The 71,089-nt window shown below is 33.3% G+C and overlaps 3 protein-coding genes across 7 annotated transcripts; 2 read left to right on the forward strand and 1 right to left on the reverse strand.

Moving 5' to 3' along the window:
- The first annotated feature begins 2,754 nt into the window (after positions 1–2,754).
- Positions 2,755–10,758, forward strand: LOC133674936 (lysine-specific demethylase JMJ13-like). 3 transcript variants are annotated; one of them, XM_062096238.1, is made up of 11 exons: positions 2,755–3,257; positions 4,527–4,911; positions 5,904–6,060; positions 6,141–6,360; positions 7,201–7,254; positions 7,334–7,413; positions 7,546–7,823; positions 7,949–8,344; positions 8,461–8,867; positions 8,983–9,264; positions 9,919–10,758. In XM_062096238.1, the coding sequence occupies exons 1-11, from the start codon at positions 3,255–3,257 to the stop codon at positions 10,276–10,278; spliced, it is 2,622 nt and encodes an 873-aa protein (XP_061952222.1). In that variant the 5' UTR covers positions 2,755–3,254; the 3' UTR covers positions 10,279–10,758. The 3 variants fall into 3 exon arrangements, with proteins under 3 accessions (XP_061952222.1, XP_061952230.1, XP_061952238.1); XM_062096254.1 differs by lacking the exons at positions 2,755–3,257; positions 4,527–4,911 and adding an exon at positions 4,938–5,669; XM_062096246.1 differs by lacking the exons at positions 6,141–6,360; positions 7,334–7,413 and having other exon boundaries at positions 2,756–3,257.
- A 13,565-nt stretch (positions 10,759–24,323) lies between these two features.
- Positions 24,324–29,796, forward strand: LOC133696812 (probable transcription factor KAN2). Of its 3 annotated transcripts, none has more exons than XM_062119100.1 (6): positions 24,325–25,479; positions 25,689–25,765; positions 26,644–26,689; positions 26,893–27,052; positions 28,319–28,376; positions 29,195–29,796. In XM_062119100.1, the coding sequence occupies exons 1-6, from the start codon at positions 24,810–24,812 to the stop codon at positions 29,315–29,317; spliced, it is 1,134 nt and encodes a 377-aa protein (XP_061975084.1). In that variant the 5' UTR covers positions 24,325–24,809; the 3' UTR covers positions 29,318–29,796. The 3 variants fall into 3 exon arrangements, with proteins under 3 accessions (XP_061975091.1, XP_061975084.1, XP_061975078.1); XM_062119094.1 differs by having other exon boundaries at positions 24,327–25,479; positions 28,316–28,376; XM_062119107.1 differs by lacking the exon at positions 28,319–28,376 and having other exon boundaries at positions 24,324–25,479.
- Positions 29,797–48,109: 18,313 nt separating this feature from the next.
- Positions 48,110–51,069, reverse strand: LOC133698370 (large ribosomal subunit protein uL14mz-like). The gene is given in 3 exon segments (XM_062121271.1): positions 48,110–48,688; positions 49,088–49,179; positions 50,917–51,069. Coding segments are annotated over 2 exon segments (438 nt in total). The 5' UTR covers positions 49,115–49,179; positions 50,917–51,069; the 3' UTR covers positions 48,110–48,277.
- Between the last annotated feature and the right edge of the window lie 20,020 nt (positions 51,070–71,089).

Raw genomic sequence — 71,089 nt, forward strand, 5'->3', positions numbered from 1 at the left:
TTTTCCATTTAAATAAAACATTTTTAGTTGAAATATTGTGTCATTCTGTGCGAAGGCTCACTCAATCACATGCTTTAAACAAAATAAAATGCGTGTGTTTTTTTTCTAAAAATATAACCTCTCAAAAAGTTTTGAAAAACTAAAATATCTTTAAAAAGTTTTGAAAGCAATAGTACATATTAATAGGTCGCGTTGTAAAATAAACTCAATCAATAGATTTATATTGTTATTTACAACACATCACACCACAACACAACCCAACCCAACTATAATTATTATTTTTAAATATATAAGTTTTCTCTTAAACAACTATTGTCAATTTTTTCTCAACAGTAATCTATTTATATTTCAATAGGATTTCTTAACTTATCATGTTAATTAATAATTATGATAGTATTATTGAATTTTAAATTGACCACACTTAGTTATTTTAATTGATAATTATTATAATTATGAATTAATTTAATAAATTAAGAAATCCTATTAAAATTTAAATAGATTATTATTAAGAATAAAATGGCGTTAATCATTTGAAAAATCTTACATATTAAAGAATACATAAATTAAGCTGTAATGTTATCAACAACGTAATCTATTAAAGGGATACAAGAATTATTTATTTTTGCATTTTAAAAAAATTTAAATTTTATTTATTTATTTTAAATTAATATTTTTTAGTATTTTCAAATTATTTTGATATGTTAATATCACTAATTATTTTTAAAAAATAATAAAAAATTATTTTAATATATATTTTTTTAAAAACACTTTAAAAAATAAATATTACTATAATTCTAAACATCCAATAATTCGTGGTTTGCCAAAAATCACTCAAATAAATCGGCATAAAAGCGTCAACTTCGAGAAAGCATAGTAGAGGAGCCAGGGAGCCGGAGACTAGTGTATCAAATGCTAAAGTCGAGCCGCCAAGAATACATCAACCTCTTCGTTTTCGCTGACGGTTGAAAACCAATCATTAGACCAAACCTCCGCAGCACAAAAAAAAAAAAAACCCAACCCACCAATCCCCGCTGGAGAGAGAAAATACCAGCAAAACAACTTCCTTTTCCACTACTATTGTTATCGGATACCGGCGCTGTAGGTTTTCTCATTTTTTTCCCCATTTAAATTTAAATTTAACTTTAATTTAATTTTTGTGATAACAGAGCCCGGTTGTTTTCTTAGTTAAAATTACTTAGAAGTGTTTTAATAGAGTGTTTATATAAAAAAATATTAAATTAATATTTTTTTTAGTGCTTTATAATTATTTTAATATAATAATTTTTTTTAAAAAAATTGTTTTAATATATTTTTTAATTTACAGAGTATTCTAAACATAATCTTCGACTTATCGTGACGGATACAGCTTAAAAGCGGGGGACGGTCATATACGGGTCCGTGAAACCTGCTGAGCTAATTCCGTCCTGGCCACACGGTGACACATAGAAGCTTAAAACTGCACTCCTGTTTTCCGACACATGTACAATATTTACAAGGATCTCGCCACGCGTCGAGTTCATGTCGTTTTTCAGGTACGACTAGTTGGGCTTCGGGGTTAGTTTCACTAAATTGACGGAATCCGGTGTGAAAGATGACGGTGTCCGTGGTGTTCTTGTCAAAAGAAGAACGAAGACAAGGACATAAGTGTCACGTGAAAGGTAGAATAGCTAACTTAGAGCTGGTAGGTGACTATTCTGTGCAAAGTCGACCGCTGGAAGGAAAAAGTACAAGCGGCTTTTATTTCGTATACTGTATTGTTCTTTTATGTCACCGTTCATCATACGTTATTCGTTGGGATGAACGGTTCGATCTTGTCATTGGAAACATAGAGTCACTGTACCTTTCTACACATGATAATTATATGTCTCTCTGACCCCTTTCTTTTCTCTGACCAGAATAGCAACCATAAACTCTCCGATAACAACGTCAGGCGAATTGTCTCAAATAGCCTCACAGAACATCACAATACCGGGCGCTATCCATTTTCAAGTTCGTGGGATAGAAAAAGGGTAAAAGGTCTTCCTCCCTTTGAAATCTTGAAATATTTATTAAAGTGCAATCCGTCTTTTAACAAATTATTTGATGCAACTTCAAATTTATTCAAGAATTGATTTTATCATATAGTTTACTCGATACTTGATCATATCTTAACCTATACTTTACTTTAATAAATTTAAATATCTTTTATCCATTATAAATCCCTTCACAATATAAAATAAATTATATTGTAAGTTTATATATGAATCAAATATTTCTCTTTTTAGCATAATGATGCTTTATGAATTGTGTATAAATGAAATCATTTTTATTAAGATATATATTGAGTAGATTTTGGAAATGAATGTTATAAATTTAATTGTTAAATCTTGAATTCGATTTTTCCTAAGCAAGATTAATATTATTATCTGAACAACAGGTAAAAAATTGACATAAAGGTAACATTTTAATTGCATGATATACAAACTCTATTTCTAACATTTTAACATGGATAATCGGGAAATAAATAGAAGAGATAAGCTTGTGGTTAGGAGTTTATGAGGGCTAAAATGGTAAAATAATCTGAAACGGTAAGCTCTCAAAAGAGCGAAACGGGAGATAACAATTGAAGTGAAGGGAAGTGAAAAAACGCCCGCGTTTTGGCCGGCAAGGGGTTTGGTTGAACCACCTAACAACCGCCACTACTTTCCTCAACATTTCTCTCTCTTTCTTTACTCCTTCCCATTTTTTTTTTCTTAATTAAAAAAATTGCATTAGAAGCATCACCAGTAAAATTTATTTCTCCACTATAAACTATAAATTATCCTCTTTAAGTCCTTTTCTCGGTTTTCGAAGCCATTCCTCCCTTTTCTCACTCTATCAACTGTTCCTTTTCTTTTCATTCACTCGCTCTACTTCTCTCTCCTCACCTTCCACCGGAAAACAACCGTTTCTCGACGGAAACCGCTTATCTCTCCGGCCTATAGCCCCGTATCTTGCCGGAAAACCACGAATTCGGATTGACTGATTTGTTTAGTTTCGTGTCTCTGACTCGGTTATTGACAACTTTTTTTTCCGGATCTCTTGAGATTGGCTCTGTTTGTTCATGTTTGGCGCGTTTTGAGAGAATGTGGCGTGCTTGATTGGGGTTAATGGCTTCGTTGGAGAAGATCGTGATCTAGGGTTTGGAATTGGTGTATTTTGTTGATTTTAGTTTCGTTTCTGTTGGCTACAATTTGATTAAAACGGAGGCGAATAGAGACCGACTACGGAATGAAATGGTATATGATTTCTCTTTGCATTAACATTATTAACCTAAGTATTTCTTCACCCTTTTCTGCTTATTTGTTGATGCTCATAACATTTTGTTCAGTAGTTGTGGAATTGTCTTATTCCAGTTTCTATTGGACAGATCTTACACGTTGTTCTACCATGCACTGATGTTTGTTATTTCTGGAATATTTTTTCTGAAATTTTTAAGATTCTCAGTTTTCATTGATTTGTTAAATTGTGCTTCCTGGTTATTTGATTCTTCGAGGCTTCATTTTTGTTGCATTTTCTGTTACGCATCAAAGATTATTTGATAATTTTCAGGAGAGCTATTTTTTTTTGTGCGCGAGGGTGTTATAATGTTTTCTTCTTCTTTTTTTCTAAATGAGTTTTATAATTTATAATTTATAAAATTTCTTCCTTATTTTTTGAATTTCAATTTAATTTTAGGCGGCTAACACATGCGAAGATGACGATGTGATGCTTCCACTTTTTTTTTTATATAATCAATCTAATTTTTTAGGTGCTGTAAAAATTGTGAATGAAGTGTGTACGCGTGTATTTGTTGAACGTTCAACTTTGACCATGCTTTGATTTTCTGCTGACAAGGATAAAAAGAGTTTTGAGTTGAAAAAATGACTGTAAAGAGTTGATATGGTCCTAGATCTAGTTGGGTCAAATTGTACTTTTATTAGCTTGAAATATTCCTCTGATTTTATTTTTTTTTTACTCTCAATTCAACATGGGTCCTGTGAATACACTTTTTTTTTTGTCTTTGATTGGGGCGATAAATGATTAATCGATACGGCCATAATGGTTGACTCTGTAACACATTCTTTGGGGTGGAAATAACGAGTATTGAATTTCTTTGAGATATACAATTGACATGAATGCAGGGTGATTTCCTATTGGTGACATTTTCGCAATTTTCAGTTTAGGTGGATTATTTGTTCGGGTGTTTTTTTTATCCATACATTGGTGGTTTGTTTCTAAACTTTGACATGATTTCTTGAATCTTGCATGAAGGGATGATTGGCTGTAGCCCGTTATAAATTATATTGAACAAACCTTTTTTTTATAGCAGAATGCAAATTTCAGTTGAGATAAACAATGCAGATGTTTAGTTTCATGTTTGGGAAAATGCATGATGAAGTTGCGCTTCATGCTGGTTGCATTCATGCATTAGAGGTTTATTTATTGTCGCATCTTCTATCAAAATACATATATCACCTTTTTTTTATATTTGTGTTGGTCACAGATTACTTCTTTTGTTTTGACAGGTGGAAGGAAGGGTATGCTTGTCCAGAGAAGCTAGAAATGGGCTAGAATACTTAAAGCATAGAAGGCTTCAGCGAATGAAATCAGAAAGTGTCACAGAAACTGTAAGTGTTCCCAGTATGATGAGTAGAAGCAGAGGAGATAATTTAAGGGCTTCAGCATCATGTGGTGTTAGGGTACATGGTAATGCAGAATCATTATCTCGGTCTGCTGGTGCTTCAAGTGGGAAGGATGTGTTTTCAAAGCCAAAGATGGATAAGTTTGACACGAGTAATTTAGAATGGACTGAGAAAATTCCTGAATGCCCTGTCTATTGTCCGACAAAGGAGGAGTTTGAGGACCCCTTAGTGTATTTGCAGAAAATAGCTCCAGAAGCTTCAAGATATGGTAATGGCTCTTCTTGAGTTCAGCTTTTCTTCTAATTTTGATTATAAGAACATGAAAAATTGAACTTCTGGAGACCATAAAATCCTGCTGGTTTCTGATCCAAATTGGTGAAAGCTGTCCTATAAAAGTTCTTCCTAAACATTGTTATGTGAAAAAGTAATGTGGTCATGAAAAAGGGTCATTTAAGACAATTTCTTAAAACCTTGTTTGCAATGATGCTGATGTGGTCTTGCTGGTCTATCTACTACTGTAAATTGCATGGAAGAAGACCTGCTTAGTAGAGGTTTATGTGAAAATCTTAAAATTGGCTTTTGGTTGGCATATCTTCTCTGTACAAAGCCTGGATATGTCTATAATATAAAAGCAAGCCGGCCATGCTGTCTGTTAGATTTTTTGGTTTCTTTTTTTGGTGAAACAATCTTCTTGTCTATACCTAAATAACTGTGTGGATCGGAATAGTTCTATTTTCTAAAAAATGAAGAACACCTGAATTCTTAAAATTGGTTTTTGGTTGGCGCATCCTTTCTGTGCAAAGCCTGGATATGTCTATAATAAAAGCAAGCAGGCCATGCTGTCTATTAATATTTTTGGTTTCTTTTGTTGGTGGAACAATCTTCTTGGCGTTGCATAAATAACTGTGTGGACCGGAGTGGTTCTATTTTCTAAGAATTGAAGAACACCTGAATTCTCAATGTTGAGCTACCAGAATGAGAAGCTGGGCACATCTGATTTATGCATTCCCTGCTTCATATAATAGTGTAATGGACACATTCTTTCTTCTATTTTTTGTCAATGTCATCTGAATGTCAAGTGGAAGCACTCTTTGTTCTCATCATAATACAATCCTCTGTGAAATTACACTCGTGGAAATTATAAAACTTAGGGAGTACTGCTGCTTTGTTGTCACCAATGACAGGTTTCTGCAGCCTTGTTTTTCTCAATCAAATTAATATGATTTATATCTTCTTCCATTTTTTTTTTCTAATGTACAGGTATATGCAAGATTATTTCTCCTGTGACTGCAACAGTTCCTGCGGGGATTGTATTAATGAGAGAGAAAGCAGGATTCAAGTTTACAACTAGAGTACAACCTCTTCGTCTTGCTGAGTGGAATACTGATGATCGAGTCACCTTTTTTATGAGTGGAAGGTTAGTTTTATTACTTCAAAGAGATATAGTTTTTGACTTGAATGTTCTCTCTGGTTTTAAATATGAGTGGCACTTTTCAGAAATTATACATTTCGTGATTTCGAGAAAATGGCGAACAAGGTTTTTGCCCGTAGATATTGTAGTGCCAGTTGTCTTCCTGCAACATACTTGGAAAAAGAATTTTGGCATGAAATTGCTTGTGGAAAGACAGAAACAGTTGAATATGCATGCAATGTCGATGGTAGTGCCTTTTCATCATCTCCCAGTGACCCGCTTGGAAATAGCAAGTGGAATTTGAAGGTGTCGATTTTGCTTTTGCTTTTATCATCTCCTGTACTTTATTCTGATAGAGGTTCATCTGCTTAATTTAGCCCAAGGGAAATTTGGAAGTAGTGGAGTTGGTCAGGAGTGCAAAACAAAAACAAAAAGATTTGGGAGAATGCGCAAAGCATTCAGGGTGGGGTTTGGTAGTAAAATATAAAATACCATGATCTAATGGATAAAATCAATCCAACTGGAGGTCACAAATCACAATATGAGAATTTGTTTTACATGAGTGTGCAGCATGAGAAACCCTCACTATTACTCTCAGCAGATGTCATTGTGGCAGAGAATGGAGTCCTTATCTTTGGAAGGGTGTCAGAATTCTGGCATTTTGGTTCCTTTGGAGCTTCCTGGGTTGAAAAGTGGGAACCATACACTTGATCTCTGCTGATAGCCTGATACATGTTTGTTGCCACACAGGATAAGACTATTTTATTGTAGACTGGAGAAATTGTGCCCGCTAGGGACACAATAGTTTATAGTAGACTTGATATATTTTGTTCCTTTGTGAATAAAGAGGAAACTATTTTAAAAACAGTGTTCTCCTTTTTACAGTATGTCCCCTGTATTTGTGAAAAAAAGGGAAAATATTTTAAAATAGCTAGAAAGATCATCCCCTCTAGCTTCCCGCTTAAACCCCCTTCCTCCCTATTTTAAATTATTATTCTACTGCTGTGGACCTAAAGTTGCTTGTTGGGAAAAAATAGTTCACTGGTTACCATAACTGACTCTGAATAATGTCATTTCTTTATGTTTCTTGAGTTGCATGTACAGCCACTACCAATTATTGTATTTCATCTTTGTTTGTGATTTCAGAATCTTTCCCGGCTGCCGAAGTCCATTTTGCGCCTTCTGGGAACAGTTATTCCGGTAACTTCTCAATATTTTCTTTTCCATATTTGTTAGTGTACTTGATGTGCCTTGTTGACATAGCTTGCACTTATTTCAGGGGGTAACCGATCCTATGCTTTACATTGGGATGCTGTTTAGTGTGTTTGCTTGGCATGTAGAAGATCATTATTTGTATAGGTATTATTCATGCACAAAGCTTGTTGAGTTTCAATGTATTCTCTTGTATCCTTTTCTCTGCTTTATTTCTAGTGTTGATAAATTGTTTTGTTAATATTGATTCACCTTTCAATTTATTTACTGTTGTGGCAGCATCAACTACCATCATTGTGGAGCGTCAAAAACCTGGTATGGAATTCCGGGTCACACTGCTTTAAAATTTGAAAAAGTGGTCAGAGAACATGTGTATAGCCATGATATTCTATCCACTGATGGGGAGGATGGAGCTTTTGATGTCCTTTTGGGGAAAACAACTCTGTTTCCTCCGAATATATTGTTAGAACATGACATCCCAGTTTACAAGGCTGTGCAAAAGCCCGGGGAGTTTGTAATCACTTTCCCTAGAGCTTATCATGCAGGATTCAGCCATGGTAAGATAATTTTTTCTTTCAGCTGAGTTGATAATAGTAAGATTTTTAAATGTTTTTTAAACATAACATCCAAACTCGATTTACAGTAGAATGATTCTTGTATTTTTCCTTCTGTATATTTGTAGGTTTCAACTGTGGTGAGGCTGTGAACTTTGCAATTGGTGATTGGTTTCCTTTGGGGGCTGTAGCGAGCCAGCGCTATGCACTACTCAACAAAGTTCCTCTACTTCCTCATGAAGAGCTTTTGTGCAAAGAAGCAATGCTTCTTTATACAAGTCTGGAACTTGAAGATTCAGATTATTCCTCTGCAGACTTGGTTTCCCATAATTGGATTAAGGTGTCCTTCGTGAAACTGATGCGATTCCACCATTTCGCTCGCTGCTCTGTAATGAAATCAAGAGCACGCACTGGCATTTTGCCAAATATGAATGGGACAATCTTATGCACCTTATGTAAACGAGATTGCTATGTGGCATTCCTTAACTGCAGCTGTGACTTGCATCCTGTGTGCCTTCGACATGGTATAATTTGCTTCATATCTTCCATAGACAACATATAAGCCATCTCTTCTTTATATGATTAGTCATTTTCAATTGTCTTTTAATCACTTTACAATTGTGCTGGTTGCACTGTCCAGATTTCTGTTCACTTGACTTCTCATGTGGGAGAAATTACACACTGTTTTTGAGGGATGATATTTCCAACATGGAAGCTGCAGCCAAGAAGTTTGAGAAGGAAAATGGCATATTAGAGGAGATTAGACGGCAAGCAAACATTGGTGATGATTTGTACTCTTATCCATTATCCATTAAGTTTCATAGTGTTCCTGAGGATGGGTACGCTCCTTATTGTGGTAAAAGCTTTGATTTTAATTCTGAAACTCCTGTGATAAGTCGGGAATGTTTGCAAGAGTTTAGAGAATCCAAAAACAAATATGGCATTGAAAATTTTAGACCTGAATACTCAGAAGCTTCCGTTTCTTGTGCTGCATCTACTCTGTGTTCTCTGGGAGAGCCAGTTGAAAGCTTTTCTACATCTGACAATGTATGATTCACCTCTCTTATTCCTAAATGTGGCAAGTCCTACTTAAGATGCTAGTAGTGAAAAATGAGGTGTTTTTAACATTATGATTAATGGATTTTGTTTCTATTTTCTGCAGGGAAAGGTGCAGGCTGATTCCAATGCAGGGAAACTTGATTCTAAAAGGTTATTTGAGGAAGGATTGCACCGCAAACATGGGTCCTCGGTGTCCTCTCTATCACGTGATGAATTCCTGAGAACCCAGCAAAGTAATCTTTGTGGGTTAGAGGCTAAACCCAGTGTTGATGAACAAAGTGATGATTCTGACTCGGAGATATTTAGGGTTAAGCGCCGGTCTTCTCTGAAAGTGGAAAAAAGAGTTGTGAATGATGCTTCATCTTCGAAGAATTATGAACACCAGGTATGGTGGTATATTACTTTGCACTGTGTATATGGTAAATTCCTTTCAAGTCACGTAACTAATCCTGTTGGTTTAGCCATCTTGTAAACAGGTTTAGATTAGGAACTTAACATGTATTTAAGATAAAATTAACTCATACATCGGAGAGTTATTGGATTATATAAAGATAGATTGAGCCATTAACCCATGATTTATACTTATAGTTCATCTCTTATATCCTTGTGTTTTAAGGATTCTCAAGTGGTTTCTTTTGAATTTTATGAATTTTTTCTTGCTCTCTCTTTTGCATTCTGTTTTTTTTTTCATTTCCAATATACTTTACCTGTAAAAAGCAAACAACGTCTGAATTAAAGTAGTATCTTTCCCTGATATAATTTTCTGGTGTCTGATTGAATCTGGGTTATCAGATAAAAGGATTTTGGAGGTTCGCTTATGGTTTGAAACATAAGATCACGGAACTGTTTATCATGAAAGTGACATTAGATTGTTTGAATTCTATGGCAATGCATAGTGTTGTATCCCAACTTGCACTCATTAGCCTAGCATGGAACTATAAATTAAATGTTAAAGGATGAACTAGTCGTGCTGAGAATTAGTTTTCCTGAACTATTATGCTCCAATTGTTTGATTCTTGTATTGTGGTCATTTAAACAGGGGCTTAAAAGACTGAAGAAACTCCAACCTGAAGGAAGATATGGGCAAACAACTTCATCTGAATGCTGCAGAACTGACGAATCAAATCGCAGTTCTACTTCAGGTTCAGATTATAAAGAAGCACCAGAGAGTGCTTCAAAGGACAGGTTTGCCAGGGGAAGTATTATTCCAATCTCGATCAAGTTCAAGAAGTTGATCAATGAGGAAGCAATGAGTAGACAGCGAGAACAACACAGAAGGGACCGGTTCCAGGATGAATTGGGAAAGACTATGAGGAAACCCCCCCCTATAGAGATTGGACCAAAGCGTCTTAAAGTCAGAAGCCCATCATTTCTAGGTTCAGAGAGCAGGTTAGATTGACTTTATGATCACATGATTGATGGGAAAACTGGTTGGCCGGCCTCTGGAGTATTATCTAGAGCCTGACTTCGCTAACATTTTTTTTTTCTCTAAACGGGGTTCTAACAACACGGAATATCCAAAAGATTGATTATGGGAGCAGCAGCGGCAAAGATTAACCAACTCTAGTACATACTTTCATTCTTTGTGCAGGCCTCGAATTGGGGTGCTTTGCACGGATGTTGATTCTTCGGGTTCTCATGCCTGGGTGTTTTTCCGTCTTTTGGCAGGAGAACGAACCTGCTAGCTGAAAGTAGAATGTGATTAGTAACTGTAAATTTGTTTTTAACAGTCAAATTAATTCTTGCAAGGAAAGTGGGTATTCCACTGCTCCTTAATTTAAAGTCAAGTCTGCTGCTTCTTCAGGTTCTTTATTCTTTTTGTAGCAATGGACAACTTGAATAAATGTAGGGAAGTATTCTCTCGCTCTCTCTCTCTCTCCCTCTAGATCCGAGTCATGCATTGTACATTGTTTGATGTTTTGAATTTGTTATATTTTTTCAGCTCATAGCCATACCATTCATTACAGGGTTCTCATTATCTTGATGAATACTACTGTCTATGCCACTTGTATTCATGTTTGTATGTTTAAGAACAGACTGAGGGCACGATGACATGACAACTGGCAGCGCTGCATGTGTCAACCAGACCCATTTGGATGTGAATTTATTCAGAAGCAGGTGGGCCACAAAGGTCATATGCTGTTCCTTGTCTTTTCAAAAAAAAAAAAAAAAAGAAACGGAAAAATGTTGTTTCTTCACGAAAGCCGGTAATGCCTGGGGAATCTTAGGCGCCTGCAAGCTCCTTTCAGAGAGGCAGCAAATGAACTAGTTGTGCAGAAAACCCTCCTTTCCGGCCTGGACTGCCTGCTTGTAGAATTAACGAGTAACAACAGGCTTATTGAATTGAATGAAGGGGTATGCTATGATGTGACCATTGGCCGTGATCTGACGACTCCAGTTCATGTTGTGTCTATTTCAAATGATGAAAATAGAGAACTTGATAGCTATTATTCCCGGAAATTTCCTGAAATTTCTTATCTCCTGTCCATCTGTTTCGACGAGGGCTCACAATTATGTAATTGCCGTCATTAAAACCATGACGACTTCAAAGAAGTTGACGAGTTATAGTGATTGGGACTTGGGATGGGAAATAAAGGGATCGGAAAAGAGAGGCCACTGGGTGGAAAGTAACTAATTCCTCTTGTCATTTGAATAATTGGAGAGGAGATGGAAAGTTTTCCAGACGGGCAAATTAAAAGATGAAGAAGCACGTTCAGTTCAGTTTTTCCCGATTTTTCTATCTCAATCCTTGTATTTTGGACCGGTAAGAAACGCGATAGCCAATGTGCACAGAGCCACCATTGAACCGCGATCATAAACACAAACATTTAATCATTTTTGGGCTCTGCATAATTATACGCTTCCATTCCTAGAATTTGTTTTTGCTTCTAATCATCTTACATTAACACAATTTTGAAACATTATTTTAATATTTATCTATTAAAGATTTCTTTTGAGATCATCAGATCAATAAAACATCCGATGAGGTGATTCCTAACCAAATGGGGGTGTGTTCATGGGAAAACATTGGAAACTATGTTTTTCAAAGGGCGGGATGCAATGTGGCACTTCGTAAGGCGGAATTGCCAACTTTATAGGGTGATAATCCAAGAGGATGGACTCGGAAGTGTAAATAATTCTTCAAAATGCTCTTTAATCCAGTACATTAATGGAAGGCTGAATTTTGGTATGAAAGTTTCTTATCAGGCAATGATGATCTGGCTAATTGGTAAGAATTCACAAGGTCTATTTCCATAAGGTTTGGTATTAGATAAGACTAGATTTGTTGCCCATGTTTTATCGCCAGCCAGGTAATTTTTTTTGTGTAATAAAAGAATATTAGGTAAAAAAAATCTAAGATTTGAGTAAGTGGTTAAATTAGTAATTTAAATAATATAAAAAATGCAAAAAAAATAACTAATAAAAAAACTAACAATGTTAAAAGGTAAAAAAAACCAGACTTGAGCTTCCTCGAATTATTCCTCGAATTATCAAATAATTCAATATTGAAGGATGAAATTATAAAAAAAATAATTTAAAAAAAAACACAAAAACACTTGTTAAATTGGGTGAACTTGTAAGCTTTGCAGCCATGAATATAATATTAACATAGCCATGTAGAAAGAAAAGTAAAAAAAAAAATTTTGAATGATAAAATTAAAATAAAATAAAATAAAAAAATCTACCTACATTAACCTTTGAAACTTTTGATTCTAATTATGAATCCAATTTTAACCCTATAAAAGGAAAATTGTAAAAGATACAAAAGCATAACTACAAAAAAAGATTAAAAAAAAATTAAGCAAACTTAGATGAATTTTCTAAACCTGATTTAATTTCTAAAACTCGCAATTTATGAAATCATATACCCAGGTTTAATAAAAAAAAACTTCAAAATAAAAAAATATAGAAAAAAAGAATGAGGATAAAATAAATTTGATAAAAAAAATCTAAGGAGAATGAAATTGTAAAAAAAATAAAATTATCCATAACAAAACAAATAACAATAAAAAGGAACCAAATTCAAAAGATTAAAAAATTATAGGGGGTGAAATTTAAAAAAAAATTGTAATTTGCTAGATTATTTATACATTAAAAAAATAAAAGGGGAATTAAAGAATATTTATAATTTTATAAATTATTAAAAAAATAGTAACTAAACGTGTAGGATAGATAAATTGTAGGGGCTAGTTTGAATTCTTGAAAGGATTGACACTGAATTAGAGGCGGTGAAAGAAAAAAAAAATATAATCAATGTCAAACCCAAGATGTGTTAGAGGCACACATTCTATTATGTCGTGGGTGTTGAAACCTTTCAAATATTGCTATGAAAGATGTCGATTGATGACTAGATAATTTTACATGTAATTATATTATTTCAAAAAAAAAATTCAAAAGCCAAAACACCTCTTAATAATAGAAATTATATATTTTTTTAATTTTAGGGTTAAATTAATAATATTATTGTGAAAAAAAATAAAATGACCAATTTAAACCTATATAATTTAAAAAAAAAACAATTGTGTTAGGATAAAAAATCACTTTGTCCTCATGCCTAATTAAAATATTTAACAAGACAATTTTATCATATTCATGGTAGACAGTAATAACTATAATTATAAGAGAAGAAAGGTTTTCTTAAAAATTAAAAGAAGCGAGGAAGTTTTTTTTTTAATGTAATTAAATAAAATCATATACTCTTTTACAAATCAGAAATAATGAATCCAGTTTGCATAATACTTACTTGACAAATTAAAGCAATTTGAATGCTAGTTAATATGAATTGCAGATATATATATAAAAAAAGAATTAAGAGGGGTTTTTGAGAGTGTGGTTGCGGTTATTTTTTAAAGTGTTTTTTACTCGGAAATATATTAAAATAAAATATTTTTTATTTTTAAAAAAATTATTTTTGATATCAACATATCAAGATAATTTTAAAAAACTAAAAAAAAAGAATTCAGAGGGGTTTTTAAGAGTGTGACCGCAGTTATTTTTTAAAATGTTTGCATTAAAATAATATATTTTTTTATTTTTTAAAAAATTATTTTTGATATTAACACATCAAAATAATATAAAAATATCAAAAAAATATTAATTTAAAATATAAAAATAAAAATTTTTTATAAACATTTTTAAATCACAAAAACAAATATCCTCCTACTGACATCAAATTAAGACGATGGCATTGTTAATTTCTTGTACAGGCAGGCATTAACTAATGACCAGAGTCTGGGGCTCTATATTAGGTGGGCCAAGAGCTACTTTGAGGTCAATGGCCCATCAAGATTTTATAAAATTTGGATCCAACTCGCTGTAGTTTGGGTTTAGGATAGAAAGGAGGTCCATCCCTAGGCCTTTTTCAGCGCTGGAAATTGTATTTGTGGTAACGTCCTCCTTTCTTCCCATCTTTAAGAATTTATATTTTCTTTCCTCGGTTGTTGATTGTCATTTATCAACAAAAACCTATTCCATTGCTCCAATGGTCGAAAGGTTTTTGCTCCTGTAAATGGTAGCATGCGATGAATTTTGGGCTCGCACAAAGCTGGCGAAATTGGCTACACTCCCCTGATATGATAATACCTTCATGTGTTATCATATGGGTTCACTATAGAGATGCGAGTTCAATGATGATGATGATGGTTTTTTTTCATGAACCATGCCAAAAAAAATAGATTGAGCTTGTAAAATAGATTGAGTTCAATATTGTTACTAAAAAATATATTGTCTCCTCCATAGTTTAAATACTTCAAGCTCTTATAAATATTTATTTTAATTATCATATAATATGAAATAAAAATTAGCCTTTAAAACTGCCATAATATAAAGAGTAAAAGATTGTTTGCAATTATGAGGGGGCATAGTTCTTGTTTGGTGGGAACCTACATGCTTCTTTACCTTGATTTCCACCATATTTCAGTTTGATTGGGCTGTGAGGGGTGCCATTCTCTTTCCCACAATCATTTTTACCTTTCTTGAAGAGAATAGAACTGTGAGGGGAACAGAGGAAATTTTAGTTGATGGGTTCCCGTCAAAATCTAGAAATTTTCTTTCCGTCATCAATCTCTCTAGATTTGCAGGGAGCTTATCAAAGCTTCCCTTTGCTCCAAGTCGCTGCAAAATATTCAAAATGTTTCCACTCATAGCTCATGTGTGAATAGGAACATATACCTTTTGCTGGGACTCGAACAGTGAAAAGGGGGCATTTGCTACTTTTCAAGTCTTAGTATGTGAGATTTGTTTGTTCATTCAAGGAAAAAGCTACCAGGAATCATTTCTCTTTCAAGGTATTCAAAAGGTCTAAATATTTGGGAATATAGTATTCAAGTCTTCCACTAATTACACTTTAAATTTTTTAAAAACCTGATCAAGAAAGTAGCCAGCTAGTGTCGATTAAGTTTGAAATGACCATAGCCAGTTGTATCAACTACTTTAGCACAACCTGTTGATTTGTCACATGCAATATAATTAATCATGGAAGATAAATCCATGACTTAGCTAGGTTTAGGCTGCAGCCCTAGCTAGCTAGGGATTTAATATCCTAAATTAATTATATTTCACTAATATTGTGCATATATATATATACACATTTACAACGATTTTATGCATGCTAGAATCTTTGTCGTTGTTTCAAGTTCTACTTCAAATATTCGATGTATAAATAGAAAAGAAATGCTTGGTTAGAATATATAGCTATAGCAAGAAATTCGAAAGTCTCAACACGTCCCTTCCAGCATCATGTTGTCTTTATTCAAGAAAATACTTTCTACATAAAGCAAATATATCTTATGAAATGATTGACGTTGCAAAACATATATCCCTAGATTTTTTAATTATTAAGTAACAATTCATCCAATTTATAATGGCGACCTAGATGAAATATTAGCCTCCAATCTATATATATAAAAAAACCTAAATTGCAATACAAGCCACGTTAATTAGGGTGGGGCTTCAACTGGTCTTGAGAAATATTCAAAGCCTAGGTAAATCATGATCACATCGTTGCTGGGACTTATGGCTTCGAGGATTGAGATTTTCAAGATTGTGACATCTTGAGATGTCTTATGAAGTCAAGACGGTGATCATAATGTAATTATGCTTTAATATCTTGGGGGAAATTGTACAAACACTTCCATATTGATGCAATCACATTTGAACAATGAGGAGCTCGAGACAATTACTCTTTTACCAAAGGAGTACTGTACTGTTAACTATATATATATATATATATATATATATTTCGGTAATATCAACGTTATCTCAAAAACGAGTTAATTCACAACGGTTCATTTGGGTTCGTATTGGGTCGCATTCTAATTCAAATGATAATTTTTAGAAAATCTGTATCTCAAAATCTATACATCTCAAAAACAAATTCTAGCACTCTTTTACCAAAGAACAGTGCTAGAATGGATAATTTTTAGAAAATCATTGTGCATTCTAATTCAAAAGAAAGCATACAAGATCTTGAGAGTTGGCAGGTTTTTTCATATGGTTTAACTCTTGGAAATAGCTACACATTTATAAATAGTATAAGATCATGTATCTTGCTCTGTAATTAATACAGTAAGGAGTACTGAGGAAACAAAATGGAACCGCCATGCATTTAGTATAAGATAACCATGCAGCTTAAAGTATAATATTGATCAAGTTATTAATGCAAGATTCCTCCCTTGACCTCTACATACATCTATAGCCTAGAAGTTTAGTGCTGACAAAATTAGATGCTTCTACACTGCACATGTACATAAAAAGAATCCCTCAAAACATGCAAATGCTCAAAACTCTAATATCTTGTTACCGAGGAAAGGTTGACATTGATCCCATTCTTAGTTATAATATAATCCCCACCTTCATTATGTAATAAACTCGGTTGCTTCTGCAGAAAACAAGATGTCAGTACTATTCTATTTCTGCTCCATCGCAACTACAAGTTGCATAATATAATTCTTAACTAGAGATATGCACATAAACAAACTCGAAATAACAAATTAATGTAATATAATTTTCGTACATCGCTTCCAATGTTGTCGGGAACCCTAGGAAAAACCAGATTAACAATATTTGTCATTGTCTTTGCCATAACTTTTAATTAATACTCTTCCTTTGTTTTATACAATTTTTGTTTTTGCTTGGGTGTTTTTGAGAGATCAAAGGTCCTTTTCTCCTTGGAGATCTCCATGGTATCTTGTTGATCTCAAGATAGACAATAAGGCGATGTCTTGATGTTAGTTTAATGCAGTCAAAGATGGAAAAGAAAAAACATATAAGGTCAATTTGTGACCTTCCTCATCACCCACAAATCAACAAAAAAAAAAAAAAACTCAGCACTCCATGTTAACTCCTATGATAGTCTTCAAAGGCTTAATTTGTTTAGTGGAAAAATTTTGGAACTCAATATGAGAGGGTTTTTCGCCCTATATTGGTTAGATTCTTGAGGATTGTTTTTCTTTTCCTTTATAAATCCTTCAATCTTAGATGCGCTTGAGATTTGATGTGAGTTAATTTGGCACAATCTTAGTCAATTATTTTGTATATTAAACTAGCTTGATGGGCCAAAGCAAACGATTCTCATATACCGGGCCAAGTTATTTCATCACGGGCCTGGGTTCATGAAGCTTTTTCCAACTCTGTTGCAAAAGAAATAAAAACAAGGAATTATCCCTTGGCTGACTCCCAAGATTTTCATTTTTCTTAAATCTATCTAAGATCCCAAGAGAATATTGTTATTTGAACAAAAAAAAACAAAAACCAGAAGGTTATTTCACCATATTGAATGAACCATGCATGGACCTTTTTAAGAGCTCAGTACGAAGGGATATGTCTTGAAAGAGAGCTTTGGACATCTGTGAATGAAGGAGAAGCTGTGGGCACCATTTCTTATCCAGAAGCAAAGTTAAGGATGGATGACCCAAAGAGAAAGGGAACCAAAAGAAACGGTTAACATGGCGATGGTAGCGCTCACCCATGCTCATACGCAAAGCCCCTTAAAGAAAACAAAAGCTTGGCATCATCTCTCTTTCTATATGCCCAGCATAACGGATCCTTTTTTATCATTAAAAGGGGTGAAAAAAAAAAGAACTTTTGTTTCCCTCAAGCTGTGCATATTGAGGATTACATCTTTAATTTCTATTTCGAATTTGTCCAAATCTCTTTTATCCAACGGTTAAATACAATCAAAATCTTCTTTTCATATATTGCATCTCTGGCAAATTAAATCTTATAAAGCAATATCTGATTGAACCCTACATCCATTAATTCTTGTAATTTATCTCTGGGGTTTCTTCTCTTTTCTATCTCTCCTCTTCTTTATTTCTGTTTTTTTTATTTAGTAAAAGGTTCCATATCTACGTGTGTGTGTGTGTTTTCTGAACTGGATATAATTTTGCTTTGGTGCCCAAAATATATCAAACTTGACTATCAATAAAGCCTCACTTGGAATATAAATTTCCTCCTATTATTTATTACATGCAAGTTGTCTAGAACTTCCTTCACTCTCTATGTTTTATTCACCTCGTTTTGAGTTTTGAGAATGGAAATAATTTTTTTATTCACCAAGTTTTGAGATTTTTTTTTCAGTTTTTATTTATTGAGATTAAATCTTAGACAAGACATTCATAATTCAAAATATATATATGATGATGACGACAACGATAACGATGATAGAAAAAAAAACATTAACTAAAAACTAAAACAATTAAAGGAAACCAACTCTATCTTTTGCGTTGGTCTTAATATAATTTATTTTGGTTTGATTTCTTTAAGATTATCGCGGTCTCAAATAAATATTCTAATATTTGGTTGAAGCTCCATTTCGGTCGCAGCTATTCTTGTTATCATATTATTAAGTAAAAAATAGTTTAAAAATAAGATCATTAAACTAGTAGAGTCCATGACACAAACTTCATGCGTTTAGTGGGTTAAACAATGAAGGAGTTGGCCTCTTCTTTTCTTTTCCTTTTTAATTTCATATTCCAATCTTTTTTCTTTTGATTGAGTCCTTTTTGCCTATTTTATTTACAATTTCTTCCTTCAATATTTCATTAAATTTATATTGATCATCATAATTTATTTAAGATGTTATCGTAGTTTTAAACTAATATTCTGGTATTTGGTTAGTATTCAATTTTATGAGTGTCTATTTTTGTTATTATATCATTAAGTAAAAAATATTTTTTAAGAAATAAAGTTGTTAAACCTAGTGGAGTTCACAATCTGGGTCATGGATTTGATGGGTTAAGCTGTAAAGCTTAGGTTGATTTAATATGTCAGTGTCTTAATATTAAAAAAAATATCATCTTTATTTTTTTCTAAAATTTTAAACCATGCTTTTTCATTGGTAATTCGAGTTGTCTTTAAACCTGTAAAATTAACTATTTCATGTCAAAGCAACTCTCACGTGAGATAATTTTAAACTCGAGTTAGGCAAAAAATCGGGTTGAAAGGTTTCAAAGTTGACCCATTAGGTTGAGCCCTTTTTTATTTTTATTTTTTAAAAAATCCATCATCTAATCTTCTTTTTTTCAAGTGATTTTTTTTTTGCTTTTTTTTTTAAATTTTGTCCTTCAATATTTAATAAATTCTAAATTGGTCTTCATAATTTATTTCAACTTACATCCTATGAGGCTATATTGCAGTCTCAAATAAATTTCTTGATACTCGATTGGTGCTTAATTCTGTGATCCTATTTTTTTTATTATATAATTAAGTAAAAAATAAAGTTGTTAAACCTAGTGGAGTCCACAATTCAGTTGTGGATTTGATAAGTTAAGTCGTCAAGTCTAAGTTGATCTATTATTTCATCATCTTAATATTAAAAAAAGATATCATCTTGAAGTTTTTTTAAAGCCAAACCATGTTTTTTACTACTTGTGTGGATTGTTTTTGGATTCGTCAAGTTGACTAGGTCATGTCAGGGGAACTCTTATGATGATTAATTTTAAACTTGAGTTAGACAAGGAGTTGGGTTGGGGAGTTTCTAGGTTGACCTGCTAGGTCGGACCCTTTTTTTCCTTTAATTTTTTTAAATAATATTTTCCAATTTGTTTCTTTCAATTGAATCTTTTTTGGCTATTTTTCTTTCTCATTTCATCCTTCAATATTTGATTGAATTTGAATTAGTGCTATAATTTATTTTGATTTGTATTTTATAAAGTTATTACAGTTTCAAACAAATATCATGGTATTTAATTAATGCTAATTTTCTTGAGTTTCTTTTTTTTTATCATATCATTAAGTAAAAAATAATTTTTAAAAACAATGTTAAATCTAGTAGAGTCCACGATTCGGGTTGCAGATTTAGTGGGTTAAGCTGTAAAGCTCGAGTTGATTCAATATGTCGTCGTCTCAATATAAAAAAAAGATGTCATCTATATTTGTTTTTTAAAGCCAAACTATGATTTTTACTGGTTGTCGAGGATGCTTTTAAACCCACCAAGTCGATTGGATCACGTCGAAACAACTATCATGTGTGTTAATTTTAAACTCAAGTTAGACAAAGAATCAAGTTAAAAGACTTTAAAATTAACTTGATTTATCAAGTCTAATAACAATGTCAAATAAAATCTAATGTCCTGAAGGTTTTTTTTACATTTAATTTTTTTATACGATTACCAACACAATTCAGGACAATAATGATTACTTACTAAAAAAAATATCTTTAAATATTAAATTTTACTAATGTCTCAACTTAATTAGGCTTTGATAGAGTGGAAGATCGTTTATATCTCAAACATGCACGCAAAGACAACCCCCCCCCCCCCCCCCCCCACACACACAGAGATATGAAGCCATTGTTAACTATGAAGCTTAATTTCTATTACAAAAAACAAAACAAAAAAGAGTTATATATATATATATATAAATATCAAAATGAATAATCAAATACAACATTCCATGGGTTTATAAATTCAAGACAATATTTGTGGACGCGAAAGAATTAATATATATCAAAATGAATAATCAAATACAACATTCCATGGGTTTATAAATTCAAGACAATATTAGCGGACGCGAAAGAATTAATCCTGCCCCACTTTTTTTTTAAATTTTTTCAATGCAAGTCAAAAGCTAACACCTTTTGGTTGATTTTTGGAAGTACTTAAATGGGTAATTCCAGTAAGTATGAAATGATTAATCGGTAGAGTACAATGATATACCGACAAAAGGAGGTCATATTTGAATATAATTAATGCCACTCGTTCAATCAAAGGGCATTGCCAAATTGACGAATGCATGTTCATTAACTTTTTATATATAGTAACAGAGGGAGAATATTATTAAGATTTAACTACAAATTGATTAAAAAAAAACTTACAATGAAAAAAGAAAATAAACAATAAAAAATATTAATTCTAGCATTAAACTACTTTAACACACAATTTGAATATCTAGTTAGATCAATACATGTATAAGTAAGATTTTGAAATCTAACATGAAGTCATCGAACTATAAATTTTATCCTAATCATTATTAATAATATTTAAAATTAATTTGTTGTATATAATCCAAATAAACCACAGGATACTGTAACAAAGAACAAAGGGTATAAATAGCTTTGCACTTAAACTTTCTACGTACGTACATACGATTCCATTCCTAGAAAAAAAAAAGTTGAACAATCTTTGGCATAAGCCGATTATATTCAATCCATTGCATAAAATGATTCCATTATGCATGTTCTTCATTCGGAGTCGTGAATGCCACAAGCTATCAATCACACTAACGAAAACGTATTAATTAATCTTACATGAAAACTGAAAGATCAGCAAATTGATTCCAAGCTCGATTAATCATACATAAAATTTTCAAACAAGGACTAACTAATAAGAATAAGAATCATCACGAGAGTTTGACGTTTCACATTTATATGATTTAGAACAAATTCATTTAATTATAAACACATCCGCCCGCATATAGTATGTAGTGAAGCAGAAAGCAGGAGATAATTTAATATGTAGAGGGTGTTTGGGAGTGTGGTTGTAATTGCTTTTCAAAATGCTTTTCATTCAAAAAAGTATGCCAATAATATTTTTTTATTTTTTAAAAATTATTTTTTAGATAAGCATATCAAAATGATTTGAAAACATCACAAACATATTATTTCAAAGTAAAAAAAATCGATTTTTTTCAGAAAATCTTTTGAAAAGCACTCCCAAACACACTTGTAATATGACTGTGACTTCACCTCAAATGACTGTGACTTCACCTCAAATCCAAATTCTCCATATAAGATATGGAATTAAGACTCTTAATTTATTATGCTTATTGAAGGATCATATATATATTGATAGAGAGGAAAGATGAGGTGGGGTTGGGAAGAGAAGAACGATCGAGGGATTAAAGAACATTAAAGACTCATTTCTAAGTTTGGATATCATATTTGAAATGGAAAATAATATATAATGTCATTTCAAAATGAAGACTCGGGGGATAAGAGGACATGTTACACTCTCATTGCTTGACATGTGGAATCTAAGAAAGTCTTGAGATAAATATACTTTACTTGTTGAATTTACAAGCTAAATAATATATTGAATTAGATAGTGATGTTAACCAACTAATTAAGTAAAGAGGACAATAAATTATTATTATTTAAAATACATAATTATTATATCATTTCAAAAATTAACAATCGTTGGATTATATTTATTTAAGTGATAATTACGTTGTAAAAATTAAGTGATAAATATCAATTTAAATAGTCAATATTCAATGACTATCTTTTGTTACATGTACAGTATTAAAGCTCCCACCTCATCTTTCTATGGTTTTATTTTTTATTATAGATATAGTGATGTGAGTAATTGTTTTAGTGGATAATATCAAGGATAAAAAATTAGTATTTAAATTAAAATTAAATTAATTGCACAAATATTATTCTTAAACACAAATTAATCCCATAAGTACAAATACAACAAACTTCAATATCAAAATATTTCTTTTATAATACGAATTGACCACTATATATTTTTGTTAATCATATGCTCTTGGGTACGCTATTTATATCTTCCTTTTCCTTTATAGATTTATTTAATGCTAAATCTTACACTTTTTTTTTAGAATTTATATCCATTCTTTTTTAATTATAAATAGTGTTACTCAAACAATGGTGGGAAATTTGTCTAGTTGATATATATGGAATCATAGATAATTTGGGTTTAGAAGAGGGAAAACATAGGTGGTACTAGAGCTACAAATTAACTCAATAGCCTTGATTAGAGTAGTAAAAATATTATTCAAGCCTAAATTTCTCTCTCAAATCGTCTAATGATATATTGACACTAAACGTTTTCCTTTTTTATGATCGAGGAGATTTGCTCACTCCATTAACTCTCAAATCAGTCCGATTTCTTAGATTAACAACTGGATAATATTTAGTTTAATTAAATGTACAAGTTAGTCCAAGAATTGAATAAAAAAGACAACCCATGTTGTTCCAAGACAGATTAATTAGTCACTTGTTACTAATCCTTTTTTCGGAAAAATTGGCCATAAATACCGCTCACGCTTGATGTTTCTTTTTAATTGGAAAGAAAATCAAGAGTGCGTGCGTCCACATAGAGCTAGGGAGTACCAATCTAAGAAAATCTATGTCCTTGTTGTTAGATGAATTTATCGGCTGAATACTATCCAGAGTAGGTAGTTAGGAGCTGATTTCTTCGAGGATGTGCGTAAAGGTCCATTTTCCTGTGATCCTAAGCAAACTTTAGCCCTTTAGTTTGTATGCGCAGTACTTGTATTCTTCATTGATTATTTGGGTTAGAGAAGAACAAAATAGATATATCATTAAGTCATTTAGATAACAGTAGTTTGATTAATATTAATAGTTTGATTAAATAATAGCTAGATTGCTAATTACTTTTAACTATTTTGAAAACTTTAATAATTGCGAGCCAGACATATTCTTGTACGTGGTAATTAATTAATTAATTAATTTGGCAATGTCAAAGCTCCCTTCCTCTGGAATACATACGCCAGTAGGCATTAGTACAAAGCTATACCTACAGTGGTCTCATAATTCTTGAAGGACCAGCCATGTAATTATAATTAGCATATATAGCCATAGAAAGAGACTGGGTTTCTCACGAGAAAACACCATGGCAATCATGGCGATTCGAAAGTTAAACAGAAAAGATGTAATTGGTTATGAAGATTGGATTTTGATAATGGATCACAATGAGTGGTTTAATAATTAGGAAATTAACAAACCCTAGGATGTGAAAAAGTTGTCAATATATCAATATATAATCGTGCTTATGGGCTATATATTTATAATTGGTTGGAATTTTAGGGTTTTGTGAAAAGTAGCACCCACCGTGGTCTGAGTCCAAAGTATAGTGTGTGAAATAAAAAGTTTAGTATGAGTTGTTGAGTAAGAAATGCACACGTTAGAGTTCACAAGAGAAAAAAGATATAGCAGCAGCAGCAGCAGCAGCAGGAAGGAATCAAGTCCCAAACTTAATTTATTTACTATCCTCTTGTTCTCCCTTTCTCACCCTAGCTAGCTAGTTCCCTACCCGCACGTCCACTAAAGAAACACCCTCTTCTTTCTCTCTGTCCCCTCCTCTTCCTATAGCCCCTCAAGTGTCATTTTCTCACATATACTTCACACAAAAGAAACAGCCATTCACTTCATACCTTGTCATTTCTTCTCTCCCTCATCATCTCAATCTCGAACCCCTGCAACTACTCCCCTCAATTTGATCCAAAGAGAGAAAACCCAGAAATCTCACCTGAAAATCTCTCAACCCTTTTGCTTAAATTGTCCATGATAACCGTCTATATCTTCATCTTAATTTCTTGATCCATAACAAATATACTCTCCTACTGCACTGCACTTACAAGAAAACGTAAGACAATAAGAAAAAAAAGACAAATTAAAGAGGAGATAATTAGGAGACCTAAAAGGGCTTGTTTGGCTGCTTAAAGATGGAGCTATTCCCAGCACAACCAGATTTATCCCTTCAAATTAGCCCACCAAACAGCAAACCCACATCAACATGGAGGAGAACAGAAGAAGAGATGGATTTGGGGTTTTGGAAGAGAGCTTTGGACTCAAGAAACTCTATGTCTCCAATGGCAAAACCCGATACCTGTTTTGAGCTCTCGCTATCTAATCCAAAGGTTTCAGAACCTAACTCCAACCATTTTCACAATATCTTGCAAAATACTAACAATTGTAATGGTAACAGTCTTTTCCACTCCTTTCAAAAAAACCAATACACACACCCCCATCACAAACAAAACCGCCTCCATAATCATCATCCAGTACTCTTTCAGCCGCAACAACAAGAAGGGCTAAGCCAAGAGCTTGGTTTCTTGAGACCCATTAGAGGGATTCCTGTCTACCAAAACCCTCCTCCTTTTCCTTTCTCTCAACAAACTTTAGATAATACTTGCTCTCAAGATGCTTCTTTGGCTACTACTAATAACACCAGTGCCACTACTTTAAGTCCATACCGGTCTCAAGGGTTGATGAGATCAAGATTCATGTCAAGGTTTCCAGCTAAAAGAAGCATGAGAGCACCAAGGATGCGTTGGACTACCACTCTCCATGCTCGCTTTGTTCATGCTGTTGAGCTATTGGGTGGCCATGAAAGTATATGCTTCATTTTGTTTCTTTCTTTTTCTCTAACCTTCTTTTCTAGCTTCTCCTTTTTATCTTTTCAGAATTTTTTTCCTTTCTTCTTTCACCTTTCTTGTTCATTTCTTTACCATCTTCAATAACATAGAAAAAAAAAAGGAACTTGGAAAAGAAATTTAACTCATGTTTTCCTTTCCTTTTTCTTTTTTGTTTTTGGGGTTTAGGGGCTACACCCAAACTAGTTCTTGAGCTTATGGATGTGAAAGATCTCACCTTGGCACACGTTAAATCACATTTACAGGTAATTAAAGCATACTCTCAACTGGTTTATCTCCCTGCTTGCAGTGTTTAAATTCCTTTGTGTGAAATAAATAAAGAAAGAGATTTTTTAAATTGTCCCTTTTCTTCTTGTCTTTATTTTCTGTCTTACCTTCTAACTAGACTTATTGGCTTGAGCTAATAGTGTTAAATTGATGCAGTGTTAATTGTACTTTTAAGCAGAATTTGCCTTTTAATAGCCTACATTACAGGAAGGGTGTTTTATTACATAGGTCACAAATTCCAAGGTTTCCCTGCACAGGGTCTTTCAAATCCTTAAGCACTTCTTTTCTACTCATTTTGGAAGAATGAACGAGAGATAGAGAGAGAGAGAGAGAGTGGGGTATTATCGATTTCAGGAATCAAGTAAGACAAAACCCCAGGAATTCAAAATGAGTCCTAGCCAAGCCGAGACAAGTTTGCACTCGGTCCATTTTTATTACTTTTAAAAACATTTTCTCTCACATTGAATGGAGGAGAAAAAAAACACAGAACAAAACACCATCATTTTTCAATGATATGTTTCTCAGATGGGTTTATCAACCAACTTTTTTAACCATGGTGAAACTCATTCATGCATGCCACATCCCATATCTACATACATGCATGCATTTAGTAGGCAAATAAATGCTTATGTTCAAAGTTCAAATAATCTCCCACTTTTTATTCGGTACTTGCACTGAATATCTCTGATGTATGTATCTCAAACAGTATTATTGATCTCCTTTTCTTGTTTTATCCTTTTGTGTTTAAGTTTTTTCGCAATTCTTTTTGCTCTGTTAATCAATGCCCGGAAAGCCTAATTTGATGCTTCATCAAAAAATTAGTCTAATATTGGTCGTGAAAATGTAATGAATGCAGATGTATAGAACTGTAAAGACTGATAGAGCAGCAGCAGCTCCTTCAGGTAAACAGTACCTCCCTATCTATATTATCTTTTATTTCTTGAGAATTTTCAGTGATGAGTATCCAAATAAACATTCATATGCAACAATATTACTTATTACTGTGCATTATGTTAATCAATGTTCCTTAATTAAGTCGGTCTTAAATATTACTGACTTCATTTAATTTCCCTTCTGTTTTTCTCTGTTTAATTATCTTGTACAGCACAATCGGATGTGTTTGATAACGGATCATCTGGAGATACTTCAGAAGATTTTATGCTGGACATTCAAAATCCTAGAAGGTTAGATATCTCAAAGCAACAGGGAAGACCAGGTGCTCACCAAGACAAGGACTATCACGCTCTCTGGAGCAATTCTTCAAGGTACTACAACTATAGCATGCTTATTACTCCTTTGTCTACCTTTTTTATGTCATAGGTTTGTTACAGAATGCAGGCTTTATTGGATAATATAAGGGCAAATCATAAGAAAACAATAAAAAATAAATGGAATTCAGAACAAGCATAAGGAATTTGTGATGCAGTTCCCAGTTTCTATTCTTTTTTATTTCCCTCTTCTCAGATCATAAGGTAACAAAGGCAAGATTTAAACCCGAAATCTTTCCCCTCTTACAGCTGTTTTAAGTGCTAGTTAGGGAAACTTAGTAACATTGAGTGACTATTTGCCCTTTAATTAACTTGCCATTTGGCAACCCAGAAGTCCAGAATGGTATTTGGTTATTTGTCATTGAATTATTTTTCTTTCTAGCTAGATGGAAGTCCCAAGAAAAATTAAGACAATTACGATTTATGAAGTAGAGTTTGGAATACTTCCATGTAGTAAGGACAAAACAGATGAAACTTGCATGGATATTGTCGTCGTACTGGGTATCCTATCCTCCTTGTTCTGGTTTCTTGATCTAGATGTATAATGATTATTGATGTAAAAATAGGATTAAGCGTGTTAGATTCTTAAATTAAGTTGATATAAAATAAAAAAACCGAAGTGCTGTCTAGGACCATATCCTGTCTTCCTCTCTCCAGTCCACATCTCAACCTTATATTATATCAAATATGGTTGCATGCAAGAAATACAAAAGGAGGAAGAAATGATTTCACTGCATTGTTCTGTCCGTCCATGACCATCACGATCACTGAAACTCTATGATGGGGTAATTATACTCTTCCTTGTATCAGTGGGTGAAAAGGAAGTTTAAAAGAATCCACTCACTCTCCTCCATTATTCCAAGACATGAGAGTCCCATTTGACAAATCCACTTATAAAAATGGGGATATCTCTTTCCTTTGGATTTTGTGGGCTCGGATAGAGAGAACTATTAAATGGGGCCTATGGTTAGAATACTTAGCGTTAAAGCTAAACCCTGTGATGGTCCCATTATTGGAAAATCGTAGCGCCAGATCAGTTTTATGCCCTTTGAAACTTCCTTGCTATCGGTTGTTATGTGTAATGGGCTATCACATGGGTGAGTTCAACTTTATCTACAATTAACACAGAAATAAAATGTAAGAGTGAAGGGAACTATAAAAAAGACAGCAAAAGAGTGCTTTCTTTTCTTAGTTTTGCTTTTTCTTCTCTGCTTGGCTTCCACTGATAGGAAAATATTCTCTCAATCTGCTGGTTTGTAGCAGGGAAGCTTCGTTGCATGGAAAATTAAAGGATTCTGGTGGAAACTTACCCTCCCTCGAGGTACCAGAATTTCAAATCTTTCTTTCCTATAATGTCCTTGATTTTCAAGATGCTGTGTCCAGCACGTAAATGTTCTGTTGTTGGAATGAATCTAGAAAAGCCAATTGTTTATTCTCTTTCTCCATCACGCCATGCCCGTTGGAAAGAAACAAGAAAGGCAAGGGGCTTTCACACTCTTGATAGCTCAGGTTATTCGGGAGATGAAGGGGTAGTTTCGTAATTCTCTTAAAAAACCATTTAAGGAATGGAGAATATTTTTTTTTTCCTTTGTTACAATAGAGAATGGTTTTCTTATAATATAATGTGAAAAGCTTCCTGGCCAAGAAGAAGGGGGGGGGGGGGATGCAAGGAAGGAAGGAATTAAGGACATTTTCATGCTCATGATTAAACAAAACCCTAAAACGTAAAAACTGAGCTCTCCTTTGAGTCTCCAACCCCATTTTGTTGACCTGGATTCATAGATGGTTCAGATCTATATATGTACTATATATAAGAGTCGGTTGGTAGAGTCAAATATGTAATTGTAAAGGTAAGATCATATAATGCTAGTAAATAATTGTCCTGTTAGGCAGTCGTATTGGGAAATTCACAGTGCATGGTCACACTCTGGCAGTTTTCAAAATGTTTTCCTAGCTTGCAAAGTTTCTTTTTTCTTTGATAAATATTCTATTATTCCCAGAGCCTTTGATTCCTCCCTTCACACACTTCCCTTGTGCTTCTCTGCTCTAAGCAATTTATTGCCCTAGCTACTTTTGTTTTCTTTTCATGGTTTCTAATTTCAGTTTTGAAATAACTTTTCTTTCTTTCTTCTATAACAGAAGGACGTGGATCCAAAGTGCTTGAGCTATGAGAGAAATATTTCAGATGTAAGGTCACCAACCCTTTCAGGGACAAGCCTCAAGAAGCCTAATTTGGAGTTCACTCTGGGCAGGCCACATTGATGTTATTTACTGTGTGCGCTACTCATTTTTGAAATCATTATATCTCAGGAGAGTTACCCAGGAGAGAAAATCAGAGAAAAAGTAAAGAGAAAAGAAAAGTAAAAGAAAGAAAAGAAAAGGAGAGCTAAAGAAAGACAAGGAAACAAGAGAGACAGAAAGCAACAAAAGGTGAAGAGTGAAAAAGGCATGTCCTTCATATCAAGCTTTGCGATCCAAATCAACATATTATATTCCTACGTAAATATGAAATCTAATTGATTTTATATGCTTTGCACTCTCAGAGAAAAAAAGAGTGAGAGAGAGAGAGACCGTTAGAGAGAGAAGGAGATATATATATATATATATATAGAGAGAGAGAGAGAGGGGGGGAGAGACCTTTAATTATCTTAAACCATGAAGTGATCCTTGGTAATTGTAATGGAGCACTTTACATTTATATAATTTATTTTCATATTTTTACCCAAGTGTTTGGGGCTCTATTTCCATTCCTAGACGTTGTCACATGCTTTATACACTTTGTGCACAAAGGAGAACAAAGACTTTTGAGCATATGAGCCAGGAAAGTAATGGAAATAAAATGCATGACAAAAATATAAAGTCGTAATATATATATATATATATATATATATATATATATATATATATATATATAAAGTTATCTACAAGAAAGATAGTTTTTCTAAGCTGCATTTTTTTTAATAAAATCGAGAATGGATATATAATAAAATAGAAAAAACTTAATTAGTATGGACAGAGTTTTAGCTATATAGATTGCAGTCCAGGAATCAATCTAATTACAAGGAAAAAAAAAACAAATAAACATAAAACCCTACTAATAAAACAAGTAATACAAAACTATACAAAATCAAAATTTAAACAGACTAAACTAAAATGTATTCATGATTTCTATTAACATGGTATACCAAAATGAAGAAATCAGATTCTTGATTATATATATAACGTGAAGTCATTTGGGAGAAAGACAAATAAATCAAACAGTAATTTCTTCGAACAATAATCTATGAACACATCTTAATTAAGCATGTAAATCTCTTATCAACCCATCGAACATTTGTGTCAGTTCCCAAAAGTGCTTTTACTAGTCACATCTCATGCTTTAATCAATATTAGGGATTTCTTTTTTCTCTGTGGGAATTAATTTCCTTTCTGTCCGGCATTATGCTTTAGCACATTGCATAAAGATTGACGCAGATAATGCCGAAATTCTAAACCTTTTATGTCATTCTAGGAACAAAATAGCTCTTGCAATCATTAACTTTACCAATGCACTTTAAATTTAGTATGGATAAAGCATAGAACTGTCATCACAATTTAGCTTTGCAAAAAGAAGATCGCACCTTACATGCCATTTTACCACACACAAAGGGAAGTTTCTGTGAAAGTGCTGAAAAATCAATTTGTAATATAATTGAACTTTAAAGCCCTTAGATGTGTGGAACTTTTGACCCGTTTTATTCTCCACTTGCTAAAGCGAGCGAACAAGCCTTGCACGTGAGCTAGCCTATACATTTAGAAAAAATCAATTCAAGTTTTGTCACCACCACCACCACCTTCGATTATACCAATTCAAAATCTCAAAATTATGCCATGTATTCCTTTTATTTTTTGGGTAGTTGTTCAAGACTTTTTTTTTCTCTAGTCCCTTTACTTTTGATCCTTTTAATGACCCAGGCTTTAATTTCTTTGCACTGCTTTCTCGCCTTGATGGCCTTTTAGCTTCCCAAGTGCATTTTTTTCCTTTTCTTCTCTAACATGGAACATAGTACAAGTCCAGAAACAAAACTATTTCCGCACAGTAGCACATTCAATAAAACTTTTTAGCTGGGTCAATGACTTAATCCCATTTATAACAGTGTAAACATTGCATTCTCCTTATTTTTATAATTCAATTCTAAGTAGATTAGTAGAAGATCGGGTGGTGTTTTTTTCCTTAATTTCTTTTAGTTCAGATCTTGGGAATAGTATTTTAAAAAAATTATTAAAACAAACAATTTACAGAGTTCGGTTAAGATATGCTTTGTATTGAAAACAAAGCACAACACAATTTAAGATATCATTTATTAACAAAAAACGAGTCGAACTACTAGATCCCATTAAAGGATGATCCACCAGCTTCAACTGATGTGAGGCTCCTTAAGCCAAACAAAAACACCGTCCAAAGTTTTATCAAACGGACGTACGTTTACAGATGTATAGACAAAGAAAACAAAAACAAAAGGCCAAGAGGAAAAAGGAAAGAAGAAAATGGAGAGGGGAATATGAAGAAAAGACATGGGATCGGTGCCTCATATATATGAGGATCAATATTAACATTACAAGTCATTCAATAATAGAATTTAGGAGAGAATAAAAAAAAATCTTGATGATACATGACAAGCATTAAATTTTTTATATATTTTTCAATCATTTTGATTCATTAATATTAGAAATAAAATTTAAAAAATAAAAAATATATTATTTTAATATATTTTTAAATTAAAAACATTTTAAAAATTAACTTTTACCGTAATGTGAAACATGCTTAGAGCATATGTGTCTACATGGCTTGGTGATAAGAGACAAGACAACTCTCTAATTGAAGTTTATTATCAATAAGCTTGTTAACGTTTTTTTACAAGTAGCAAGGTGTTTGTAGATTTTTGGCTTATCTCATTAATTAAAAGATTATATGAATTGAATTTTTGTTCCATTCTCAATTTTTTTTTATTGAGAGAGTATATTAATTCCCAAAAGTAATTTTTTTAGATTAATTGAAGGAGTATATTAATTCATAAAAGTAATTAAATATGGGGTTGAATGGGTCAAAAACATGTATGTGGGACTAGGGGTAAGAAAAAAACAAGTAAACAAGAAAACCAAAACAAAAACAATAAAAAAAAAAACCAATAAAAAAACAATAAAAAAATTACCGATTAAAAAGCCTTTTAAAAAAATTATGTCCCATCACCTAGCAGAATAAAATTTGAAATTGAAACCATCTAGGTGGTGGCCCAGTGGTAAGAGTTTGGGACCAAGAGGTTTGCTCCCTCTGTAGTCTCAGGTTCGAGCCATGTGGTTGCTCATATGATGGCCACTGGAGGCTTACATGGTCATTAACTTCAGGGCCCGTGGAATTAGTCGAGGTGCGCGCAAGCTGGTCCGGACAACCGCGTTAAACTAAAAAAAAAAAAATTTGAAATTGAAAAGTGAGCTGAAACCATAAAATTCAAGCAATATGCCAACTCTTAATGACCACGTCAATTTAACAAGATCATTAGGTGTGTACTAGCTAATGGTCAAAATTGAAAATATTCAATTCCTTCTCTATCAAAATGGGTGGTATTTTCTAAACTCTCCAGAACACTACATATGATAAAAGGACAGCTCTGTCATAAGTACATTGTGTTCTTGTTGACTGATCGGTCATTTAATATGCAAATTATTGCTTAAAATGTTGAGAACAATAATGTCGAATAAAATCCCTCAGCGCTAGTCCTTGATAATAGGAGATTTGAAGAGAATGAGCTGTAAGGAAAAAGCCTGGAGAATGAATAGAGAAGAGAAGAACATGTGAAGTCCTTTGTACAGTGATATTCCTACCAAAATTTTGTTCTTTAGTCAAATGTGTTCATTCTATGAGTGCAGAGTTTTATGCTTTTAGGCACATATTAGGCCAGATATAATGCTCAGTTTGTGAAAAAGGTTTCAATTCCTACAATTACTAGATAATACGAGGGGGTCCAACTGTTGGTTGTCCTTCTTGATCAATCACTGCCTGCACAACTGGTGAAGCACCTATAATTAATGAATACATTTTCAAAAATATTCAAAAGTACTATTTAGGTTGGAGACTCATTCTCTTCTCTCTTTTTTCTTTTTCTTTTTGTTGTTTTTTCATTCAGAAAGGACCAAAACTGGACTACTACTCTCACTGTAAAGTTGAAAGCTAGTTAGTGTATCCTAATACTGAATCTTCATTCCTTTTCTTTTCGCTAACCTTGTTTTTGCCGATTGGTTTCATTTTAATGCATTCTATGGTTTATCCAAAAATAAATAAATAACAAGTTTGATTTGTGTCAATTAATCCCCTGTATTCTCAATTTCATCATACACTATCAAATTATTTGTCCATAGCAAGGAAACAGAGATACGGTTAAAAAAACCTAATTCACCACCTAAGGCAATAGATCAACCAATATCTACGTGGTAGGATATAAGATTATCATTTATGTTATGCTGTGGGTTAAATTAAATTTTTTTTAATGTAAAAATAATGTTTGGATGTTGTTGAAAGAAAATTTAAACCATATAAGGTTGATTTAATATGATCCGATCAACCTGACGGGTCGAAAAACAACTTGACGAATCTAAAGAAAACTCGAATGACTAGTAAAAAAATAATTTGACGGAAAAAATTCAAGACTGTATTTTTTTAATAAAAAATATTAAAATAACTACATATTGAATTGACTCGGGTTTAACCTGTCAAATATGCAACCCTAGTCATGAGACCATGATAAGCTCAAAGAAAGATAATCGAAATAAATAATGAAGTTTAATTCCCAGTAAACTCAATGTTGAAGGATAAAATTGAAAAATATTAAATTAAAAAACGAACACAAAAAACAACCTGAGTCAACCCAAGTTAACTTACTAAACTCCTAACACGGGTTATATGACTGAAATAACCTCATGAAAAGTGAATAAAAAATGCAACTCAAGTCAACTTCAGTTCACCTACCAAACTTGTGACCAGGTTATATTATTTTTCTTTTCTTGGTTAAAGGTGAGAGTCATGCAACCAGACATATATATGGGATCAATCTTGAGTAATCTGCTGGAAGAAATTCAATATCTAATCAAATATATATACAGATTAAGTTTTCACATGCAAATCCATATAATCAAGTTAAAATTAAAAATTTTGTTCGAAGAAAAAAAATTAAAACAAAGACAATGCATTCTTATATATATGCTTTGTATTTTCAACCTTTAAAACATACACATTCACATGCCGTAACATTACCAACATAGGCTCTCAAATCCTATTACCATCCTTGTTCCATTTTCCTTTATGTTTGAAAATATGCTTTTAAGTTTTAGAGCTTACAAATTCCAGATCAAGATTCTCATTAGCAACAATTAAAACAAAAAAAAATTAACTCATTGAATTAAGAGAGAAAGAGCAACAAAGAATAGTGATAAGAATCAAGGTTGTTAAAATCGTGTTTTGACTTATAAAATCATACGATTTTACGAGTAAAAACATGCTTTGCATGCTGAATTGTTTGAAAAATCAAAAATGGATGAAATCTGGTGAAATTGTTAAAATTTGGTGAAATCGCAAAAAATCACGATTTCAGAGTTGATTTCACGATTTTGCAAAATGTTCCCCCATGCTCCAGCTGTTCGGCGCCTATTGGATGTGCAAATGCACAGTCACACGGTCATCACTCGTTGCAGAACATGTGGATTTTGTCTGCAGACCATAGAAAAGTGGAGGTCAGAAATCAAGAGGGCTGCAGAGATTAAAGTCAAAGCAATAATATTAAATTTCAATTATTTTCATATTTTTTCCCATATCTTTTACTTTTCTTTGTTATATTATTTTGGCTATTCATTCACCTTAAATTACTTATATTTTTTAATGGTATGATAGCAAGTAGAAGAGATTTTATAAATATAAATTAGATATAAAAATAGTGACGGGATAATTTAAAAAATTATATTTATTATGATGGGTTGATTCACGAAACTCATAATTAGAAGCTTAACTCGTGTCATATTTTAATTTATACAAATAAAAACACCGATTTTAATAAATTTGATTACTTTGACTTTAGTTTTAATCATTTATTTAACCCGATCAAATTTGATCAAAACTCAATTAAGTTAAATCAAATAATTTTTTAAAAAAATAAAATTATGTTGTTTCAATCAAATAATTAAAAATTAATAACCCCAGCTCCAAAAATATACTCAAGCAACATAAATCATTGACTTACACAATTAAATAAACATTTTTCCATCCCATAAGATGCTTGAACTATGTATGAATTTTTATTTGAAGCATGAATTTTTTTGTTAATGTATTTTAAAATTCCTTAAAATTTTATGATTTTATAATTCGTTTTTACGATTCGAGTTTGTATTGTATTTTTTGTGCCGTGTCAAAATCATGATTTTAACAACCTTGAAAAAAACCCTTAATAATTTGTAAAATCAAAACTTTTTGATGAATTTTTCAATTATGCCTTCAAATCGGTAAAATTCCATAATCAAAATTTTCAAAGAAAAAATATAGATTTAGTAACCTAGCCAGCAAAATTCACACATACCATCTCAACAAACAATTTGTTAAGGTTATTGTAAACATTAAACCTTATAAAAGTAAATAAAGGTTAGAAATAAACTTAAAGAGAAGAAAGAGGATGCATCGTGGTTAAGGTACTAGAGATAGATACAAGAGACAAAGAGGGAGGGGAGAAGTTTGTAGGAGAGTGTGAGATATAAGAGACTAAAGACAAAGAGGAAAGAGAGGGTGGCTATAGAAGGAAAGAGAATTAGGGATTCAAAGAGATTTCTAGTTAAGGGTTCAAACTCAACTGGTTCAGTTTGGTTAGTTATAGTGTTTTGAAACCAACCCCAAACCAAATCAAATTTAAAATTTTTCTTAAATGATTTTATTTTTTTGGTTTGGTTTTCTCAATTATTATTTTTTACAGTATTTTTAGTTGCTCAGTTTTCGTTTTAGCTTGATTTAAAGTTTGGCAATGCGGACAAACACTATTTGCCAAAATTTTGAAATTTATTTTTTCTTCAAATTAATTTTTTTTATATTTTTCAATCATTTTAATGTATTAATATTAAAAATAAATTTTAAAAAATAAAAAATATATTATTTTAATATATTTTTAAGTTAAAAGCACTTTAAAAGATTAACTTTTAAGGCAATGTGAAACATGCTTAGCTTAGCATATGTGCTTTTGACCGGGGGGGCCACAAGCTTGTAAATGTTTTTTACAAGTAGTAAGGTGTTTGCAGATTTTTTGGCTTATTTCATTAATTAAGATTATATGAATTGAATTTTTGTTCCATTCTCAAATTTTTTTTTATTGAGAGAGTATATTAATTCACAAAAGTAATTTTTTTAGATTTATTGAAGGAGTATATTAATTCATAATAGTAATTAAATATGGGGTTGAATGGTTTAAAAACGTGTATGTGGGACTAGGGGTGAGAAAAAAAAACAAAGTAAACAAGAAAACCAAAACAAAAATAGCCAAAAAAACTAAACCAAGAAAAAAAACAAAAAAAATTACCAATTTAAAAACCTTTAAAAAAAAGTTTAGGGTCGATTTCTAAAACTTGAAACTGACTAAATCGAACCGGTTCAGTTTGAACCCTCAACAGAAAATTTCTCTAAATTTTCTTTCCTTCTGCAATCACTCACCCTTCCTTCTCTGTCCCGGGTCTCTTTTCTCTCAAACTTTATAGCAACCTTCTCCCCTCCCTTTATGTCTTGTCTCTTTTCTCTTGTCTCTCCTGTCTATATCTGGTCTTTTAAAAACGATGCAACATCTCTCTTCTTTATAAGTTTATTTCTTGGCTTTATTTATTGTTATATGGTTTAATGTTCATAATAACCTTAAGAACTTGCTTCCTAAGATGGTATATGTGGATTTTGCAGGGTAGGTTACTAAATCTGTATGCTTTTTTTGGAAAACTTGATTATGGAATTTTACCAATCTAAAAGCTTAATTGAAATATTTGATTCAAAGTTTTTATTTTACAAATTTTATAGGTTTCTTATCATTGTTCTTCACTACTCTTTCTCTTTTAATTTAATATTTTTATTTATTTTTTGGTTTTAATTATCGCTAATAAGAATCATGTTCTTGAATTTGTAAGTCTTAAAACTTAAAAGTATATTTATAAACAGAAAGAAGATAGAAAAATGGAACAAGGGTGATAATAGGATTTAAAAGCCAAGCTATAATGGTAAGGATATGGCATGTGAATGTACCTATTTGAAAGACTAAAAATGTGAAGCATATAGATAAGAATGCCTTGTGTTTCTTTTCAATTTCTTTTCTTTGAAGAACTTTTTTTTTATTTAAACCTAATTCTCTGGATTTGCATGTAAAATCTTAATTTTCATATATTTGATTGGATAAAAATTACTTTGAATAGATTGCATAACTTTTATCTTTTACAAAGAAAAAGAAAACACCGGATTCTTTGTATGTCCAACAATATATCAATTTATTAGGAGATCTATTTGGGACCCACTACAACAATGCATGTTAGAAAACCATGGATAAAGATGTGATGTTTTAAAGTTTTTTCATCTTGCTGCCTTTTATCTAGTGTACAGTGTGTAATTATTTTAATGCACCAAAAAAAAGCAATGTACATTCACCATCACAAAATTGTTAAATGTTGATGAAATATTCTGTCAGTGTTTATGCATGATATCCATCAGCGATTTAATTACCGATGGTATTCCTGATGGAATAATATCATTGATTAATTTATTGTTAGGATTTTATTTATGTCAATGATTTCATTAGAAACCTATTATGGCGACAAAATTGTCAACGAACTTTTCACGCTTAAAAAATAATGACATGTTTTTATGTCCGTTGAAAAATCCATTGATATAATAATTATTGGCAAGATATGCCATTGGTCATTGGCCATTGGCCATTACCTATATATCATCATTGGAATTACCAATATATTTTCCATTGGAGAGTCCAAAAACTCAAGAAAAATCTATAATTCTTCAAAGAAATTTGTTTGCATATCTCTAACAAAGTCATTGATAGAATCTTTTATGCCCTTCACTGATTTTGTTGGTATTTTATATATTTTTTTCATGAAGATTTATTATAATCTTAATTAATTGTATTTTTTTAACCTAGAATCACAATAGTAAACAACAAATTTGAAAAAAAAAATATACTATTAATTTAACAGTTAATACAAGTATATTAAAACAAAAATCTTCATAAGATGGAGTTGGAGGAGGAGGAACAATTCCTAAACCCAAAGGTCAACGATGTTCAGAAATAAAAAGATAATATATAGACAAGTATGCTTGTCTTTTCTCTCACTTCTTCTTATTTTGTTCTTTTTACTTTGCTTTTAGATTAACCTTCAAAACAGATAGTTGTTAATCAACTTGTTTTTGGATCATCTCCTAAACGGTCGGTGATGGCTGACTTGGGCCACATTGTGGGGTGCCTATAGTAAAAAAAAAAAAACTAGAATCCACCCTCATATCTCAAGCCATAGTCATTGACATACTGTAAATTGATTTATATCAAGTCTACCAGTAGCTCCAGCCTTCGACACCAAATAAAGATTGTATTCCATATAGGTTAAGATTGCATCTTTATGTTTCACATGTATGGAGGTGTTATATGATTCCTACAAAAAAAAAACAATTAAAATTCAAAATCTAAGTCAAAATTCCAAGAAAAAAGTCAAGCCTATTATAAATTTTAAGAAATTACTTACAACGAACGCTTTGGCTATGCTATCAACAAATTGCTACACCTTTTTCACCCCATCCTTTCTTATATTTGTTTCCATATATAACTCCATTGGATTTTGTTACCCCTATCTAAGTTGTGTGTCCTACAAAATGAATCCTTTGTTAAAAAAATCTCACAAATAAACATTAAATTAATATTTGAAGAAAGATACTTAAAAAAACATAATGAGGCAGTACTAGGTCTTTTTTATGGTTCATAAAAAGAAGTGATCCATATGTGTGCTTGCTCATGAAATCATGAGTCTCTTTATTTATGTTTTGAGATTCAGACCATAAGCATTTTTTGAAACCATTTGACGCCATAAATTCTTGAAAATTTTACTAATTGTTCTTCGTGATGTGGCTCGATCTATAATATTTCCATAATTCAACGTCATTATACTCGGTTCTTTCGTTTGTATATTTACGGGTGTCATACCACAAAATCATGCAACCTAGTTTAGAAAATCGTTAAACATATATAAGATAATAAAAAAAGAGATTGCAATTTAAAATATATATATATATATATATATATATATATATATATATATATAAAATTAACATGTTATAACTTACCTAATTGCAATGTGGCTTCCTACACTCTCATGGCCACTCTCTTGTTTTTCGCATCCCAGTAAAATCTTATAATCAGTTTCGTAAACTAATTAGTTTTCTAAATTAAAAACTATATATTGACTAAAAGTATGGAATTTATCTTCTAACCTTAAAATTTTCTACCAAGCCTTATATATACTCATCTATTTAAGATGATCTTAAATCTGACTCCATTGAAATAATAGTTCTTCCATCAAATATTTCATCATTGATGTTATCGTACAGGAAACTTTAATATTCGTAAACCTAAAAATCATTTCATCGAAACCATTTTCATTCTCATTAATGAGAAAATTTATATAACTTAATACAAATCTTCAATGACGATTAAGAAAATAACTTACATGTTGAGGTCGGCCTTCCATTTAGCAATAATCGTGCCAAAATAAAGTCTTTAGAAAACAAGGTTATAGCTCTACAACCCGCATTGGACGAGCCTTGGTCAATAGCATGTGCAGTAGATGTCTCTACATGATCGGCACCTATATGCACAAGAGGTTTATCGACATTACTGTCTAATAAAGTAGTAGCGCTCCTATTCGACTTGGAACCTTTTCTCACCATCTCAAAAATATAATTAACCAATTCAACAAGAATATAAATTAGGGATTTAACCACCACTAGTTATTAATAACAACCATAATTATTATAGTATACTATAGAGATTTTTAACTAAAGCAAAAGCCAAGCATTCAGACAAATAAGAACCTTGGTTTATATGTAAATAAACATGTCAATAAGATTTATTTATCAACCAAGATTATATATATATAAAAAAAAAATGGCAAAAAAAAAGTTATCCAAAACACAAACCCCCAAGTTGGCTAAAAGCATAAAAAAATGATGGGTTGCAAGCCACAAACGTTAGTTCATAAAATTAACTCACAAACTAAACAATTATAAAGCTCCCAGCTTAGAAGTTGAAATTGGAAAAATTACTTCTCCATAAAGAAGATAAAGTAACCAGACATGGCAATGAAATTATGCCCTAAACATAAAAGAATCAAATAATAGTGAATAAAAAGCCAGTAATATAAAATACCATGAATCTTGATAGGTTCATCTTACTTTATCATGGGCAACTTCAATACCTTGGCTACTCACTACAAATACTAGCAGTTTTCTAAATTTCACACTGAATAAGCATTTTACAGGGTTTAGCATCAACTAATACCTTCTCAACCTCTGAAACAATTTTCTCATATTTTAACAATGGCCTTCTCCTTCTTTGGATTTAGCAATCATGTCATCCATATATACTTCAATTTCTTTATGCATCATATCATAGAACAGAGTTATCATTGCCTTTTGATAAATAACTCCAGTGTTTTATAGGGTTCCCCACAGAGTAATGAATGTTGTCTTCTCTTTATCGTTGTTGGTTATTTTGATCAAATTGTACCCAGAGAAACATCCATGAAGGAGTACGTTGAGCTTCGAGCTGCATTATCAATCAGGACATTAATGTGTGGCCAAGGAAAGTTGTCTTTCGGGCTTGCTTTATTCAAATCCCTGTAATCTTCATATAGTTTGATTTTGTCGTCTTTCTTGGGAACTACTACTATGTTAACTACCCATTATAGGTACCTAATCACCTTTAAAAAATCAGCACCCCATTGCCTTTCTATCTTGGCTTTCACATTGAGTACCATATCTAAACCAATTTTTCATAGTTTCTGCTTCACATGTATATTTTCTTTATTTACTAAATCTTAAAGATATAGATTTTAAAAAAAATTGATAGCAAATATTTTACCAAACATCACTTTAAAGAAAAATAATTGACTTATCTAAAAATGAAAAAAAATTAGGAAAAAAATACTACGTTTAAAAACGAAACCAGCTTACTTAAATACAACAAAATATAACCTTAACTTCCCAAAAAAAAAAAAAGACATTTTGAAAGAAAATAAATAAATTTTATACATAGTATTTACACATAAACAATATCAAAAATCACATAAAAACTCTCAATTAATACCTAGAAAGTTGTTGCAAACCAATACATTACTATAAAATCAAACATTGCAAATAAGAAAACCTTAGCCTCAATTAATAATGGTTTCTGCCCTTTATAAGATCCATTTAATTACATTACTATGTGCCTCTCTATTGCTTAATTGCGCCCCTCTAGATTAGCTTTGAATAGTTGCTATGATTATATGATTATTTTTAAAGACTGGAATAAAATATTTTAGTTGGATTATAATTAAAAGTGGAAGTGAGAAAACTAGACTAGCAGAATTCTGATTTTTTTAAAAAAATAGCACAGTTAATAAAAAAAAAATTGTTAGGATAATTTAGTGATAAATAATTTATTTCATTTTTCCCCCAGTATATCTTATCTTGGCACAACTCGAAACCTAACTTAATAGCCTAAATCCTGGCTGGTCTGTTTCTTAATTTGCCGGAAAAACCCATCTCTACCGAGTGAATTTACCAACTAAGAGATTCCAAAAACAGAAGCATTATTGATTGCACCATTCTTCTGACTTTCCCCTTTACTTTAAAGTGTGATTCTGTGGTCTAGGCCCCATAGTCAGTACTATAACCTAATTTCTTTTTTATTATTATTAAAATTTCAAACCCCATCCCATCATGTATGCAATCAACGTCTCCAGCTTTGAGATAAAATATGTTTTTTTTGGAAAGTTTTTTTTTATTTTAAATTATATTTTTATATATTTAAAATTATTTTGATTTGTTGATGTAAAAAATAAATTTTAAAAAATATATTATTTTAATATATTTTAAAATAAAAAAGAAACTTTTCATACCCATGCAATTACCGAATAAGAGTGAAAATAGAAAATGATTTCTCTCCATTCTTTTTAGATTTACACAAGTCTTTTAACATGCTAATTCTATTTATATATAAAATAAAAAGGCGACAGTGCTTATATATATAATAAGAGTGTTGATTTATTATTTTAGTTATAACCAATACAATTCTAATGTTCACTCCTTGTATTCAATTCAATCACCACCAAGAAACTATTAAAACCTGCTCAGACAAGAAAAGTTAGATGAGGATTTGAATTTGATAAGTGCCGGGAGTGTGATTGTATTTGTTTTTTAAAGTATTTTTCATATTGAAATATATTAAAATGATATTTTTTTTATTTTTTAAAAATTAATTTTTAAATTAGCGCATCAAAACGACAAAAAAAAATTTAATTTTTTTAAAAACACGGTTTACATCGCAATTCCAAACGGTGCGGCAACTCCAATGACTTCAAGTAGCTGTCGGTTCAAATTTTTTAATTAAGAAAAAACTGAGAAATAAGTAAATTGTTTGTGTTTATGAAATTCAATTATTGAAAATAAAACAAATTTGAGACCAAATAATGTTTACCACATGGAAGAGGGCAATTTGAACATGCACAACGAGAGATACAGAGGAAAGAAAAGCAGCAGGGGAGCAGAGACTTGCGAAGCTACTCGACGCCCCTGGCTATTCTCTACCTCCCGGTGCTACTAGGCCGTACTGTTTCTAGTGCCTGACACCCTAGAATGTAAAATAAAAAAATAAAAATTATTAAATCATCATTACACTATCATTAAATGACTCATGGTCCACCACTTTACACGTGTCAGAATCACGTCTCATTGTTGTGGACAGTTAAAAGTCCTGCCAACCGTCAGATCTTGCTACCTGCCCAAAGAATGAAAGGGACTTGTAACGATGATGTTCGTTGTTTTTTTCCTTTTGTTTCCGTTCACCAATGTCGTTTCATGAATTTTGCAGCTTTTATTGAGTAGCTCGAGAAGCTTTATTATTATTATTATTATTATTATTATTATTGGAGGGTCGAAAAGGTTGGGCTGAGGGTCCTTCTTGAAGGGTGGTATATCCATGCAGCATATTTAATGCTCTGGTTATGCATGCAGATGCAATTGTATAGGACCTGTAAATATTTGTCATTGAAGAGGCTTTTCAAATGTACAAATGCTTTTTTTTTTACAGTAATTTATTTGTTTTCAACATCATTCTTTTTAAATTCGACAATATTGTTCCAATGTTTTCCCTTCTGTTTTGGAGAATTTGGTCGACTATTGCTTGCTTTCCTAGATGGGAGGAGCTGGGCTAGCTGCTGATTTGAAAAGGATAAGGTAGGACCACTGTAGTAAAGTCGTGTTTATATATATATGGTCTTAATATTTTCTTTTCATATATATTGGCTGGATAAAATGAGACATTATAAGCCTTGGGGGATCCAATGTAAGAGGGATTAAAAGGCTTATATCAAAGCCCATATAATTTATATTATGTAGTAATTACGACGGGTAAAATGATCAGTAATAATTCTTGTCACGTGTCGATCAATCCAAACACATCCAACAAGGTAGACTAATGCATGTAGGATCCATCACAATCGTCACATCTTTTCTGAAAAATGAAGATTTAAGGAACTGCAGCACCATCAGAGCTTGGTTATGTTTGTCGTTTTACAGAAGCATGCATGGATTGAACACCACCCTATCATGGAAATCACATTGTTATGATTCAGTTATACATCAGCTTTCACTGCTGCGTGGTGCATATGCGCTCATACTCCACGAGTTTGCTGCCACTGAGCCACGAAATTCATTCACAAATAAAGTATAAAAATGTATAGACAAGTAAAGAAAAAGATGCCAAATAAATGACTTTTCAGCACTGCTTGAGATTGAATAACTAGTCAGATCCTTTAAGAAATATATGTGCATTATTCCACTTGAATTTTGAAGTGATATACATCCGTGTTTTTTATATATATACACACTTGTGGTGTTCTGCTCCTGAGATTGTTGTTAACGTCACTTGCAAAAGACTAGAAAGAACTTGTTTTATATAACATCAGGTAGTGGTCATCTCTGGGATCACTCTTGTAAGACAAATGTATGCAAATTTGTGACATATGCTTCTTTTGGTTGGGTTGCCCAAGGAGAAGGAAAAGATATGGCTTTCATGGGCATTAACCCCCAAAAAAAAAAAGAGTAAAAGGGACTTGCCATAGCTATTGTTGCAATCTGGAACTTTTGGAGAGGTGATAAAAGATTCGCATTCTTGTCAACCTTCATACTGAGGAGAGATTTAGTAAAGAATCAGGTCGCTTTAACCTTCTGAAAAATCATGTAAAAAAGATGAGTCATGCTTTACATGATATATGATAACCATACATGTGTGTGGTTATTGTTTTCAACGATTTATCTCGAAGATGTTCAAAAATTCAAGATATATTTATATAAATAACATGTTGTTTAGAGTTTAAGATAATAGTTAATTAATATGTTCAATTAGTACTTGGATTTCTTGTTTTTTAGTTTAAAAAATTTTAGATTTATGATAAAAACTTGAATAATTGCAAAAAAAGTCTCAATCAGGGACATTTAAAAACCATATAGTGATAAAGTCAAAACATATAGGAAAGATAATAAATATCTTAAGGCAATAAATGACATTAAATTTAAGAAACAAAAATGTTTTTTCATTGAGCTTTAAGGAATTTGTCAAACCTGTGCTATTTCAAACTTAACTAACTGTTAAGTCCAAACTTTTTAGTTATGACATGCTTATTAGATCCACATTATCTTGGACTTAATTTTTTTTATTTATAAAAATCATAACCAAATATTTGATAATAATTAGTAAAGGTATATACTTTTTTCAAGCACCCTCTTCCTCAACAAATGCTCATGCAGAATTTAACTAATATCTCAGTGGTTTGGTTTCGGTTTTATAGTTTAATAAAGTAAATTAGAGATATGGGATTAAATAAAAAAAATATGTGTGATAATATATGTTTCTAAATTCAACTTTTCATATGAATTTTTTTATTTTTTTTGCCTTGAGGATTTTTTTTTCACCACTTATTCCATCGGATAAAACAGTAATGTTAAAGAAAACGAAAAAAAAAAAGCATTGCAAATTGGATGGACACTCGACACAAAGTCGTAATATACACACACAAAAGAAAAAACAAATAGAGAGGAAACAACCAAAATCCCATACTCACCGTCAACTACTCTACACTTTGTTCTTACAAAGACCACGCATGATAAGGCGAGATTCTCGCGGGAACCAGGTGGCATCCTGTTTTCTTTCTTTCTTTTTTCGATTTTTCCATTGGAATCAGTAGAATTTTGTTATCAAAAAGCATATAAAGGAGAGGTAAACTTGTTTTTATCCTACAGCAGAGCACACGTGTCAGGAGAGAGGGTGACATGTCAAAGGTAGAGACACGGTCAAAGACACAAGGTCAGTTCGATAGCCCGAGAAACGAGGCAAATCATTTTGCAATCCATTGCTTTATGATTGACGCCTCGCTGACAGATCTGCAGCATAGCTTGCAGGAGTCAGTGATGGCAGCTTTGTGCTTTCACTATCTTTTACGGGCAACACGGGCAGTGTCCAGTGCGTGTGGGGTTGATAGAGACCATTCCTTTTGCCTTGCCTTCCCTCCAGTTTAAGGGCAGTCCTGTCCTGTCCTTGTCTGCCGGGCATTCAAGCCGGGCTACAATGTTACGTATGATTTTTAACCATCACAGGACGCCAGAATGTGCACATCTTATATTATTTGTCAGCATTCCTATCTGTACCTTACATAGGGTGCCCGTTTTACTAGCATTTTGTCGATTTATATATATGTATGTGCTTTTTGTTTCTTTAACTGTAAATTAATATAATCTGAAGGTCTAAAAAAGATTTATGATGAAAAATGATAAAAAGCAAGCTCAAATTCACCGAATTAATTAAGATGTCATGTAGAGACTCGCGACATATAAGATGATAATATACCATATGTCACATTGTGTTTCTTCTGCCATGCATCTTGTTTGGTGAATCTCGTTGGTTGGTTAATGTAGTATTTAGTACATGTTTTGAACAACATTTTAACAGTAGTTTTCAAAAAAAAATGAAATTATTATTTTTTATTTTAAATTAAATTTTTTAAAACATTTTTAGATCATGTTAATGTGTTAGTATTAAAAAAAAATATTATTTTAATATATTTTTAAAAAGAAACTACTATTTCAAACACCTCTTTATTACTCTTATCAAAATAGAAGTAAGGCCAAGTATTTATCCTTTCTTTCTTTCCAGCCCATTACACTATTACTTCTTTACAATGGGCCTAGTACTGGGATAAGGAGGGGGTTTAATTGCACTAAATTTGCAGAAAATATTTCTCTTAAGAAATATTATTCCGGCTCCAAAATAATATTAAAATTAAATTATTCTATTATTTGGTGAAGGACCTAAGAATACTATTGTCAATATAGGACAATATCAAAGAAGGCGTTCAGAAATTCCTTCCAAGAATAAGAGGGTCGTTGGGCATGAGAAATTTGTGAGTACATATATTGAACTTGAAGGTCCTAAAATTCAATGGTGGTGAATGATGCTAGCTCCCAGGAAACTATTTCTTGGAGGAAGCTAGGGGCACTTCTGATGAATTCTGATTCTCACTCGGAGTTTCTTCTTCTTCTTTTTTCTTATCTTATTCATTCACATTTACTAGCTGACTTTTAATGCATGGAGGAACATGCTGGCTATGCCATGAGGACAACCATGCATGAGAAGAGTCGTTGTATTAGGTCAGTGAACATCATTAATTTGAAACAGGTTTTAGTGGGACTACCACCAGGACTGTTTCGGATTGTCCTTCAGAAACAGAATCTTAGTTACGGTAGTTAGTGGTTAAAGAGCAATAATTTTGGTCCAGCAGGACTTATTATGGTCGTTAGTGGTTACGAAATTAAGAGGTGGCAAGCAAGCAGGAGTTCTGTCACGACAAAAATGGGGGGTTCTGTCGTGCTCGTGGACCCAAGATCCTGGCTAAATTAGCCGAAAAACAAGCCCAGCCTGCGAATCTGGACGAGTGGTAGTTAAGCTAGGCTCAGCCCATATTCTTATTTTACTATCAGAAAATTTTGCTAGAAACGAAAACAACAATCCTAATCTTTTTCAAAATATTTCCTGAAATTACTTTTAAGAAGAATCGCAACCACATGATATTCACTGACAGGGTTGAACTTGCGAAGAGGGCGGCGTGTGCTCATCGAAGCATGGAAAACAAATTTTGAACCAGTACGCATCTGAGAAAGATGTCCTAGATTTGACTTGAGTGTAAGAGTGGTGACCCATTTGCCGAATCTCAAAGCTAGCCTCTCATGAACTCGCTCGTCTGAAGCAAGGCTTGCATTAGATGTGGTATTTTAGCATGGGATGAAGAAAAACCTGGGGTGTTTTGTTCGTTTTTAATTCCATCGAACATTCGAGATGGCAAATTACGATGATTTTAACGCTAGCTTGCTCCATTTCTTTATCATCACATTTGAAGTCCCCTGAACATGAGCGCTGAAAGGCTGGTCCCGAGGAAACGAAGAAAATGATGGATTTCGCAGTTGGTGGGTTTCATCGATAAGGGACCCTTTTATTCTCAATAAAAAAGAATGGCTATCTGCTTGAAAAAAATAGGCTGGTAAAGACTTGCCACATTCTGTTTTGCAGTCCGCCCAAGAGCCACGATCCCTCAGTCTAATTATGCTGCGGTACTCGGCGACCAGCACTTCAACTAGGACAGGAAGGATACAAGCAGAAACTACATCAACGACATGCCTGAATCCAGGGACAACAGATGGCAACATGCGATAACTAGTTGCTTGGCACTGGAAGCAATAACATTCTTCAAGAAAGGACAAGAATTTTGTTCTTTAAAAAAAACTAAAACTAAAACCCTCGTCATTATTTTTTTTTATTTTCATGAATAGCTCTACCAGATGTCGAGAAGATAGAAACCAGAGCAATCCATATTTCAGGCAATATGCTCTGCCAGAGCAAGGGTCTTGCCATGCCTCTTCTTCCCCAGCTCCTGTGGAACTGGCCCAAAAGCCCTGCTTCCCTTTGGATGGCCTTCCTTATCAATAATCACTACTGCATTGTCATCAAACTTGACCTCAATCCCATCAGAACGGCCACGCTGTATTGCAGCATGCACAACAACACTTCGCACCACCTTGTCTTTCTTCATTTTTCCATTTGGAATAGCTTCCTTTACAGATGCAATTATGGTATCCACCAACCTTGCCTTCCTTTACAGATGCAATTATGGCATCCACCAACCTTGCCCCTTCCCCTTCAAAGGTTGTATGCACATCACCTTTTTTGCCCTGGGGTTATCCACAACCTTGAGAACAGTCCTCATCTGTATGAAAGTCCTTTGTTGCTGTAAAAGTGCAGCAGGACATTCAGGACATGATCAGAAAGAGGAATAACAGAGAAGACGTAACTAATCCTAGCAATAACTGATAGAGAAACAACCTTTCCCCCACTGTTTTAAGTTCTTTCCAAGAAAACAAGGCACAAATGTAAATCTCTCGGATTGAAGGCAGGAAAACATGGCTTTTTTCGTGAGAACATGTCTCTTCCCAGCCATTCACGTAGAAAATAGCAGAACTCCTTCACAATTTTAGAACCTAGCAAAAGCCGATTTACTTGACAGCCTCTTGCACATCTAAATGCAACTTTTCAAGTATATAGGAAATATACCTCACAATTTCTTAAACTTCCACAATACAAGAATGAGCATTTAATTAAATCAAAGTACACAGAGAAATGATTTAACCTGAGATAAGAAATTGCTCCATGTCATTTGATTGGATGTGCTCAGTAAACTAGTTACATTGTTGTCAAGGCCCCCGAGCAATCGATGGCCCACTATTTTATTTTCCGATGCATCATACAAAAGATCCAGTAAGTGGATAGATAAAATCGTCACTTAATCTTGCAAAACAAACTAAATTCTAGGTTTTGATGAAAAGAAATCAAGGGCTCCGCATCACCAGGAAGCTAAAAATAATTAAATAATTAAAAAGAGAAAAAAAATGCACAAGGAAGCTAAAAATATCCGTATTTAGCAGATTTTCTCATATATTCAATTTATTTTCATTGCTACTTAGCAAGTAATGACAATCTAAGGAGCAAGCCATCGCTACCCCATACCAAATGAACCAATAATTTTCCACCACTATTGTAACTCAAGAGAATAACCATGTGATAGTTACAGTGACATACAACCTTGGGATGTTATAGAACATAGCAGACTTTTATTGGCCAACTCCGGAGAGGAGATTAGGTGGCTTCCACACCAAATTTAAGCTGTGTTGCACAAGACATTGTAGCTTGAAATAAATTTTTTTATGTGCAGGGGACATGGTTCTTAAAATTTGCCAAGTGAATACTCTTTGAGCATCTCACATTATAAGGATCCCCCAAATCCAAGTGCTACATGTTCACGAGGTAATCTAGAACTCAATCATAATTCCTCTAACAGCAACATTCTTTGTAATAGAGTAAATTTAGGTCTTCCAAGTGCTTTTTTCTAATACTTTCAACCACCATGAAGAAGTTGAAAAATGAATTATGTTAATAACTGTGGTTTCATGATTCAACAACTACACTGTACATTGATAACACTATAGCAGCCACAATTCCCAAGCATCTAGTGTTACTTGATCCTCGCTATTGCACTTGCACCTTCACTAAGTAATGGAATTTTACAAAACTAAATGCTAGGGAACAAAATACGCCTAAATTTTTTTTACAGTAGTAAGAGCAAGAATACAAGATTTCATTTGAAAACTTCTCAAGGCCAACACATAAACAGAAGTTATTGACTTGGAGAAGTCAACACTCAGAAGTGTAGCTGCATGTCAATGAATTGGCGGTGAAACTCAAGCTGCTGCGAGTAAAATAGGTTGCAATGATAATAAAGAAGTGATGGAGCAATGCTGGCACCAGAAACAGCTATGACTGAGGCTCTCATGATGGGGGTAATTTATAATCATTTTGGTTTACAATCAAAATAGCTCATCCATACCATATCATAAGCATTGCATGTATTTTAGTTTACCTCAGAGAAATGTTAGCTTCAAAGGCTCTTCATTATCAAAATCTAAAACTCCGACGAAGCCAAATGTCTCCTAAGGATACCTAATTCAACAGGGAAAAAAACAGATTTACAGGCAGACAGGGTATAGTCTCATCAACAAGCTTAAGATGCACACGACCCAAGCTTGATGAAGAGCCTTTGAGCTGCAAATAACTGCTTTCCTTGAGCATAAATTTGAATATAAGATCCCCAAAATCAAATAACCCAATATCCAAGCCTTTGAGCTGCAAATAACTGCTTTCCTTGAGCATAAATTTGAATATAAGATCCCCAAAATCAAATAACCCAATATCCAACTCGGCTAAAGTAGTTAAAAGCCTTATAAAGCCAAGGAATCCTATTATTGTGTCGTAATCGTGAACATCCAAGCTCCATAACTAGGAGAGGATTAAAATGTATGGAGAAAATCAAGATTCTAAAAAAGTGAACAACACAAAAACTCGTAAATGAAAAGGAAAGAAAGGAAACCCAACAGCGTATCACTGTAACAGGGAATCACGTACCAACGAGAGGATTTAGAAACGAGACTGGCAGCCATTTCTCTACGCAATACGACAAATCTTGGGCTCGAACGAGAAGAGAGTTGGCGAAACTTACAAGTGATGACTACTTGGAATGTACACTGTGCTGTTGAGGTTTTCTCTATCTTTTATTTTATTTTTCAATATTATGAACTTGGGCTAAGTCCCTCTCTAGAAAGAGCTTGGGCTGGGTCATAGTCTGATTTATATACTGTATTTACGGCCCCAAGTTGGACAGATTGAATTTACCCATTTGATGTTTATTTTTAAAAAAATATTAAATTATTATTATTATTATTATATAGTTTTAATATGTTATTATCAAAAAAAAATTAAAAATAAAAAACTTATTTTAACTTTTTTATTATTACAGTGGCGAGTGATTTAGCTTTTGAAGTTATAAAAAATATATAAAATTATCTAGTTAAATATGTCTAGTTAAAAATATGTTAATATTATTAAAGAAACTAAATTATGTTATGAAATTATTATTTATGCAGACTTATACAGCGCATTCCTATTTTTTTTTATTTTTTTTATACTTTTTTATTTTTTTTCTAACTTTCTTTTTTTTTCTTTTTTATTGTTTATTTTTTTTCTAAAATTATCTTTATTGATTTTACTTTTTAAATATTCTGCATTGAATTGCTACGGTGTTTTTCCACATAATTTTTCTATTTTATTTTTTTATTTTTTAAAATTTTATTTGTTAATTTTATTTTTTTATATTGAGCTGATTGAGAATTTAATTTTGTAATTTTTTTCTTTAAAATATTGTTGATCACTACAGTGTTTCTCCACGTGGTTTTTTTATGATTTTCCCTGAAATTTTATTTTTTAATATTGAGCTGGTTAAAAATTACGGTTATAATATGTGAAGAAATCAATGTAACTTTCCTCCCAAATTACTGTTGATTGCTACAGTGTTTTTTTCTACATGGTTTTTTCTGTTTTGTTATGTTTTTCTCTCAAATTATCTTTGTCAATTTTATTTTCTAAATATTGAGCTAGTTAACAATTGCAATTACAGGTAAATGCAAGTTTTTCCTCGCAAAACACTGGATTGATATAGTTTTTCCTCACATGTTTTTCTTCCAGTTTCTTTTGTGTTTTTTTAATATTTTTTTTAAATTATCTTTATCGATTTTATTTTTTTAATATTAAATTGATTAGAATTTAACTTCACTGTGGATTACAATAGTAATCCACGGTACATTCCTCTTTTATCTTTTACTTTTTCTTTTTTTTTTTTGCACTTTTTTTATTTTTTTTCCAAAATTATCTTTGTTAATTTTACTTTTTAAATATTAAGCTGGTTAAAAATTTGCTTTATAATTTTTTTTCTTTAAAATACTGTGGATTGCTACGGTGTTTTCCCACATAGTTTTTCTATTTTATTTTTTTATTTTTTAAAATTTTATTTGTCAATTTTATTTTTTTTATATTGAGCTGATTGAGAATTCAGTTTTGTAATTTTTTTCTTTAAAATATTGTTGATCGCTACAGTGTTTCTCCGCGTGGTTTTTTTATGATTTTCTCTGAAATTATCTTTTTCAATTTTATTTTTTAATATTGAGCTGGTTAAAAATTACAATTACATTATGCGAGGAAAGCACATTAACTTTCCTCGCAAATTACTATGGATTGCTACAGTGTTTTTTTCCACATAGTTTTTTTCTGTTTTGTTATGTTTTTCCCTTAAATTATCTTTGTCAAATTTATTTTTTAAATATTGAGCTAGTTAAAAATTACAATTACAAGTAAATACAAGTTTTTCCTCACAAAACACTATGGATTGATACAGTTTTTCCTTACATGGTTTTCTTTCAGTTTCTTTTGTGTTTTTTTTAATATATTTTTTTAAAAAAATTATCTTTGTCGATTTTATTTCTTAATATTGAGTTGGTTAGAATTTAAATTTGTAATAAAGGTTAATTATATGGGGAAAACATTGTAGCTTTCCTCACAAAACATTATAAACTGCTACAGTATCTCTACATATGGTTTTTTTTCTTGTGATTTTTTTAAAATTATATCTGTCAATTTTATTTTTTTAATATTGAGCTGGTTGAGAATTACAATTACAAGTTATTACAAATAAGGCTAAATCATCTGGGGAAGTACGGTAGCTTTCATCACAAAACACTGTGAATTGGTATAGTGTTTCCAACATGATTATTTTTTTTTTGTGTAGTTTTTTGCTATTTTTTTCTAAAATTATCTCTGTTGATTTGATTTTTTTAATATTGAACTGATTAAGAATTTAGCTTTATAAGTTTTTTTTTAAAAAAAAATACTGTGAATTGTTGCAGTGTTTTCCCATATGATTTTTTTTAATTATCTTTGTTGATTTTTTTTAATATTGAATTAGTTAAAAATTATAATTACAGCAAAGCTAAATCATACAGGGAAAGCGTTCTAGTTTTCTCACAAAACACTATGGATTGCTACAGTATTTCTCTAAATGGTTTTTTATTTTATTTTATTAGGAAAAGTACTGTAGTTTTACTTGCAAAATATTGTCAATTGTTATAACGTTTTTCCTCGTGGGTTTCTTTCCTTCCAAAATTATCTTTGTTGGTTTTTTTTTAATATTAAGTTGATAGAGAATTTAGCTTTGTAAGTTTTTTTGCTTTTTATTAACAAAAAAACTAAATCATGTGCCGAAAACACTATATCAGAGCTTTGAATGCATGGCTTTACCGATAACGTAACAGAGCTTTGACTTGATATTAAGTTACAACTCGTTTTATGCTTTAATATATTATCTGATATGTGCTTTACTGTGGGTTAGAAATTTTATTTTTTTATAAAAAATTATATGTATAGGTTTTTTTAATGCATTTATGTAGTTTAATAAATCTAAGTTCAAATAAATTTTTTTTATACATATATGCAATCAAATAAATCAAGAGATATATGCGCATATAAATAAATAAAAAATAATTAATGATGCCTTAAATACAACTTGAAAAATCGAGAGATGAGTATAGATCATAATATTTAATCTCGAAAGATAAAATATTTACCCAGTTGTATTTGCTAAATTTATTTATTGAAATAATTTTTTTTATTCAAGCAAACAATAATAGAAAGAGACACAAATTAAATTGATAAAATAAAATTAAAAAAAAAGGAAAAACATCATGCAAGGCTGCACATATTATAAATATTACATGAAAAATATATATATTTTTTATTTTTAAAGATAAAGTTCATCCATTTAAAAGATAAATTAAATTACAGCTGAATCATAAAAACTCTTTCAAATTTAAATGTATTGTCACACCCGACATCGCGGCAGCCCTAAAAATAATCTCGATTACGGAAAAATAACAGATTTCTGACATCTTGTTCTTTTAGGGGGGAAATGTCTTGTTTATGGAGTCGTCACCTAGTATTATGGTCACCAGAAACCCTAACTGGTCCAGAGATTCTATGGTTCGGGACTGGTTACGTAAAAGGGAAGATATTATCACCCCTTAAATATTTTGCCTGAGGCAGACTGCATTGCTGATTTTGTCTTAAATTGTTAAACATTTATTCGCTTATGCTACGATAATTTGTTTATAATATTCTTGACTCTGGCGTCAGTAAATATTCGATCGCGAATAATTCTAACTCTGGCGTTGGTAAAAATTTCACCCCGAATAATTCTAACTCTGGCGTTGGTAAAAATTCCACCACGAATAATTCCAACTCTGGCGTTGGTAAAAATTCGTAGCTACCAAAAAATCAATATATTTTCTTTTCTTTTATTCCTGATCCTGATATCAGTGAATAAATTGACAAAAATATATTTTTTATAAGACATGCAAAATTTTTATTTCTACACTTTCTATTTTTTTTATTTTTTGTTTTTTTTTGTGTTGGGGGCTGGGCCCAGCTCAGCCCACATGGGCTGGGCTGGACCCTGCTGGCCCAGCCCGGTCACTGGCCCAAGCCAGTGACCCGGCTGGGCAAAGGCACGCATCAAGCGTGCATGCAAGGCTAATTAAATTTTACGGCAACAGTGTCAAATGAGATTGCAAAGCAGAAGGAGAAGATTACCTGGACGCAGGATGAAGACGTTGATGAAGATTGTGAAGACGATGGTCAACGCCGGTTCTCGTCTCTGCGCTTTCGTCCGATGGGCTGAGTTTGCGTCTCCTTTGCTCCTGGTTTTAGATTCTGTCACCCTCAGTAGTCAGTTCTGAGATGAAGGGACAGCCGATGGTGGGGCTGCTCCTCGTCTCTGTGTCGTTCCTCTGCTTTTCTGTCCCCTCAGTTTTTTTCATTCCCAGTCTCCCCCTCTCTCTGTTTCCTTTGGTTGCCCTTGCGTCTATCTGTTCGGGGGGAAGGGGTTGCAACCAGAGTCGCGGCTAACACTGACCTGGAAGAAGATGATGATGAAGGTGCAGTGGCTGGTCAAAGTTTGCTCTCTCCTCTGTATAATCTCCCTCCCTCTGTTCGTTGCTTTTTTTCTTTAATCTCCTCTGTTTCCTTGAGAAGAAACAGAGGAACAAAAGTCAGTTTATTTTCTCCTCTCCCCCCATGGGTTTTTTCCGTCTGGGTTTCAGCTTCTTTTCCCCAGTTTTTCCTTGGTTTCTTTCTTCTCCGGTTCTGTGGTTTCTTTTGTCTTCCCCCCAATTTTTTTTTTCAGCTTTTCTTCCCCCTGCCGTTCATGGTTTTTTGTCTTTTTTTTTTTTTGGTGAGGTCGCCTTTGCTCAGCCTTTATAGAGCCAGCAGCAGCCTCGGTGATGGTAACGGTTGCCCCTCACCCTAAATGTTCCGTAACCGACGCCTTCAATGAAGAAAACGTTCGTGTTGGCTGCCAACGGACGAAACGTCTCTGCCTTTAATGGCAGAGCCGTTGCAGAGTAAAGAGACGGTGAACAGTCGTTGCAAAACGACCCCGTTTTGCTAGCTGCAAATTTGGTCCTTGTAATTCTTTTAATTTTGCAATCAAACCCCTGGTTAAAATATAATTGGATCCTTACATTTCTGCGCCATTTTCAAGTTGGTCCTTGGATTTTAATTTTTGCAATTTAGACCCCAATTAAACCCCAAACTTTGATATCTATTCGATTAAGTCCCTAATTGGATTAATTAAATTAATTTGTAAGCTTAATTAAGTCTCCAAACTTAATAATTCTCCAATTAAACCCTTGATTGGATTAATTAAATTAATTTTCAAGCTTAATTAAGTCTCAAAACTTATCAATTCTCCAATTAAACCCTTAATTGGATTAATTAAATTAATTCCAAACTCAATTAAGTCTCAAAACTTATCAATCATGTTGCCCTCAACCCAAATTTTAATTCATTCTTCATTTTACTTGTTTTTTCATCATTATTATTTTTTCATCATCATTTTTTTTTATCTTTTTCAGTAAATAAAATAATAACAACAATTAAAATAAAAATGGTCAAAATTTGGGTTATGACATGCATAACTAAAAAAATCGTCATTTAAATAAGCTCTCCAAACAAAATAAAAGAGAGAAGGGGTATTAATTTAAATATAAATTAAAATAATTTAGAGAAAATACCATATAAAAAATGAAAAAAAAAAGATAAAGCAAAGGCCGGACATTGCTGAGCTCGACAAGGTAGACCAATATAACCTATTTTATTAGGGTTCGTGCATGGGCCTGCCTTGACAAACCCACATGATTGGGCTCTTAATTTTTTATTTTTTTGTTTGTAACTGGGATGGACAAATTTTTTTTGAAAAACAATTTAGACGACGCGTTGTTTTATTTACCTTGATTTCGGCTACTATAGTGGCTGGAAAATCGATGCTTAAGTATTTTTATCCAAAATCCTGTTTTTCAACCTATTGTTTTTTTCCAAAACACTGTAGGAGCCATGATAAATCTATATATGGCTTAAAAAATCCTAAAATATTACTCTAAAAACCGAAACAACTTAAATTCAAAAATTAACCTAAGCCCATATATGTTTTTTCATGAACTTTAAAGGTACAAATACATTTAATATGAATTTCCTTCATCAAATAAAACCATTTGACATGAATATAGTCCATTTTGGTGGCATAAATCGGTGCCAACGACACTTTTCTCCATCTATCGCTATAATCCAACTACCTCTCTCTCTTCTCTCTTAATCATAAACTAAAAAATAACAAAAATAAACTATTATACCAAAATTGAATTGGAAAAATACCGAAGGCAACAAATTGTATAATTTGCATGATTTTTAAAGTTCAAGGACCAAAGTGCATCTTTCGCAAAACTTATGGCATGCCACATATGTTTAACGCTTTTTTATTTGGTCCCTCTTCTTTTAATCCCATTTTTTTCATAAGAAATCAAAATTAGCTGGTCTTCAATTAGGACTAAATTGCAGGAAAAAAAGGGTTTCATGATCAAATTAAAAAAATATAAAATTCTACACAGCCCATCCACAGTCACGTGTGAAAGGATGAACAGGAAGCCTTGCACAATTAAAAAAACATGTCTTCTAGAGAAATACTTAATTATCTTGCATAAGTTGAAGTAACAACTAGATTATAGCATTGCGCCGCGTTGTAGGTGACACGACCAAAAGATTGATGTCTTTTCCCAAGTGCAGGAGTGTCGAAGTAATAAATAACCCGGCAAGACCGGGGTCGAACCACAGGGAGGTTAATTGTATAAATTATAGATAACAATAATACAAAAGTAACAATAACAACAACAACAATAATAATAATAGTGTTAATAATAATAGTGAAGAAGAAGAGGAAGAAGTCGATGAGAACTTTGAGATGGCAGATTAACGTAAGAATTAAACAATGATAACAACAAATGTCAAGGTTAGAGGATCCACTAATGGTATTTCAAACAAGTATAGTATAAACTCTTATTATTCAATTGGAAACCACACACAAGGAGGTTCCAATCAGATTATAAATTGTTAACATGATTATATTAGCTATCTTATTCGAATAATGCTAATACTTGTAAATGTTGTCAGGCATTCATGATTATAACTTATGTCAACAACAAATCAAGTTCCTTTCATAGCTCAGGTGTCGGTTATACCATACAGTATGGGCTATGAAAGTGCCAAGTATTTGTTGTACCAAGTGTTATACAACATAAATCTAGATTAACCATTTAACAAGCAAAGTATTAAAAGTGAACAAGATAACAAATATAAAGCATGTTAGTATCCAACATTAAGGTCCATGTTAAGTTTATATTATACTTATTCTTACACCATTAGTGTACCCTTTTCACCTTGACATAATTAACTTAGCTAGACATAATGAAAGAAAGAAACATAAATAAACAAGGAAAGGAAATGAAAAGCATAAGCAAGAGATTAATATAAGCAAAACTTAAGCATTACAAAATATAAAGAAAGAGCAAGAGCATGATCTTGATCTGAAAACCAAGATGCCTAAATACATGGCAAATGCCTCCTTTTATAGGCCAAAATTCGGAACTATTGATTTGTTGACTAATTGATGAGTGGGTGGCCACATCTTGACTTGGTGACAATTCTTATCTTCTTGTCTGCCAAAAACATCATTGATGACGTCATAATTTGAACAAACTTGAATCATGAAAGTTCTAGGAAATTGTCTCATCTTTCCAGGGTAAAAATTTGAGATCATTTGGACTTCTAGAACTCGAGATATGGGCTGAACACTGAACAGTGTCTGGGCTGCAGGACAGATTCGGACTTCTTCGTTGTTGCTACAATTTGGACTTGAAAAAGGCCTTTTTAAATCTTGGGCTCCACATGAAAGTTGTAGGCCTATGTCTTATCTTTCCATCCATATAAAATGGACCTAAATCCAAGATCTACAGCTCCAGATATGACCCAATTACCGAACAGTGTTCCAGTTTGGACTGCACCAGCATCTCTTTTCTAAGTTTGGTCATCTCTTTGTCCTTTCAATTTCAGTACTTCAACTCATCAATCAATTCTTTCATTTATGTGATAGGCCTGCATTTAAGATGAACATTTACCATAAATTAAAGGTATCTTATATAATTAAATATGTTATTATAAAACATGCTTTAGTTAAGGAGTTATTGATACTTTAAGTGCAAAATGATGATATAAAACCTTGATAAAAATGTACTTTTAAGTACTAATCACACCCCCCAACCAGCTTATTACTAGTCCCTAGTGATTAAGGCGTTAAAATAGAAAAACAATTTGCAAATTCCACAAAGCAAGGCATTCATCATTCAACTTCCATTAATCTATTCAGATAAACAAACTCTCATTAAATTTATATATCTGCTCAATATCTCTTAAACAAAATATTAATAAACCTTCCTTGTTATGTGCTCAATGTATGAAACATAGATGATGGGGCTTTTGTTGGAAGAAAACAATATTTTGTTCTAATGTTTAAGGTTAACTTCCTTGAGTTGTGATTATTTTATTTTATTTTACTTTTTTTTTTAATATCTATACATATAACATAAAACACAATGCATCTTTAACCCATGTAACGAGCTTTCGGCTAATGACTCCCAGACCAGTTGATCTTAGGGCATTAGGTGTTGAGACACCCCTACGAGCTTAGTAACTCGGGTTGCAGATACTGATACGTAGATAGTGCAATGTTTGATTCCCTTAAGCTTTTCTCCTTAACCCATGTAACAAGCTTTGGGCCAATAGCTCCCAAGTCAGTTGACTTTAGGGTATTAGGTGTTAAAACACCCCTTCGGGCTTAATTGCTTAGGTTAGGGAGGCTACGAAATCAAACTTATCTACGTTTTTATTATCATCATTTTTTTCTCTTTTTTTTTGTTTTTTTTTGTTTTGTTTTTTGGAAATTATAGACTATCCCTATCCCTTAGTTGTTACCTTTAACAAAAGAACATAAATAATGTAATAATCCAATGTGCAACCCACAATCATATGTTAAAGTGTGTGTGTGAAAATGAAGGTTTAAGAATATTTGTTAAATGAGTATAGGAGCAGAACCAAGTGATAACAATGCGAGAGTTTGTAAACCTGAATATTTCAAGAAGTATTCTAATAGGCCTTGTTATGAATATTGCAAATAACCATTAGAAAATGTTTATTAAGATGCGTCTCAAGAGTCATTCCCCCTTACTCTGCCATCCTAGTAATAACAGTTTTGACAAATGGTTTTTAAAACAAAAACAGTTAGTTGGTTAGTTTTTTTTTTTTTTTAATTACTACTACCCTCTCCCCCCAACCAAAACGAGACATTGTCCTCAATGTCCTAAGGTAGAAAGATAGAGTATAGAAGACATCACCTGAAACAACGAACACTGACAAACCTGAAACACACTTAAACAAATATAAGAAATAACAGAACAGAAAAAATATTATGCTATTAATAAAACTGAAAGACATAAATTTTTACAAACTCAGACTCAAATCGTAGTTGTGATTGTGGCTCACATCTTCCCTTGGTTTTACGTCCAAGAACGGCTTAAACGCCCTTTATGGGTCGGGGATAGGCTTCCCATCCAGTTTTCTTAAAAACTGGCAAACAGGGTCTTTTATAGTCAGATTCCCAAGACTAAGTCGATCACGTTCTTTATGGAAATGGGGTCATAAGTCTTGAAATGCACAATGTACATCTCCACCAGGATATGTCTCCAAAGTCAATAGAAGATTATCTAAAGATTCCTTATGTTTTGAAATAAATCCTGACTTTTGACAATTTTCACAAGCTTTGCAGAATGCATGCGTGTCCTTGAACATGGTGGGCCAATAAAATCCATTTTGAAATATTTTCACTATGGTCTTTTTTGACGAGAAATGACTCCCACATGCTTCAGAATGACAAAATTTAATGACACTACTTACCTCATTGTCCGCAATGCATCTTTGAAATATTTGATCAGGACAATGTTTAAATAAGTTAGGGTCATCCCAATAAAATTTCTTCACTTCGTTCAAAAACTTACCTTTGTCTTCGGTACTCCAATGAGTTGGCAAGTCTCCTGAGGCAAGGAAATTGATATTTTTAGCAAACCAAGGCATTGAACTAAGAGAAAGTAAGGATTTGTCAGGAAAGTAATCATCGGTTGGTGTGATGTCAGATATCGAATCTGTTGTCACTCTTGACAAAAGATTCGCATCAACATTTTTGGTGTCTTTTTATCCGTGATTTCTTCCTGAGAATAAGTCATTTGCAAATCATCAAACTCAGTATTACTCAAAGTAGATTCAAATTGATCACAAACTAATTCTTCAATAAGATCTACTTCTTGTAAATCATTATCATCTCGAGGTTGCTTGCAAATGTTGAAAATATTCATCTCCAATGTCATGTTCCCAAATGATAGCTTCATCAGTCCATTCCTACAATTAATCAATGCATTAGAAGTTGCAAGAAATGGACGTCCTAAAATAACAGGAAATGAATTGCATGCTTCAATAGGTTGTGTGTCCAAGACAATAAAATCCACAGGATAAATGAACTTATCGACTTGTACTAACACATCTTCAACTATTCCTCTAGGCACTTTTACAGATCTATCGGCAAGTAAAAGAGTTACAGAAGTTGGTTTTAACTCACCTAGATTGAGACTTTGAAAAACTGAATATGGAAGTAAATTCACACTAGCTCCAAGATCAAGTAAGGCTCTTTCAATTTTATGTTCTCCAATAAAGCAAGAAATTATAGGACAACCAGGGTCTTTATATTTCAAAGCATTATTGTTCTGAAGAATGACACTTACTTGTTCGGCTAAAAAGGCTTTCTTTTTCACATTCAGTTTTCTCTTCACAGTGCACAGATCTTTCAAAAATTTAGCATAAGAAGGAACCTGTTTAATAGCATCCAACAAAGGTATATTGATCCTTACCTGTTTGAAAGTTTCAAAGATTTCAGAGTTGTGATTGACTTTCCTTTGTTTAGTCATGGCATGAGAAAATGGAAGTGCTGGCGGAGAATCAGTTTTTTCTTTGCAATGATCAGATTCAAGCCCTTCCTTACCCTCAGAGATTGATTCATCATCATTCTCACAAGGTTCAAGAATGGGTTTTTCAATAACCTTACCACTGCGAAGAGTGATGACTGATTTTACGTGATCCATGTGTTGGCTTCCCGAACTACTTGCATTCGCATTGTATTGCCCCTTGGGATTTTGTTGTGGTTGAGATGGAAACTTACCTTTCTCTTGGAAACTGAGAGCAGATGTCAATTTTGCAAGAGTATCTTTAAAATCTGTCATGCTTTGAGCAAGTTGAGTGTTAATTGCCTCTTGCTTTTCCATAAATGCATGCAATGTTTCCTCAAGATTTCTTCTAGGAGGGGGAGCATAAGGAGGTGCATATCCATGAGAATTTTGGAAATTATGATGTGCTTGAAACGGTGGCTGTGAAGTTTGAGCATTATTGTTCTCACTCTTCCAACTAAAATTTGGATGATTTCTCCAACCAGGGTTATATGTTTGCGAATATGGGTTATGGTTGGGCCTTTGAAAACTGTTTAATGCATGGGCTTGTTCATGGAGACATTCTTTAAAAGAAGGCAAGGTTGGACAGTCATTGGTTGAATGCTCGTTGGTTTCACAGATTTGACATGCAATGTCTTGAACAGATTTTAATTGACCACTCTTTTTTAATTCTAGTGCCTCAACCTTTCTAGCTAAAGATGCAAACTTGGCTTGGAGGTCATGATCTTCCCTAAGGTTGTACATACCTCCACTAGATGTATGAGGTTGGGTTTTACTTGGTGCCTCATAAGTACCTGTGGTGTCCCAATTTTGCGCATTTTCAGCTAGCAAGTCTAGGTATTCCATTGCTTCATTAGGGTCTTTATCCTCAAAAGTTCCATTGCACATCAATTCAACCATTTGCCTATCTCTAGGAGTTAACCCTTCATAAAAATGTGAAACTAATCTCCATGTTTCAAAACCATGATGGGGGCAAGTATTAAGTAAGTCTCGATACCTATCCCAACATTGATAAAATGTTTCTCCTGGTTTTTGAGAGAAAGTAATGATTTGTCTTTTGAAAGAGTTTGTTCTGTGGGATGGAAAAAACTTCTTTAAAAATTGTTGTTGCATTTCATCCCAAGCACGAATGGATCCAGGTCTCAAATTTTGTAGCCATGTTTTAGCTTTATCTTTTAATGAAAAAGGAAAAAGCTTCAATCTAATGGTGTTCATGCTACAATTTGAGTCATTATATGTGTTGCAAACCTCCTCGAATTCCCTTAAATGCAAGTATGGATTTTCTAAATCTAAGCCATGAAAAGATGGTAAAAGTTGAATAATGCTTGTCTTAAAATTAAAATGAGATGCATCAGGAGAAAAAACTATGCATGAGGGTGCACTTGTTCTTGTGGGATTCATGTGATCTCTAAGAGTTCTAACCCGAATATTCTCATTATTCTCATTATGAAGCGATTGATTATCTTCTTCAGCCATATTTTCTGAAAATGATGAGGATACCCTACAAAGTCTACCACTTAATGTACGTGACCACACTCTCATGCACGTGTAGGAGAATAAAAGGAAGAAGAAAACAAAAAAAAGAGAAACAAAACAAAAGAAACAAAGTTAGATACAAGAAAAGAGAAAAGAGAAAATAAGAAAATAAAATAAATACTATAATTTGTACAAGAATGTTGTAACCCATTTTTGGGTCCCCAAATAAATGAAATAAAATAAATAGCCAAAGGAGGTTAGAAAAATAACAGGAGGCAGAAGCGCTCAGCAAATGGTCAGAAAAATCGGTCAAGGAGGTTAAAAATACAAAGATTGGATTTTTGACAGTATATTCTTGAAGGATGAGAGCCATGTTAAGAAGGAAATTTGAATTTTGAGGAGAAAAAGCCCAAGTTTGGATGTTTATAGACTTAATTGGATTTTTTATTGATTTTATAGGGGATTTGATTGCAAGAAAATTGTTTTTTAGGTCAATTTAGGCTTTAATTGAAAGAAATTTAAGTTCTGGGGCCAAAATATATTTTTTAGGAATTTATTGGGTCAAATCAGGGGTTTAATTGAATAAATATTGAAGTTTAATGACCAATTAGGGGTTTAATTGAAAAAACCGAAACCAGGGACCAATTTGGAAAAACCGGGTAAATAGAGGGGGCTGTTTTATTTGGAAGTTTATTGATCAATTGAGGGCTTAATTGCATAAATCAGAGGCCAAGGACTAAAGTGAAAAACGCGGCCAACTATGGGGGCGGAGATCGAATTTGGTAGGGATACAATTGAAATGAACAAAGAATGATAGAGGACTGATTTGAAGTTTGGCTCATTTAAATGAAACGACGCGTTTTATCCAAAACGACATCGTTTCATTAAAAAAAAAAAAAAAAAAAAAAAAACGAAAAAACAGAGGAGAAAAGAAAGAAGAGAGAAACAGTAAAACGGACCAGAAGGAGAGAAGACTTTGGGACAAGGGAGATGAAACAAAGATAGTGACAGAGAAAAAAAAAAACCAGAGGTGGGCACCTCTGCACAGGGAAGAAGAAGAAAGAACAGCTGCTGTCATCGGGCTCCCCAGCCACCGACCACCCTCCCGGCCATCCTCCGGTCAGAAACCGCCACCAGCGCCACCCTAGAGCCACTACCAGCTGCTGCCTCCCTCCCTGTCATTGATAACAGCCCTGTACCGTGAGAAGAAGCAGAAGAAGCAACAGACAGAGGAAAAGCAGAAACAGAGGAGAAGCCGCCGCCTGGAACCACCGGAAGACCTCGTCGGCTGCCTCACCACCGCCATCAGCATCACTAGGAGTGTTCGCCGTCGTCTTCAACATTGTTTCCGCCACCAGGTTTGTCCCCTTTTCTCGTCTCTGTGCACAGACCATTTTCACGCATTTTACTGTTCAAGTGAAATATAATTCACTTGAACAGTGAAATGCTATTTCACTGTTCATATCAAATATAATTCACGTGAACAGTGAAATGCTATTTCACTGTTCACGTGAAATATAATTCGTGACCTGGTAAGGCCTGCTGGGTTTAGCCCAGCCACATGGGCCGAGCTGGGTCCGGCCCAAAAAAATAAAAAAAAATAAAAATTCTTCAAAAATTATTTCAAAGAATATGTGATTTTTCTGTAATTGTATTACTGTATTTTGATCAATATTGGTTTGTATTTTTATACTGTAAAGATACAAATCCGGTATTAAAATACCTGGTTTTCATCAAAACGTCAAAGATTTTCAAAATAAAAAATGTCTTTTGCTTTCAAAAATTTCCTAAATATTTTTAAAAATATTGTTTATTTTTTCTGCATATTTTTATCAAAGTGGATTAATATTTGGTGGTATTTTTATACCGTAAGGATACCAACCCAGTATTAAAATACCCGATTTGCGTCAAAAAATATACATAATTAAAAAATGTTTTGCTTTAAAAATACGGCCTAGTCTCTCCAATATATATATATAAATATTATAACAGCATATTTTCACACAACAAAGGAAATTTCAAAAATCAATATATGTATTAGCATGCATTTTGGCTTTAATAACCTGTTTATTCAAGCCATGAGAACTAGGCCAATATTTCAAAAATTCTAAAAAAATCTTTTTGTCTTCTTTTAGTATTTGGGATTAAGAATTTATACATAAAATGTATTCCTGATATTAAAAATATAGCTTTTTTACATAGACATTAGAACGGTTAGGTTTTACCCGATAAGATAAGGACCTCCTTATTGAGGAGGACTTTTCTTGAACCATGGACGACCCAACAACTAGGAAACACAACGAGACCTTGAATTTTATCAGACAAATAAACAATGCAGCTTACCTTAGGTAGGGCGTATTTGGGGTGCTAATACCTTCCCTTTACGCAACCAGTCCCCGTGCCCGATCTCTGAGACCAGTTAGGGTTCCTAGTGACCAAGATACTAGGTGGCGACTCCCACACCATTTTTCACTGCTAAGAGACAAAGAACTCCTTGTCTCACCATATTTACTAGATATATACCCCCCATCACAACACCTGAGGGAGGACGATCGCCGCGACGTCGCGCACCCCGCGACAGAATGGCGACTCCACTGGGGACCTTGTGGACTGAGCTTTGTTTTTGTCTGATTTGTTTTTGTTTTCGTGTGTTTATTGTTAATATGCCTTTCCTTTTGTTATCTGCTTATATGCTTTAAATATTTTTACACATTGTTCATGCATTTGTGTAGAACTGTCTCATACATCTTATAGAACTGTCACATGCATCACATACTTTGATTATTGAGAGCACACACAAACTTTAAGTTAAGTGGGGGACTAGCAGCTTACCTTATGACTGTTAGTCAAGGTTTAAGTTTGTGTAAACCCCAACTCTTCGCTGAGTGCTTAGACTGGCAATAGTTGGTACATGTGCCATCTCGTTGCCTACAAGCCCCCATATTGCCTCTACGAGGGCAATCACTGGGACAGCAAGAGACCCTTTTTTAGACACTGAATAGCCAACCTACCCTCATCAAGCACAAAAGAATTAGAACCGGCTATAGGGTGTATGCTCCACAAAATATATTTTTGCATAAGACAAAACCTAACCATAAGGCATTTGGTTTTCAGGTCTTTTCAGCTCACATCATATATGCATCATGCATTGTTCTTTATCATACATTCATTTACATTTTTCCACGCCCGCCAGATCGTGAAACATAGGTCCCACCTCCAAAATCCACAACACCCGGTCTAGAACGAGAATGGAGAACGAAGAAAGAGCCCACTTAGAGTCACATTATCAAACCGAGTTGGAGTCTGTAAAAAATGAAGTTTCTCGGCTGACCGATTTACTTGAGCAGCTTCTAAGAGCTAAGAATGGGGAGGGAACATCAGCACAACAGCCTGAAGGAGCGCCAACAGCTCACATCCCTCAAGCATCTCAAAACCTGGGGGCAAACTCGGCCAATGAACAACATTTTGTGCCTATCACCCCTATCCAGCCAACTCACGCTCCAATCACTGTGGACTTAACAACGGAGGGAGTCCCGGATAATAGGCCTACCAGTTTGATGGACCATGACAAGCTGTTTGCTTTGGAAGAAAGATTAAGGGCAGTTGAGGGTAATGACTGGTTTGACCCTATACGAGCAGCCGAAGTATGTTTGGTACCAAACATTGTGGTGCCAAAAGATTTTCGGATACCAGAATTCATTAAGTATACTGGTTTGGAATGCCCAAACACTCACCTTCGATCCTACTGCAACAAAATGGCGGAAGTAATCCATGATGATAATTTGCTCATCTATTTCTTTCAAGATAGCCTAGCAGGATCCGCTTTGAGCTGGTACATGAGGTTAGACAGTGTCAGGATCAGGAGCTGGAGAGACTTGGTGGAGGCTTTCCTTAAGCAGTACAAGTTTAATATGGAAATCGCTCCTGATCGAACAAGTCTAATGTCAATGGAGAAAAGGAGCCAAGAGTCGGTAAGGGCCTATGCGCAAAGGTGGAGGGATGAGGCAATGCATGTCCAACCCCCTTTGATAGAAACGGAGCTGGTGACCTTGTTTGCCAATACCTTCAAAGCACCATATTATGAGCACCTAATGGGTAGCTCATCTCAGCATTTCTACGATGCGGTACGCATAGCTGAAAGAATAGAGCAAGGGATTAAAGCTGGACGTATAGCTGAGCCAGTGGAGACGAAGGGTTTTCTTGGAAGAAAAATGGAAGGTCACATTTACGACTTTGAAGATGGGTCCAAAGGCAAGATAGTGGATTCACTTAACCCACAAATACCTACCTCTCATGTTGCCCACATAAACTTTAACAAACCATTTTCCTCTAATCGAGCAAATAACCAGTCAAACAACCAAAACAACTACCAAAGACCAAATACAAGGTACATTGCAGAACAACTACCGCCATTACCCATGCCTTTGAAGGAAATGTATGCCAAACTACTGAGCATTGGACAAATAGCTCCTATCCCTACATTACCACTACAACCACCATTCCCCATCTGGTATAAGCCCGAGTTGACTTGCGAGTACCATGCTGGTATTCCCGGACATTGTCTTGAAACGTGCTACGCTTTCAAGAGCATGTTGTTGAAGCTCATCAAGATAGGATGGGTATCGTTTGAAGACACACCCAATATCAATTCAAATCCATTGCCTGGTCATGACAAAAGTAATAGGGGATAAAGGGTTGGAAAACCTTGGTCAAGAATCGTCAATAATGAAGAAGGCGAGATCGAAGGAGAAGACAAGGAAACGCAAGTGGGGAAGGAAGATGAAGCATTGCCTCGGTTGACTTTCCATAACGGGTTGACCCAATAACTTCTCGTAGTTTTCAAAATGTAAAACAACTTTATTTGCCTTAGCATGTTTTTGTCATTTGCTTTTGTCATTGCTTTTATTTTCTCTATTTAGCAATCAGGGCTCATGTTTTCAGCCAGATTTTATGTTTGTCTTTGAGCCTACTTTTTTAATAAATGATGAGATTATGCACTTTTTGAACAAGTTTGAGTGGTTATATCATAAAATGGTTTAATATGAAATTTAAGAAAAGCTAACCCTAAAGTACATCCCTACCTCTGATAGCGTAATGAATGGATAAATGATTAAGGGGTCACTTTATAATCATCTGTAATTGTCTTTATCAACCATAACAATGTGCATTTTGAAAAAAAAAAAAAATCATCATTATCCCTTCACGCACTAAAAAAGTTTATCATTGGCTGAATGAATAAAAGCCCAGACTAGGATCACACCCCTACACTGGGGGCAAAACGAGTTGTTTTTTGAATTGGTGGGAAGCTCATAGTTTTGAAAATCAAGCTAAAGCATTTGACAAAAGCATGACAAAGAGGCAAATACAAGTCATACATTTTGAGAAAAGGACTACTTGAAGAAAGTCAAAGACTTCTTCTCCAAGAATATGATAGGCAACACGAGAGATGAATTCAGCATACGACTTCAAAAGTAAAGTTCATGTTAAGAGGAAGTCTCATGAACTAGAAGAAGAGGATGGGGCCTATGTTTCAAAACCAGGTACGAATGCATGCATTGCATCTAATCATAAATCATTGCATGTATGTTTTTTTGGATCGTTACAGAAGGAGATCTTAGCGCATTCCAACAAGATTATGGACAAAGAAAGAATCATTGAGTTGATTCTAGAACAACAAGAAGATAAGATAATGGTTTTCAAACCATGCCAGCAGGAAGAACGACATCAATAGCATTCGGTAAAAAGGAATCGCCAAATGGGATTCCAAGTTGTTAAGATCGCTAGAAGGGATCTCGTATTTCGATGGAGGTCGCCAGAAGGGACCTTAAATTTCAGCTTTTGTATAAAAGGAATCGCCAGATGGGATTCCAAGTTGTTTGGATAAAGGAGATCGCAAGAAGGGATCTTGTATTTCGATGAAGGTCGCCAGAAGGAACTTCATGTTTTAGCTGAGGTAAAAGGAATTGCCCGATGGGATTTCAAGTTATTTGAGATCACCAGAAAGGATCTCGTACTTCGACATTCATCAAGGAAGGTCGCTAGAAGGGACCTCGTATTGAAACTATTTCTTAGAAAAGCATGGAGTTTACTAAGAATTCTTCCCCTTGGGTAGGTCACCCATACAATGAGACCATCATTTTTCTTGGGTTCGTCACCCATACAATAAGACCATCATTTTTCTTGGGTTCGTCACCCATACAATGAGACCATCATTTTTCTTGGGTAGGTCACCCATACAATGAGACCATTATTTTTCTTGGGTAGGTCACCCATACAATGAGACCATCATTTTTCTTGGGTTCGTCACCCATACAATGAGACCATCATTTTTCTTGGGTAGGTCACCCATACAATGAGACCATCATTTTTCTTGGGTTCGTCACCCATACAATGAGACCATCATTTTTCTTGGGTTCGTCACCCATACAATGAGACCATCATTTTTCTTGGGTTCGTCACCCATACAATGAGACCATCATTTTCTTGGGTTCGTCACCCATACAATGAGACCATCATTTTTCTTGGGTAGGTCACCCATACAATGAGACCATCATTTTTTCCTGGGTAGGTCACCCATAATAATGAGACCACTCTTTCCTTTTCCCATTCGGGCAGGTCACCCGTCATAATGAGACCACATACGTGTTTTTGTATTTGGTTATGGGTAAAGGAATCGCCAGATGAGATTCCAAGTTTTTGGGGTTAAAGGAGATCACCAGAAGGGATCTCGAGATGACTAAGTTTTGATCATAGTTTTTGGGTTAAGGAGGATTGTTGTAAGGACAAAGTTTCAGAGCAATCGAGCTCCGACTAAATCGGTTTCGGGAGCTCAGTTTTGGTTTATCTTTATAAAACTTACTGCGCAGAACCTCTGCTCCGTAAGCTTTATAAAGAGGGGGCATCTGTTGTAACCCATTTTTGGGTCCCCAAATAAATGAAATAAAATAAATAGCCAAAGGAGGTTAGAAAAATAACAGGAGGCAGAAGCGCTCAGCAAATGGTCAGAAAAATCGGTCAAGGAGGTTAAAAATACAAAGATTGGATTTTTGACAGTATATTCTTGAAGGATGAGAGCCATGTTAAGAAGGAAATTTGAATTTTGAGGAGAAAAAGCCCAAGTTTGGATGTTTATAGACTTAATTGGATTTTTTATTGATTTTATAGGGGATTTGATTGCAAGAAAATTGTTTTTTAGGTCAATTTAGGCTTTAATTGAAAGAAATTTAAGTTCTGGGGCCAAAATATATTTTTTAGGAATTTATTGGGTCAAATCAGGGGTTTAATTGAATAAATATTGAAGTTTAATGACCAATTAGGGGTTTAATTGAAAAAACCGAAACCAGGGACCAATTTGGAAAAACCGGGTAAATAGAGGGGGCTGTTTTATTTGGAAGTTTATTGATCAATTGAGGGCTTAATTGCATAAATCAGAGGCCAAGGACTAAAGTGAAAAACGCGGCCAACTATGGGGGCGGAGATCGAATTTGGTAGGGATACAATTGAAATGAACAAAGAATGATAGAGGACTGATTTGAAGTTTGGCTCATTTAAATGAAACGACGCGTTTTATCCAAAACGACATCGTTTCATTAAAAAAAAAAAAAAAAAAAAAAAAAAAAAACGAAAAAACAGAGGAGAAAAGAAAGAAGAGAGAAACAGTAAAACGGACCAGAAGGAGAGAAGACTTTGGGACAAGGGAGATGAAACAAAGATAGTGACAGAGAAAAAAAAAAACCAGAGGTGGGCACCTCTGCACAGGGAAGAAGAAGAAAGAACAGCTGCTGTCA

Source organism: Populus nigra, chromosome 1 (assembly GCF_951802175.1).
Source record: "Populus nigra chromosome 1, ddPopNigr1.1, whole genome shotgun sequence".
Taxonomy (NCBI): Eukaryota; Viridiplantae; Streptophyta; class Magnoliopsida; order Malpighiales; family Salicaceae; genus Populus; species Populus nigra.

Bases quoted from the DNA above. Each gene is read 5' to 3' on its own strand.
- LOC133696812 (XM_062119094.1), top strand. From the start codon at position 24,810: ATGGAGCTATTCCCAGCACAACCAGATTTATCCCTTCAAATTAGCCCA. The intron at 25,766-26,643 runs GTAATTAAAGCA...TAATGAATGCAG, and splicing joins ACGTTAAATCACATTTACAG to ATGTATAGAACTGTAAAGAC. The intron at 26,690-26,892 runs GTAAACAGTACC...TATCTTGTACAG, and splicing joins AGCAGCAGCAGCTCCTTCAG to CACAATCGGATGTGTTTGAT.
- LOC133674936 (XM_062096238.1), top strand. The intron at 7,414-7,545 runs GTATTATTCATG...CTGTTGTGGCAG, and splicing joins GAAGATCATTATTTGTATAG to CATCAACTACCATCATTGTG. The intron at 7,824-7,948 runs GTAAGATAATTT...GTATATTTGTAG, and splicing joins TCATGCAGGATTCAGCCATG to GTTTCAACTGTGGTGAGGCT.